The 70,698-nt window shown below is 46.6% G+C and overlaps 2 protein-coding genes across 15 annotated transcripts; one reads left to right on the top strand and one right to left on the bottom strand.

The window, feature by feature from the left end:
* Positions 1-40,515: 40,515 nt before the first annotated feature.
* On the bottom strand, positions 40,516-52,206 carry LOC103345890 (histone-lysine N-methyltransferase SETD2). Of its 4 annotated transcripts, none has more exons than XM_070059547.1 (3): positions 51,929-52,206; positions 44,740-44,825; positions 40,516-41,658 (listed from the first exon to the last, which is right to left on the bottom strand). In XM_070059547.1, the coding sequence occupies exon 3, from the start codon at positions 41,648-41,650 to the stop codon at positions 41,165-41,167; it is 486 nt and encodes a 161-aa protein (XP_069915648.1). In that variant the 5' UTR covers positions 41,651-41,658; positions 44,740-44,825; positions 51,929-52,206; the 3' UTR covers positions 40,516-41,164. The 4 variants fall into 4 exon arrangements, with proteins under 4 accessions (XP_069915648.1, XP_017194580.1, XP_069915649.1 ...); XM_017339091.3 differs by having other exon boundaries at positions 40,516-41,627; XM_070059548.1 differs by having other exon boundaries at positions 44,740-44,807; positions 51,929-52,205.
* Positions 46,481-66,882, top strand: ARSL (arylsulfatase L). Of its 11 annotated transcripts, XM_051834397.2 has the most exons (13): positions 46,481-46,787; positions 46,943-46,991; positions 47,649-47,795; positions 47,879-48,000; positions 48,389-48,511; positions 48,864-49,287; positions 49,545-49,681; positions 49,969-50,103; positions 50,380-50,542; positions 50,634-50,755; positions 51,132-51,232; positions 56,342-56,395; positions 58,984-59,534. In XM_051834397.2, the coding sequence occupies exons 2-13, from the start codon at positions 46,969-46,971 to the stop codon at positions 59,044-59,046; spliced, it is 1,614 nt and encodes a 537-aa protein (XP_051690357.1). In that variant the 5' UTR covers positions 46,481-46,787; positions 46,943-46,968; the 3' UTR covers positions 59,047-59,534. The 11 variants fall into 11 exon arrangements, with proteins under 11 accessions (XP_051690357.1, XP_051690356.2, XP_069915644.1 ...); XM_051834396.2 differs by lacking the exons at positions 56,342-56,395; positions 58,984-59,534 and adding an exon at positions 66,499-66,882; XM_070059543.1 differs by lacking the exons at positions 56,342-56,395; positions 58,984-59,534 and adding an exon at positions 52,629-56,206.
* Positions 66,883-70,698: the final 3,816 nt, after the last annotated feature.

The raw sequence follows: 70,698 nt of genomic DNA, 5'->3' as shown, positions 1-70,698 counted from the left end.
CCAAACATGTAAGCCTTTATAGTCCACGATTATTTCCAAAAGCCAGTCCAGGAACACTTACTACTGATGCAGCCATGGCAAGGGCAGTGTCCTCTCCTATTAGGATGACGTTGTTATTGTAGTCTTCAGGTAAAGCACGCCACTGACGTACTCTATCCGCTGCTGTAAATATAGATGTTAGCATCAGGGCCACACGGCCCAGGGAGCAATTGCAGAAGTATCAGAGGCTAATGATGTAAAGGCATGTTGGTTACATAGGAAAAACCCATCCCTTAGGAGCCCATGTCCCATACCAGTACTGGATCAGGTCCATTCCATTGATTGGTGATAGGATCCCTCCATTTCACCATTGCTCTTTTTACAGCTGTTTTTTTAAGTAGTTAGAATTTAACAGAGACATCAAGAGAACATAATAGATTACTTTAACTCATTGTTTTAACAGAGGATCAGATTTTGATTTTATGTCAAAGAAAATAACCAAAGATTTCTTCTTTCCATAACATTTTGCGACTTTCTCACACCTTCTGTAACTTGCTCAAACCTTTCTCTTCTCCCCCCCCCCTTTTTTTCATTCCAGTATAAACCAGCCATTAAGATAAACAATTTTTACAAATCATATCCTTTTAAAAGTATCTCTTTTTTTAACTTTCCTTATCAAGAACACGCTTTTATGTTTGTGACCTTTTACATTAAAATGATGGTATCTGGGACTGTAGCAGTCAATGGGAGAGTAACTTTGCTTAATTCCCTGTAATCCACTGTCATTTTTCAGGTTTCATGGGATTTCTTAACATGCCAAATTAGATAATTCCTTTTAGTGATTATGGGAATCATCACTCCAGCACTAAGATAATTTTTTTTTACTGTTTTAGATATTTTTTCATATCCACCTGGAATTCTGTATTGTTTACACTGAATAACCTTAGTTGGCCCTGGCAGCAGTACAGGAGCTTGATATAATTTTTTTATCACTACCTAGCAGTTTGACTCCAAAGGGCAGCATTTTTTTTTTCAATTTACATTTATCTTATACTGTTTTTTCCAATTGCTTACACATGCATCAGTATGCAGATAACAAAATCCATTCTCACCTCCCCAAAGCCTATAGTTTATCCCCCTTTTCTACCGGCACTGATAGCAAAACCTCAATAACTTGTGGAGGCTGTGCACTCTGTAACTTGCCATCCCAATTCTCACTCGATTCTGAGCAGAGAGCCCATTCCTTCACCAAAGAGGCGAACTGAAGGTCTTTTCAGCCAGGAACATCACAGGTTACACATGTAACGTCAGTTTTTTCTTTTAAAGAAAGGCATTGCTTTGCATACTTGCAGATCCTGCCAACTACGCCAATTTGTGACAGTAAATTACTTTTTAGCTGTCTGCTGTGCACAGACTTAGTTACTTTTAATCTGCAAGAAATACGCTGCAAGCCTTGTAGTGCACACTAAAATTATTTACAGGAAAGATGGTAAAGGAGCATAGATTAACAGAATGTTGCAATAAACATGGCTCCATTGCTTTAATGATACTATAGCAAGATGGTCCACTGATCCCTGTAGGGAGGGCCTGAGGCTGGCCCCGCTTCCAGTTTCCTGAACTCTGTTTTTTAATGAATTACCTTTTTTTTTTATCAGTTTTGGAGTGACACTTATTGGCCCAATGCCTTTCCCTTTAGCACTGGAAGCAAATCCCAGGAAGAGCCTTATTTTGATTTTTGACTTCTGGACAATTTTTGTACATGTCCCTGTTGCCCACATTTATAGCACCCTCATTTATCAGGCATAGCCCTCCTTGATGATTTTTGTAATGACATACCAAGCAGAGCGTCAGGTCCTGAATGTTCTGTTATTAATCCATTTTGTTAATTTTTCATTAAAGGGACTGTCACAGAACACCTCAATCACAGTAGCCAATTGATCATGTAATCATTACGGGCATATTTAACATTCAGCTTGACTGCGTGTTCCCCCAGGATGAAACAGCAGCAACAGAGGCTTGCTCCGGCTCCCCCCTAAAGCCTCCAAGGAAAAGGGTGGCTCATTGCCAAGATTTTAGGCAAGCAGTGCGTCCCATCTCAGGTCTTGGCCAGAGAGCCGAGACATGAAGCATGCCCACCTGTTTATCAGAAAACATTCCTTTATCCTCCTCCCCGGGAACTGGCCAGGCTCCCAAGGAGCAGGAGAAGGTCATTCGGCAGCAAAGTTTCTTGGTTACCAGAGCCAAATCTAGGTACAAGCCTCTCCAGCCCAAAAATTTGTCCTTACATTTGGCCCTAGAGTTGCATTGAGAAGTAGACATAATTAACACATTATAAGAATATAATCCACATTTTTCATACAAGTATACATCTAGCAATCAAACACAACAATAAAAACAGATGGGGGAGACAGTAAGAGATAAAGGACAACAAAAACAGTGACACACAGAACACAAATCACAAGCCGCGCGGCAACAGACCGAGACAAAACCGAAACTATCAGAAGGGAGCGGCCGTTTGGCCAGGCTCTCCCCTGGAAGAAAGGAAATTCCCTCTTTCCCTCCTTCCCAGACCACCACCGGAGCGTTCTCCAGGGTTGAACCAGGGGTCTCAGGACACGTCTGAAATCACAAGCCACGCAGCAACAGACCGAGACAAAACCAAAACCAAAATCTCAGAAGGGAGCGGCCGTTTGGCCAGGCTCTCCCCTGGAAGAAGGGAAACGCCCTCTTTCCCTCCTTCCCAGACCACCACTGGAGCGTCCTCCAGGGTTGGACCAGGGGCCTCAGGATACATCTGTCTCCCCCTTTGGTCCAGTCAGTACTGAGCCTGTACAGGAGCCCCAGGACGGATTCCACGTTGTCCTGGCAGACAAAGACAAACAGTACAAACCACAATTACAATAATACACAAGTAAGCAAACTTACCTACGTCAGGCCGATGGAGTGTGGGAGTCTGGGGTCCCCCAAATCCCGGACGAGCCCCCAAATGTAGGACCCCAAAAGCGGTGTCCTCTTGTGACGACCCCAGAAACACAGACTCCAGACCAGACGATGCAATAGAGCAGGAGGTAATTTTATTTCATTTGTACAAATGGGCCCCCTACTGCTGCAAGCAGCAAGCAAGTGAGAGGAGCCCCGAGCAGCTATCCCACACAGCTTTTAAAGGGCAAAACCACAAAATTAACATATTATAGGCTGGTGTAAGTTCATTGGATAATTTTCAGTAGCGGGCCTTGTATGGCAGTCTAAAAGTGGTAATGTCGGTGGAAAAGTACTAGGTCAAAGGGATACATTAGGGGAGGGGGTCTCTAGGAGAGAGGAATAGGTTGCTACGTGCCTTGCAGCTTTTTTTGTTAACCTTGAGCAAGCGTAGGGAAGGGGCTTATCTACAAGGCAGGTGTTCTGTGTATCTCTGGTTAGTAGCTGACTGCTTTCTCTGTGAACCGGTTTACTCCCCATTTCCCAAGGCCGTCTCTGGAACGGTTTGTCTCAGGAGCCCCATTTTTTTTTTATGGTGGCTTTTGGCTCCTTTCAATGAACTCCCCACACTCAGTGTTCCTCAGTTGTGACAGAAACCCATGGAATGCATGGCACCCATCTGGGCCCATCTGCACAATTTCCCATGGGGAAACAAGACATGACAATAATCTTCATGCTGTGCTGTGTCTCTGACCCAGGAGTTTCATGTCTTCTGCCAGCAGCTATCAAACACTAACAGGCTAGGGTATGCACCTTCTTAACTTACAAGTGTGCAAAATCCCAGATTCACCATTGCACTATATTATTGACTCAATTACTATGTTTATTACTGACTCTCTTACTATGTTTTATTTATTTTCTACTTATTAAAACCTAACAATATTATTTACCACCTTCTTTAAAAAGTATAATTTGTGGGGCTGGCGCTGTGGTGCAGCATGTTAACGCCCTGACCTGAGGCGCCGGCATCCCATATGAGCACCGGTTCGGGTCCCGGCTGCTCCACTTCCAATCCAGCTCTCTGCTGTGGCCTAGGAAAGCAGTAGAGGATGGCCCAAGTCCTTGGGCCCCTGCACTCGCGTGGGAGACCCAGAAGAAACTCCTGGCTCCTGGCTTTGGATTGGCCATTCCAGCCATCGCGGCCAATTGGGGATTGAAACATCAGATGGAAGACCTTTCTCTCTCTCTCTCTGCCTCTCCTCTCTCTGTGTAACTCTGAATTTCGAATAAATAAATAAATAAAATGTAATTTGCTTGAAAGTACACGACTATGTTTTATTCTCTGATTTGTGCCCAGATACTACTGCAGCAAAATACTCAATGGCCATTTACGGAATAAATGCATGAATAATGAACAAACTTAACCACAAGATAGTGAACATTTACAATGAAGTATATTTCAGATTCATGATAGGAAGAGGAAACCATATTAGATGATTTATATTTTCAAGATTTACTTACTTATTTATTTATTTAAAAGTCAGAATTACAGAGAGAAAGAGAAAGAATAAGAGAAAGAGAGGTCTTGCATCTGCTGGTTCACTCCCCAGATGAACACAATGGCTGGAGCTGAGATGATCCAAAGCCAGAAACCAGGAGCTTCTTCTGGGTCTCCCATGGGGATTCAGGGGCCCAAAGACTTGGGCCATCTTCTACTGCTTTCCCAGGCCATAGCAGAGAACTGGATCAGAAGTGGAGCACCCATGACTCAAACCAGCACCCATATGGGATGCCAGTACTGCAGGTGATGGGTTTACCCGCTACACCACAAGATTATATACTTTTATGAGCGCTATAAGCAACTAGCGCTGAAAGAAATTATAAAAAGGAGATTTAATCGGTAACACTTGTATAGAAACTACTTAGTGAATCTGTTTTCAAGTAATTCAGGAGCATATTGTTATATCTGTTTTCATAGGTTAACATTTAATAGAATTTTATTTTTAGATACATCTATCAGGAATGCCATATGTGCATACATCTGCATGTTCTCTGAATGGTTGAGAGTGAAATAAAATAATTGCTTGCATCTGAATTGATAGCTTTGGTGAATAGTGATAGGTTTTAAGAGGGATATAATTTTTTCCAGTTAAAAATTGCTCTTCTCACACCTGGTAGGAAGACAGGATGTGAATGGCTGGCAGTGAGGCAACATTGTTGCAGATTCTCTATCTCAGGAGAGGAGTGGGCTGGAGGGCTGGAGGGAAGAGGGTAGAGCAGGAGGAAATTAAAACTCAGCTGTGGGTCAGAACAACTTTAAGAAGCAGGAGAATTGTGGCAGTGACTGCATGGAGTTCCCGATAAACAGACTGCAGAGTGAAGCAGTGCAGCCTGAACAGGCTGTGTTTGCAGGGGTGTTCAGTGGAGGCCTTCAGTGTAGGGAGTCAGAGCAGGTAAAATGGAAAAGGGCAAGGAGGGGAGCAAGGGCCAGGCCCTGGAGGGCAAGGAGGGGAGCGGGCTTTGGCCCTGGAGGTCATGAGGGGAGCAGGGCCCAGGCCCCGGAGGGCCAGGAGGGGAGCAGAGTTTGGGCCTGGAGGCAGTGAGAGGAGTGGGGCCCAGGCCCTGGAGAGTAAGGAGGGGAGTGGAATCCGGCCCTGGAGAGCAAGGAGGGGAGCCAGGCCGGGCCCTGGACTGCGGGGAGGGGAGCCGAGCACGGCCCTGGAGGGCTGCGAGGGGAGCAGGGCCCAGTTCCAGGAGGGCTAGAAGAGGAGCTGGGCCGAGTCCCTGGAGGGTGAGAAGGGGAGCAGGGCCAGGCCCTGGAGGGAGAGGATGGGAGTGAGGCCCAGGCCCTGGAGGACAAAGAGGGGAGCGGGGTTTGTCCCTGGAGGGCAGTGAATGGAGCAGGGCCCAGGTCCTGGAGAGTGAGGAGGGGAGCGGAGTCCAGCCTTGGCAAGCAAGGAGAAGAGTGGGGCCCAGGCCCTGGAGCGCAAGGAGAGGAGTGGGGTTTGGCCCTGGAGGGCTGTGAGGAGAGCGGGGCCCAGGCCCTGGAGGGCGAGGAAAGGGGAGCTGGGTCCAGGCCCTAGAGGGTGAGGAGGGGATCAGGGTCCAGCTCTGGAGGGCAGTGAGCAGAGAAGGGCCTAGGCCTGGAGGGCGAGGAGGCCGGCACCTTAGGAAAGCAGTGCCTGGCCCTGGAGGGGGAGGAGGGGAAGAGGGCCCGGCCCTGGAGGGCGGCTAGGGTAGCGAAGTACAGGCCCTGGAGGGCAAAGAGGGGAGCAGGGCTGGGCCCTGGAGTGCAAGGAGAGGAGCAGGACCCAGGCCCTGGAGGGCGAAGAGAGGATCAGGGGCCTAGCCCTGAAGGGCGAGAAGGGGAGTGGGGCCAAGGCCCTGAAGGGCAAGGTGGGGAGTGGGGTTTGGCCTTGGAGGGCCGTGAGGGGATTGGGGCCCAGGCCCTGGAGAAGGAGGAGCAGAGCTGAGTCCCGCTCTGGAGGGGGAGTATGGGAGCTGGCCCCAGGGTCTAGAGGGAAGTAAAGGGAGCAGGGCCCAGGCCCAGGAGGGCGAGGAAGGCAGCGGGGTCTGGCCCTGGAGGGCAAGGAGGGAAGTGGGGCCCAGTCCTGGAGGGCAAGGAGGCATGCCCCTTAGGACAGCAGGGCCTGGACCTGGAGGGTTAGGAGTGGAACAGGGCCCAGTCCCTGAAGGGCAAGGAGGGGAGCGAGGCCTGGCCCTGAGAGGGCAAGAAGGAGAGCAGGGCCAGGCCCTGGAGGGCGAGAAGGTGAGCGGGGTTTGGCTCTGGAGGGCCAAGAGGGGAGCAGGGCCCTGGCCCTGGAGGGATAGGAGGGGAGCAAGGTACAGCCCTGGAGGGTTGCAAGGGGAGCAGGGCCCAGGCCCTGGAGGGCGAGGAGGGGAACCTGGCTGGGCTCTGGAGGGGAGCAGGGCCAAGGCCCTGGGGGGCAAGGAGGGGAGCTGGGGCCAGGTCCTGGATGGTGGAAAGGGCTGAGCCCTAAGAGTGTGGGGGCCGGCTTTGGAGGGCAAGGAGGGGAGCAGGGCCTGGCCCTGGAGGGCAAGGAGGGGACTAGGGCCCAGCCCTGGAAGGTGGCAAGGGCTGCACCCTAGGGGAGAGGGGCCTGGCCCTGGAGAGCGAGGGGGAGCCAGGGGTCAGGAGGCGGCCCTGGAAGGCGAGGAGAGTGGGTCCTGGCCCAGGAGGGCAAGGAGGGGAGTAGGGCCTGGGCCTGGTGTATGGTGAGTAGAGCATGGCCCAGGCCCTGGAGGACCAGTAAGGGAGCCTGGGGGGGTGGCCATGGAGGGCTAGGAGGGGAGCGGGGCCCGGCCCTGGAGGGTGGCAAGGGCCAAGTCTGAGGGGAGCAGGGACTGGCCCTGGAGGGTGAGGAGGGGAGCAGCAGCCTTGCCCTGTAGGATGGGGAGGGCTGTGACTGAGGGGAGCAGCCAAGGCCTGGAGGGCAAGGAGGAGAGCTAGGGCCAGGACCTGGATGGTGGCAAGGGCTGAACCCTAGGGGTGCAGGGCCTGGCTCTGGGGGGCGAGGAGGGGAGCGGGGTCTGGTCACGGAAGGCAGCAAGGCCTGTGTTTGAGGAGAGCAGAGCCTGGCCCTGGAGGTCAGGGAGCAGAGAGCAGCTCAGCCCTGGAAGTTAACAAGGGAGGGGGTGGGGCGGCCCTGGAGATCAAAGAGGGGAGCGGGCCCAGCCCCAGAGGGTGAGGAGGTCTGCACCCTAGGGGAGAGGGGCCTGGCTCTGGGGGGCAAGGGGGGCAGGGGCCTGGCCATGGAGAACAAGAGGGGACAGGGGGCAGCCCTGGAGGGCGAAGATGAGAGTGGGGCCCAGGCATGGAGGGCAAGGAGGGGGCAGGTCCTGGCCCTGGGGTATGGCGAGTGGAGCATGGCCCAGGCCCTGGAGGGCCAGTAGGGGAGCCTGTAGGGGGAGCTGCCATGGAGGGCACAGAGGGGAGCCTGGCCCGGGCCTGGAGGGATAGGAGGGGAGCAGGGCCATGGTCTGGAAGGCACAGAGGGGAACGGGCCCACCCTGGAGGGCAAGAAGGTAGAGCATGGCTGGCCCTGGAGGGTGAGGAGGGGAGCAGGGGCCTGGCCCTGGAGGGTAGCAAGGGCCATGCCTGAGGGGAGTTGGTTCCGGCCCTGAGGGTGAGTAGGGGAGCCTGGGTGGGGGGCGGCCATGTAGAGCAAGGAGGGGAGCAGGCCTGGCCCTGGAGGGCAAGTAGGGGAGCCTGGCTTGGAGGTGACCATGGAGGGCTAGGAGAGGAGCGGGGCCGGGACCTGAACGGTGGCAAGGGTCATGCCTGAGGGGAGTGGGGCAAGGCCCTGTAGGGCAAGGAGGAGAGCGGGGCCAGCCCTGGAGGGTGAAAAGGGAGCAGCGGCTTTGCCCTGGAGGATGGAGAGGGTCTCACCTGAGGGGAGCAGGGCGGGGCCCTGGAGGGCAAGGAGGGGAGTGGGGCCTGGCCTTGGAGGGTGGCAAGGGCTACACCCTAGGGGAGAGGGGCCTGATTCTGGTGGGGAAGGGGAGAGCAGGGGCCTTGCCCTGGATAGAGAAGGGGAGTCTGGGGGTAGGGGGTGCCCTGGAGGGTGAGGAGGAAAGCAGCACCAGGGTCTGGAGGATAAGGAGGGGAGGAGGTCCTGGGCCTGGAGTATGGCAAGTGGAGCACGGCCCAGTCCTGGAGGGCTAGTAGGGGAGCCTGGGCAGGGGGCTGCCAAGGAGGGCAAGGAGGGGAGTGGGGCCCAGCCCTGGAGGGTGGCAAGGGCTGTACCCTAGGGGAGAGTGGCCTGGCTCCCCTACTTGCCCTCCAGGGCCAGGCCCTGTTCCCCTCCTCACTCTCCATGGCCCTGCCCCACTCCACTCACTGCCCTCCAGAGCCTGATCCCGCTCCCCTACTCGCCCTCCAAGACCCAGCCACTCTCCACTCAGACAGGGCCATCACTGCTCTCAAGGGCCAGGCCCTACTCCCCACAGGAACGGCCATCACTTCCCTCCAGGGCATGGACCCCTCTCCCCTCCTCAACCTCCAGGTCCAGGCCCTGCTACTCTTGTAGCCCTCCAGGGCCGGACCCTGCTCCCCCACCGCCCTCCAGTGCAGGACTTCGCCCCCCTATTTGCCCCCCAGGGCCGGGCCCTGCTCCCCTCCTTGCTCTCCAAGTCCTAGGCCCAGCTCCCCTTACTGCCCACCAAGGCCAGACCTCGCTCGCCTCCTCACCATCCTGGGACAGACCCCCCTCCCCTCCTAGCCCTCCTCCCCTCCTCGACCTAAAGGGCCAGGCCCTGCTCCCCTCCTGGCCCTCTAGGGCCTAGAATCTGCTCCCCTCCTCACCCTCCGGGGCCAGGCCCCATTCCTCTTGCCACCCTCCAGGGCTGGGCCCTGCTCCTCCCACTACCCTACAGTGCAGGACACTGCTCTGCTCCTTGTCCTCCAGGGCCTGGGCCCTGCTCCCCTCCTTGCCTTCTAAGGACTGGCCCTGCTCCCCTTGCCGCCCTCCAGGGCCGGCCCCACTCCCCTCATGAGTGGCCATCACTGCCCTCCAGGGTATGGGCCCCGCTCCCTTCCTCACCCTCCAGGGCCAGGCCCCTTTCCTCTTGCCGCCTGCCAGGTCTGGGCCCTGCTCCCCACGCCACCCTCCAGTGCAGGACCCCACTCCTCTCCTTGACCCCTGGACCGGGCCCTGCTCTCCTCCTTACCCTCTAGGGTTTCCTCCAGGACCAGACCCCGCTCCCCTAGCCTCCCTCCAGTGTAGGACCCTGCTTCCCTGTACACCACCCAAGGACTGACCCCGTTCCCCTCCTTGCCCTCTAGTGCCTGGTCCTGCTACCCTCCTAGCCCTCCAGGGCCTGGGCCCTGTTCCCTGCTCGCCCCTAGGCCTGAGCCTGGCTCCCCTCCACACCTTCCAGGGCCAGGCCCTGCTCCCCTCCTTGCCCTCCAGGGTCAGGCCACTCTCTGCTCTGACATGGCAATTACTGCCCTCCAGGGATGGGCCCTGCTCCCCTCCTTGCCCTGCAGTGCCTGGGCCCCGCTGCCCTCACTGCCTTCCTGGGTCTGGCCCTGTTCTCCTCGCCACCATCAAGGGTTTTACCCTGCTCCCCTCCTTGCCCTCCAGGGCTGGGCCCTGTGCTGGGTCTTAGTCCACCCAAACCAGGATGGACTGGGTCCGAAGAAAGGTAAGTGCGCTGCTCGCCCGTTCCCCAGCCTCCCGATCCCGGAGACAATCAGACGCAGCGGGGAGTCAAGTCAAGCAAGCAAGAACTCCGCGGGGAGTCAAGTCAAGCAAGCAAGAACTCCATTTATTGCATGTGTAGCAAAGCCTTTTAAAGCACAAGACCGCAGGATTACTGGGGCAGGGCATAAGGACCAACCAATTACTTAAAAGGTCATTTTACAGAGTGACTTTTTACAGGACCAGCCATATGTCTGTACACTCATCATCAGTTGTCACCTCCCCTGATGCTGCGTGGCCAATCAGCTTTAGTGGTAAATGACTTTGGGCATTGCCCACCTTACTTCCTTTGGGCGCCATCTTTGAATTCCCACGTGTGCCTAATTTCCCTGCAGACGCCATCTTTGAATTGCCTCCTGTGCCTAATTTCCCCACAGCCCTGTTCCCCTCCTCACCCTCCATGGCCTATGCCCTGCTCTCTGCCTCGCCCTCCAGGGCCAGGCCCCAATCCTCTTGCCACCCTCCAGGCCTGGGCCCTGTTCCCCTCCTTGCCCTCCAGGACCTGGGCGCTGCTCCCCTTGTAGCCCACCAGGGCCAGGCCCTGCTACCCTCCTAGGACAGGCCCCCTTCCCCTCCTCGACCTACAGGGCTGGGCCCCACTCCCCTCGCCACCCTCCAGGGCCTGACCCCACTCCACTCCTCGCCCTCCAGGGCCAGGCCAGGCTCCCCTTACTGCCCACCAGGGCCAGGCTCTGCTCCGCTCCTTGCCCTCCAGGGCCAGTCCCTACTCCCGTCCTCGCCCTTCAGGGCTGGGCCCAGCTCACAATCTTGCACTCCAAGGCCTGGGCTCTGCTCCCATTGCTGCCCTCCAAGGAGAGGCTGTTATATCTTAATGTTAGCCGTCGCAAAGCACATCGGACACCAGAGTAAGGGAAAGGGTTTATTGGGGAACACCCTACAGACAGGAGTGAAGGGACGGTGAAGGAAAAAGAGAGAAAGAGAGTATAAGAGAGAAACAGAGAGGAGAGGAGCTAGCAAGGAGAGAAGATAGAGCAGAGGAGAGAGGAGAGCAGAGCCAAGAGCCCAGAGGAGGAGGCTAGAGAGGGGAACCGAGAGAGAGCAGGAGAGAAGGGCCAAGAGAGAGCACGTGTGCAGGAACAGGCCCTTTTAAAACTTTGCCTGAGGGTGGGCAGGGAAGCAGGAGCATCGAATCCTATTAGGATGGGGGTGGAGCCTGGCTCAGGTAGCTGGGCCATTCGGCCACCTGGCTACAGCTGCGCCAGTTTCCTAACAGAGGCCCCATTACCCTACTCACCCTCCAGGGCCAGGCCCTGCTTCCCTCCTCGCCCTTCATGGCCTGCCCGCTCCCCTTGCCGCCCTCCAGGGCCTGCCCCTGATCACCTCCTCACCCTCCAGGGCCAGCCCCCTCTCCCCTCAGGAACAGCCATCACTGCCCTCCAGGGCCAGACCCTGCTCCCCTAGCCTCCCTCCAGAGCAGGACCCCACTTCCCTCTACACCCCCCCAAGGGACTGACCCCACTTCTGTCCCTCCCTCCAGGGCTGGGCCTTGTTCCCCTCCTCACCCTCCATGGCCTGGGCCCCGATTCCTCCTCGTCCCCCAGGCCTGAGCCCCGCTCCCCTCCTCATCCTCCAGGGCCAGGCCCCACTCCCCTCATCGCCCTTTAGGGCCCTCCCAGCTCACCTCCTCTCACTCCAGGGCCTGGGTCCTGTTCCTCTTGCTGCACTCCAGTGCCAGGCCCTGTTACTCTATTTGCCCTCCAGGGCCAGGCCCCGTTACCCTACTTGTCTTCCAGGGCCTCCATAGCCCTGCCCCACTCCCCTCACCACCCTCCAGGGCCAGGCCCTGCTCCCCTCCAGGCCCTCCATGGCCCTGCCCCACTCCCCTCACCACCCTCCAGGGCCTGACCCTGATCCCCTCCTCGCCCTCCAGGGATGGGCCCTGCTCCCCTCCTCAACTTCCATGGCCTGGGCCCGGCTCCCCTCCTCACCCTACTGGGCCAGACCACTCTCCTCTCAGACATGGCCATTAGAGCCCTCCAGGGCATGGGCCCCGCTCCCCTCTTTGCCCTCCAGGACTTGACTCCGCTCTACTCCTCGCCCTCCAGGGCCAGGCCAGGCTCCCCTTACTGCCCACCAGGGCCAGGCCCTGCATCCTCCTTGCCCTCCAGGGCTTGGCCCTAATCCCCTCCTCGCCCTCCATGGCCTATGTCCTGCTCTCTTCCTCACCCTCCAGGACCAGGCCCCACTTCCCTCGGAAAAGCCATCACTGGCTTTTCCTTGACCTACAGGCTGGGCCTTGCTCCCCTCACCATCCTCCAGGGCCTGTCCCTGATCCACTTGCAGCCCAAAGGACAGGGTCTTGCTCCCCTCCTTGCCCTCCAGTGCCAGGCCCCACTCCCCTTAGACATGGCCATCACTGTCCTCCAGGGCCTGGGCCCCGCTCTCCTCTTTGCCCTCCAGGGAATGTGTCCCGCTCCCTTCACTGCTTCCAGAGCCTGGCTCTGTTCCCCTTGCCACCCTCCAGGGCCTGACCCCGCTCCCCTCCTTGCCCTCCATGGCCTGGCCCTGCTCCATGGCTGGGCCCTACTCTCCTCCTCACCCTCCACGGCCTGGGTGCTGCTCCCCTTGTCACCCACCAGGGTCAGGTCCCAAACCCTCCCTGCCCTCATGGGCTAGGCCCTGCTTACCTCCTCACCATCCTGGGACAGGCCCCCCTCCCCTCAAGCCTTCCAGGGTCTGGCCCCCCTCCCCTCCTCACCCTAAAGGGCTGGGCCCCGCTCCCCTCGCCACCCTGCAGGGCTTGACCCCACTCCACTTCTTGCCCTCCAGGGCCAGCTGAGCTCCCCTTACTGCCCTCCAGGGCCAGGCCCTGCTCCCCTCCTCGCCCCCCCAGGCCTGAGCCCCACTCCCCTCCTCACCCTCCAGGGCCTGGCCCTGCTCCCCTTGCTGCCCACCAGGACTGGGCCCTGCTCCCCTCTGCATTCCAGGGCATGGGCCCTGCTTTCCCTCCTCGCCCTCTAGCCAGGCCCCGCTCCCCTTAGATATGGCTATCACTGCCCTCCAGGGCATGGGCCCTGCTCCCCTCTTTGCTTCCAGGGAATGGGTTCTGCTACCCTCACTGCTTCCAGGGCCTGGCCCCGTTCCACTGGCCACCCTCCAGGGCCTGACCCAGTTCCCCTCCTCGCCCTTCAGGACCAGGCCTTGCTCCCCTCCTCACCATCCTAGGCCAGGAACCCCTCCCCTCAAGCCCTCTAGAGCCTAGCCCCCCTATTTCCTCACCCTACAGGGCCAGGCCATGCTCCCCTCACCACCCTCCAGGGCCTGATCCTGCTCCACTCCTTGCCCTCCAGGGAATTGGCCAAGCTCCCCTTACTGCTTCCAGGGCCTGGCCCCGTTCCCCTTGCCATCCTCCAGGGCCTGACCCCACTACCCTCCTCATCCTCCAGGGCCTGGCCCCGCTCGTCTCCTCGCACTCCATGGCTGGGCCCTGCTCCCATACTAGCCCTTCAGGACCTGGGCGCAGCTCCCCTTGCTGCCCTCCAGGGACAGGCCCCGCTTCCCTGCTTGCCCTCCAAGACCAGGCCCTGCTCTCCTCCTCACCATCCTGGCGTGGGCCCCCCTCTCCTGAAGCACTCCAGGGCCTGGGCACTCCCTTGCCACCCTCCAGGTCCTGATCTAGCTCCCCTCCTCGCCCTCCAGAACCTGGCCCTGCTCCCCTCCTCGCTCTCCAGGACTGCGCCCAGCTCACCTCCTCACCCTCCAGGGCCTCGGCCCTGCTCCCCTTGCTGCCTTCTAGGGCTGGGCCCTACTCCCCTTCTCGCCCTCCAGCCTGGGTCTGCTCCCCTGGCTGCCCTGCTCCCCTCCTCACCCTCCAGGGTATGGGCCCCTCTCCCCTCCTAGCCCTCCAGGGCCAGACCCCGCTCTCCTAGCCTCCATCCAGTGCGGGAATGTGCTTCCCTCTGTGCTGTCCAAGGCCTGGCCCCACTCCCCTCCTCACCCACCAGGGCCTGGGTCCCTGCTCCCCTCGCCTCCCTCCAGGGCCAGGCCCTCCTCCCCTCCTCACCCTCTAGGACCTGACCCTGCTCCCCTCCTCGCTCTCCAGGGCCAGGCCCCACTCACCTCAGGCATGGCCATCACTGCCCTCCAGAGCATGGGCCCCGATCCCCTCTTTTCCCTCCAGGGAATTGGCCAAGCTCCCCTTACTGCTTCCAGGGCCTGGCCCTGTTCCCCTCGCCACCCTCCAGGGCCTGACCCCACTCCCCTCCTTGCCCTCCAGGACCAGGCCCTGCTCCCCTCCTGGGCACGGGCTCCCCTCTCCTGAAGCCCTCCAGGGCCTGGGTGCAGCTCCCCTTGCCACCCTCCAGGGCCTGACCCAGTTCCCCTCCTCGCCCTCCAGAGCCTGGCCCTACTCCCCTCCTTGCTCTTAAGGACCGGACCCAGCTCACTTCCTCGCTCTTCAGGGCCTGGGCCCTGCTCCCCTCCTCGCCCTCTAGGGCCTGGCCCCCTCTCCTCTTCACCCTCCAGGTCCAGGCCCTGTTCCCCTCCTCACCCTTCAGGGCCTGGCCCTGCTCACCTCCACGCCCTCCATGGCCTGAGCCCATTTCCATCCTCCCCCTCTAGAGCCTGGCCCCACTCCCCTCCTTGCCCTCCATGTCCTGGGCCCTGTTCCTCTTGCCACCCACCAGGGCCAGGCCCTGCTCCCCTAGCTTACCTCCAGTGCGGGTAGATGCTTCCCTCTTCACCCCCCAGGGCCTGGCCCTGCTCACCTTGCTGTCCTCCAGGGCCAGGCCTCGCTTGCCTCCTCACCCACCAGACCTGAGCTCTGCTCCCCTCCTTGCCCTCCAGGGCCTAGCCCTGCTCACCTCCATGCCCTCCAGTCCCTGGGCCCTGTTCCCTCCTTGCTCTCCATGATCTGGCGCTGCTCCCCCCGCCGCCCTCCAGTGCAGGACCCTGCTCCCCTCCTTGCCCCCCAGGGCCAGGCTCTGCTCCCCTCCCCGCCCTCTAGGGCCTGGACCCTGCTCCCCTCCTCGCCCTCCATGGCCTGGGCCCCACTCCCTTCCTCACCCTCCAGGGACAGGCCCTGCTCCCCTTGCTGCCTTCCAGGGCCAGTCCCTGCTTTCCCCGCTGCCCTGCAGTGCAGGACCCCGCTCCCCTCCTTGCCCTGCTTTCTGTTGTACCTGAAATGTCCGATTTCCACCAATTAAGACCACCAGGAGCTGAGACTGATGCAAACGCAAGTTTTATTTCAAACTCGAGTTTGGTCTGACGTCTGCACCAGGCACAGCTGGGCTGGATTGGAGGCCCCTACAGTAAGGTCGTTAGGGTTTTTATACAGTTGAACATACAAGTTCAGCTATACAGACTCATGTTCTAAATTCATACTTGTCCTACAATTGGCTACTATTCAAGTGAGTAAGCAGTTTTTTTTTTTTTTTTTTCTCTTTCTCTTTTAAGTTTAGCATAGGGTCCGTTCTTCATGGCAAGTACTTAGCCAGTGAGTTCAGCATAGGGTCAGGGTTCTGGCATTATTTTACACAAGCATCCCATAGGCCTGGCCACCTGGTCTTTATCTCGTTGGCTCGGCCATCTGGTCTTTTGAACCAGTTCCTGGGATTTAAAGAAAACTCAAAGGTAAGGGGAGGCTTGTTATTATAAGATGTTAATTTTCAACATGACTGAGTTCAAGTTTAACTCCTTCATTCTCCCCTTTCTTTATGTCACTAATGAGGACAATCTTGTCCTCCGAAACCTCCTTCCAGTACGTACTGTTGTTCCAGAACCATAACGTGGACTGCACTGATCCTGTCTTTGACAAAAGTGACTAGTTTGTTAAGGATGCATGGCCCGAATATCAGTATGAGCATTAAAACAATGAGAGGCCCTATTAGGGATGAAATTAGAGTAGTTAGCCACAGGGAGGAGTTAAACCAGGATTCAAACCAACCTTCCTGTTGTTCTCATTCCCTCTTTCTTTTAGCTAAGCCCTCGCGCACCTTGGCCATGTCAAAGTATAAATCGGGCCACCAAGTCTGTAAGGGGAACAACTTAGAGGTGGCATTTAGGACTTCAGCTGTTTCCCCGTCCAAAACTTCCCAAGTTTGCATATGAGGTTGGTGGGGATTGTCTGCCTGAGTGGAAACCCGTAGTACAATTACCATACAACCAAGTAACATTTTTATAGTTAATTAGACTTGCGATGTATCCTCAGTTTGAAGAGGTGGTCTTTGGATCGGTTGCCACTCTGGTGTTGGGATGAAGTCCTCTGCCAGAGCACGCGGGTTTGCTGATCTGACGTGGGTGTAATGAACCCAGGTAGCGCCTACCTTGAGAGCAGTGGGGGTTGTCAGAAACACTACATATGGCCCCTTCCAACGGGGTTCAAGGTTTCTGTGTCGATGTCTCTTGACAAACACCCAGTCCCCTGGTCAGAAGCGGTGAGGCTCGGGAGGTGGCCCAGTCTCAGAGGGCTCGTAATTTTGGCCAGATGTCCTGGTGAGCCCACTGCAGGGACCCGAGGGACTGTAAGCGTTGACAATCATCATATTCAGTTAACAAGTCAAACTGCAAATTGGGTATAGCAGGAGGACCTATTCCAAGCATAATTTCAAATGGGGTGAGGCCAATTTTGTATGGGGAATTCTGCACCCTGTATAAGGCATAGGGAAGGAGAGCTACCCAGTTACTGCCAGTCTCCATGGACAATTTGGTTAAGGTCTCTTTTAAGAGTTCTGTTCATTCTTTCTAACCTGTCCTGAACTTTGGGGTCTGTAGGCACAATGTAATTTCCAATTCATCCCCAGAATACTCATGAAACTCTGAATTACCTTAGAAACAAAGGCTGGCCCATTAACCGACCCTACCATCATGGGGAGGCCATACCTAGGCATAATGTCCTCCAGCAGCTTCTTCGTCACTACCTGTGTCGTCTCATGTTTGGTAGGGAAGGCTTCCATCCATCCTGAAAAGGTATCTAGGAACACTAATAAATACTTATAGCCATATTTTCCTGGTTTTACTTCAGTGAAGTCCACTTCCCAGTAAGCTCTGGGCCTGCTTCCCCTCTGTTGGACTCCTGGGTTATCTTTGTGTTGGTCAATTGGCATGCCTTGCAGTCAGCCACAATTTGGTTAATAGTTAAGTTGGTGTCTTTAATTTTTATCTTTGCATGTTTTATCAAATCTTGCACTTTCTTTAGTTCCCAGGTTAGTGGTGCGATGCATCTTGGAGAGGTGGACACATGTTTGAATTTTCTTTAGTAATACATACAAGTTATTTAAATGTTTATTCTGCAACAAAAAGGCAGCAGCGAAGGGAGTATAGTCTAGAAGCAAACCAGCCCCTGGTACAAGTCACCCTTGTGAGTTGTCTTGCTACTTCCTAAATATTTCTTTGAATCAGAAGTAACCTGAACAAATAATTGTTGACCTGGTTTCATTGGCCTAAGGGTTTTCGGGGTAGCAGAAACTAGATTTAAATTCAAACTGAAATCTAAGGAAATGTATTTGGTAAGTATCAAACTTGTACATAATGCTACCAGGGTATTACCTCTTTTAATATTTGGCTCAGCTGTTACTGGACATTGGTTTTCTTTTTAAAAAATTTATTTATTAATTAATTTATTTGAATGGCAGAGGTACTGAAGGGGGGGGGCGCGTGGAGAGAGAAAGAATCTTCCATCCATGGCTCACTTCCCAATTGGCCACAATGACCAGAACTGGGCTGGTCCAAAGCCAGGAGCCAGGAGCTTCTTCTAGGTCTCTCACATGGGTTCAGGGGCCCAAGAACATGGATCGTTTTTGTTGCTTTCCCAAGTTGGATTGGAACTAGAGTAGCTGGGAGTTGAATTGACATTGTACCCATTATGCTAAAATGCTGACCCCTGAACATTGTGTTTAAGAGACCTCTCCCTTTTGTAGCTAGAGATCTCTGTCCTGAGAAATTGCTTTTTTTTTAACTTTTATTTAATGAATATAAATTTCCAAAGTACGACTTATGGATTACAGTGGCTTCCCACACATACCGTCCCTCCCACCCACTACCCTCCCCTTTCCCACTCCCTCTCCCCTTCCATTCACATCAAGATTCATTTTCGATTATCTTAATATACAGAAGATCAGCTTAGTATACATTAAGTAAGGATTTCAACAGTTTGCTCTCACACAGAAACATAAAGTGAAAAATAATAGATGATTTTTTTAAATGATGATGAAATCAGAGCAGACCTATTGTCATGTTTAATCCCAGTGAGAGTCAAGTTGGGAGTTGATAATTTCTTTCTTTTTTTTTTTTTTTTTTACAGAGGATCAGTTTAGTATACATTAAGTAAAGATTTCAACAGTTTGCACCCCCATAAAAACACAAAGTGAAATATATTGTTTGAGTACTCGTTATAGCATTAAATCTCAATACACAGCACATTAAGGACAGAGATCCTACATGAGGAGTAAGTGCACAGTGACTCCTGTTGTTGACTTTACCAATTGACACTCCTGTCTGTGGCATCAGTAGTCTCCCTATGCTCCGGTCATGAGTTTCCAAGGCTATGGAAGCCCTCTGAGTTCTCCGACTCTTATCTTGTTTAGACAAGGTCATAGTCAAAGTGGAGGTTCTCTCCTCCCTTCAGAGAAAGGTACCTCCTTCTTTGAAGACCTGTTCTTTCCACTGGGATCTCACTCGCAGAGATCTTTTGCCAGAGTGTCTTGGCTTTCCATGCCTGAAATACTCTCATGGGCTTTTCAGCCAGATCCGAATGCCTTTAGGGCTGATTCTGAGGCCAGAGTGCTATTTAGGACATCTGCCATTCTATGAGTCTGGTGAGTATCTCACTTCCCATGTTGGATCACTCTCCCCTTTATTCCATCGGTTAGTGTTAGCAGGTACTAGACTTGCTTATGTGCTCCCTTTGACTCTTAGTCCTTTCATTATGATCAATTGTGAACTGAAATTGATCACTTGGAATAGTGAGATGGCATTGGTACATGCCACCTTGATGAGATTGAATTGGAATCCCCTGGTATGTTTTTAACTCTACCATTTGGGGCAAGTCAGCTTGAGCATGTCCCAAATTATACATCTCTTCCCTCTCTTATTCCCACTCTTATGTTTAACAGGGATCACATTTCAGTTAATTTTTAACACTTAAGAATAACTGTGTATTAATTACAGAATTAAACCAGTCATATTAAGTAGAACAGACAAAAAAACTACTAAGAGGGATAGTGTATTAAGTTGTTCATTAACAGTCAGGGCTATGCTGATCAAGTCACCGTTTCCCATAGTGTCCATTTCACTTCAACAGGTTTCCTTTTTGGTGTTCAGTCAGTTGTCACCGATCAGGGAGAACATATGGTATTTGTCCCTTTGGGACTGGCTTATTTCACTCAGCATGATGTGTTCCAGATTCCTCCATTTTATTGCAAATGACTGGATTTCGTTGTTTCTTATTGCGGTATAGTATTCTAAAGAGTACATATCCCATAATTTCTTTATCCAGTCTACCGTTGATGGGCAGTTAGGTTGGTTCCATGTCTTAGCTATTGTGAATTGAGCTGCAATAAACATTACGCTGCAGACCGCTTTTTTGTTTGCCAATTTAAATTCCTTTGGGTAAATTCCAAGGAGTGGGATGGCTGGGTCGAACGGTAGGGTTATCTTCAGGTTTCTGAGGAATCTCCAGACTGACTTCCATAGTGGCGTTACCCATTTGCATTCCCACCAACAGTGGGTTAGTGTCCCTTTTTCCCCACATCCTCGCCAGCATCTGTTGTTGGTAGATTTCTGCATGTGAGCCATTCTAACTGGGGTGAGGTGAAACCTCATTGTGGTTTTGATTTGCATTTCCCTGATTACTAATGACCTTGAACATTTTTTCATGTGCCTGTTGGCCATTTGGATTTCCTCTTTTGAAAAATGTCTATTGAGGTCCTTGGCCCATCTCTTAAGTGGGTTGTTGGTTTTGTTTTTGTGGAGTTTCTTGATCTCTTTGTAGATTCTGGTTATTAACCCTTTATCTGTTGCATAGTTTGCAAATATTTTTTCCCATTCTGTCGGTTGTCTCAACACTCTCCTGACTGTTTCTTTTGCAGTACAGAAACTTCTCAATTTGATGCAATCCCAATAGTTAATTTTGGCTTTCACTACCTGTGCCTCCCGGTCTTTTCCAGAAACTCTTTGCCTGTGCCAATATCTTGAAGGGTTTCTCCAATGTTCTCTAGTAACTTGATGGTGTCAGGTCGTAGATTTAGGTATTTAATCCATGTTGAGTGGATTTTTGTGTAAGGCGTAAGGTAGGGGTCTTGCTTCATGCTTCTGCACGTGGAAATCCAGTTTTCCCAGCACCATTTATTGAATAGACTGTCCTTGCTCCAGGAATTGGTTTTAGATCCTTGATCAAATATAAGTTGGCTGTAGATGTTTGGGTTGATTTCTGCTGTTTCAATTCTGTTCCATTGGTCTATCCATCTGTTTCTGTACCAGTACCATGCTGTTTTGATTACAACTGCCCTGTAGTATGTCCTGAAATCTTGTATTGTGATGCCTCCGGCTTTGTTTTTGTTGTACAAGATTGCTTTAGCTATTCGAGGTCTCTTGTGCCTCCATATAAATTTCAGCACCAATTTTTCCAGATCTGAGAAGAAGGTCTTCGGTATCTTGATTGGTATTGCATTGAATTTATAAATTGCTTTTTGGAGAATGGACATTTTGATGATATTGATTCTTCCAATCCATGAGCATGGAAGATTTTTCCATTTCTTGGTATCCTCTTCTATTTCTTTCTTTAAGGTTTTGTAATTTTCATTGTAGAGATCTTTAACGTCCTTGGTTAAGTTTATTCCAAGGTATTTGATTGTTTTTGTAGCTATTGTGAATGGGATTGATCTTAGAAGTTCTTCCTCAGCCATGGCATTGTCTGTGTATACGAAGGCTGTTGATTTTTGTGCATTGATTTTATACCCTGCTACTTTGCCAAAATCTTCTATGAGTTCCAATAGTCTCTTAGTAGAGTTCTTTGGGTCCCCTAAATAAAGAATCATGTCATCTGCAAAGAGGGATAGTTTGAGTTCTTCCTTCCCAATTTGTATCCCTTTAATTTCTTTTTCTTGCCTAATAGCTCTGGCTAGAACCTCCAGAACTATATTGAATAGCAGTGGTGAGAGTGGACATCCCTGTCTGGTACCAGATCTCAGTGGAAATGCTTCCAACTTTTCCCCATTCAATAGGATGTTGGCTGTGGGTTTTTCATAGATTGCTTTGATTGTATTGAGGAATGTTCCTTCCAAACCCAGTTTGCTTAGAGTTTTCATCATGAACGGGTGTTGTATTTTATCAAATGCTTTCTCGGCATCTATTGAGATAACCATATGGTTTTTCTTCTGCAGTCTGTTAATGTGGTGTATCACATTGATTGTCTTGCGCACATTAAACCATCCCTGCATACCAGGGATAAATCCCACTTGGTCTGGGTGAATGATCTTTCTGATGTGTTGTTGCATTCTATTGGCGAGAATTTTATTGAGGATTTTTGCATCTATGTTCATCAGGGATATTGGTCTGTAATTCTCTTTCAGTGCTGCATCTTTTTCCGGCTTAGGAATTAAGGTGATGCTGGCTTCATAGAAAGAATTTGGGAGGATTCCCTCTTCTTCGATTGTTCTGAATAGTTTGAGAAGAATTGGAGTTAGTTCTTCTTTAAATGTCTAGTAGAATTCAGCAGTGAATCCATCTGGTCCTGGGCTTTTCTTTGTTGGGAGGGCCTTTATTACTGTTTCAATTTCTGTCTTAGTTATGGGTCTGTTTAGGTTTTCGATGTCTTCCTGGTTCAATTTAGGTAGGTTGCATGTGTCCAGGAATCTATCCATTTCTGATAGGTTTCCCTGTTTGCTGGCATACAAGTCCTTGTAGTAATTTCTGATGATTCTTTTTATTTCTGTGGTGTCTGTTGTTACGTTTCCTTTTTCATCTCTGATTTTATTGATTTGGGTCTTTTCTTTTTTTAGTTAGTTGGGCCAATGGGGTGTCAATTTTGTTTATTTTTTCAAAAAACCAGCTCCTCGTTTGGCTGATTTTTTGGAATGTTTTTATGGATTCAATCCTGTTGATTTCTTCTCTGATTTTAATTATTTCTCTTCTCCTACTAGATTTGGGTCTGGTTTGCTGTAGGTTTTCTAGATCCTTGAGGTGAATTGAAAGCTCATCTATTTGGTGCCTTTCCAATTTCTTGATGTAGGCACCTATTGATATAAACTTTCCTCTTAACACTGCTTTTGCTGCGTGCCATAAGTTTTGGTATGTTGTGCTGTTATCCTCATTTACTTTCAGAAAATTTTTGATTTCTCTTTTAATTTCTTCTATGACCCATTGTTCATTCAGGAGCATGTTGTTCAATCTCCATGTGTTTGCGTATGCTCTAGGGATTCCTGAGTTGCTAATTTCCAACTTCATTCCTTTATGGTCTGAGAAGCTGCATGGTATGATTCTAATTCTTTTGAATTTGCTGAGACTTGCTTTATGGCCTAGTATGTGGTCAATCCTAGAGAAGCTTCCATGTACTGCTGAGAAGAATGTAAAATCTTTAGCTGTAGGATTGAAAGTTCTGTATATATCTGTTAGATCCATTTTGGCTATAGTGTCGTTTAAATCTACTGTATCCTTGTTGATCTTCTGTCCTATTGATCTGTCTATTTCTGAGAGTGGAGTATTGAAGTCCCCCAGTACTATTGTATTGGGGTCTAAGTCTCCCTTTAAGTCCGTTAACAAATCTTTTAGATAAACTGGTGCCCTGTAGTTAGGTGCATATACATTGATAATTGTTATATCTTCCTGTTGAATTGATCCCTTAATCATTATGTAGTGTCCCTCTTTGTCTCTCTTAATGGTTTTTGTGGTAAAGTTTATATTGTCTGAAATTAAGATGGCTACGCCTGCTCTTTTTTCATTTCTGTTGGCATGGTATATCTTTTTCCAGCCTTACACTTTCAGTCTGTATGGATCTTTGTTGGAAAGATGAGTTTCTTGTAAGCAGCAAATAGATGGGTTTTGTTCCTTAACCCAATCAGCCAATCTGTGTCTTTTAACTGGACAGTTCAGGCCATTCACGTTCAATGTGACTAATGATAAGTGGTAACTTTGCCCTGCCATTTGCCAAAGATAAGTTCTAAAATATGCTTTGAATTCCCTGTGATCTTTTGCTGTGAGCTTTCCTTCCTTGGTTTCCTTCCTTTACCTTCTTTCATATTGATGACCGTGTTTCTTTGTTTCTGTGTGTAACACATCTTTAAGCATCTTTTGCAGGGCTGGACGAGTGGCAACAAATTCTTTCAATTTCTGTTTGCTATGAAAAGTCTTTATTTCACCTTCATTCACAAATGATAGCTTTGCAGGAAATTGCTTTTTAAGTTGATTCTTTTACAGGTATGGCCTATTCAGCAATTGTGATCGGAACTCCATTCTTATTGCCTCTTAGCATGTATTTTGCAAAATTAATAAATTTTATTTGAAAACTATTAAAGAAAAAGATGTTTTAGTATAATACTGTTTGACTTCCTTGAGACTGAATAAGACATGGCCACTTAAAAGATCTCTGAGTGGGGCTGGGGCTGTGGTGTTGTGGGCTAATCTTCCACCTCAGGCACCTGTATCCCATATGGGCTTGGGTTCTAGTCCAGGCTGCCCATATTCTGATCCAGCTCTTTATGCTATGGCCTGAGAAGGCAGTAAAGATGTGCCAAGTGCTTGGGCTCCTGCACCCACATGGGAGACCTGGAAGAAGCCCCTGGTTCCTGACTTAAGACTGGCCCAGCTATGGCCGTTGTGGCCATTTGAGGAGTGAATCAGCAGATGGAAGACCTTTCTCTTTGTCTCCCTTTCCCCTTCTTTACCACTACAGATGGTCTGGGTAGAGGCTTATTTGAATGGCAGAGGTACTGAAGGGGGGAGGGGGCGTGGAGAGAGAAAGAATCTTCCATCCATGGTTCACTCCCCAATTGGCCACAATGACCAGAACTGGTGGAGTTCAGTTGTTTGCAGTTGATAGTTACCTACTTTGTCATGAGCTGGGAAAGAGGTCTGCCTTTCTGTTATTTCCTTTCAGTAGGCTCCTGAAACTCCCATGCAAACATCATTATTTGTAGGTGATTCAAAACACCAGCAGCCAGCTAGTGTCAGCCAAAATATGAAAAGGGAATGGAAGATGCCTTCACTAAGGTTAAAATTATGTTCTATGTATTAAGTACAATGAATCAGCCTTTTGAGTTTTCTTTGATAGGATGTGTTATTCAAAATTATAGCTTTGAGGGGCTAGCGCTGTGCCATAGTGGGTAAAGCCACTGCCTGCAGTGCCATTATCCAATATGGGCATTGGTTTGAGTTCCAGCTGCTCCACTTCTGATCTAGCTCTTTGTTATGGCCTGAGAAAGCAGTAGAGATGGCCCAAGTGCTTGGGCTCCTGCACCCAAGTGGAAGACACAGAAGCTGCTCCTGGCTCCTGGCATTGTATTGGCTTGGTTCCAGCATTTGTGACCATCTCGGGGGGTGAACCAGTGAATGTAAGACCTCTGTATCTCTTTCCCTCTGCCTCTCTATAACTCTGCCTTTCAAATAAGAAATGAATCTTAAAAAAAAAAAGATATGGCTGCTGAACACCCCAAAACTGATTGGAGGAGTTGCTACACCAACTCCAAATGGGTTCATTTGCCTGACACATAGCAAGTCAATCATTAACTCTGGGGTAATGAAAAAAAAATTATAGGTTTAATTATGTAGTATCTCAGTTTCTTAAGACATCTAGGTATTGTTAAGTATAAATTGGGTAAAGCAAGTGAGATAAATATTTCTAAATATAAACTTAAGTACTGTTAAAATCTTAAATTCTATAAAAAAGAATATTTGGGTGCATTAATTTTTTTTTTGTTTTCACAAATGTCCCTATTTGACAATTCAAGATGGTTTGAAAGTAAGTATGGAATTTTATATCTTGTTTTACTTTTAAAATACTGTTAATTTAGAAATTTTTAAAGAATTATTTTGGGGCCAAAATCATGGCATAGCAGGTAAGCTGCCTCCTGTAATTCCTTCATCCCATATGGACACCAATTCAAGTCCCAGCTCTCCACTTCTAATCCAGCTCCCTGCTAGTGGCCCGGGAAAAGCAACAGGTGATCCAAGTGCTTGGGTCCCTGCAGCAATTGGAAGACCCAGATGAAGCACCCTGACCCAGTGCTGGCTGTTGTGGCCATATCAAGAGTAATTCAGCAGATGCAAACTCTCTCTCTCTCTCTCTCTCTCTCTCTGACTTTCAAATAAATAAATAAATCTTTAAAAAAGAATTATTTCAAAATGTAAATTAATTAAATGAGTAGATGGGAGAAATAAATAAAAAGGAACTTGGAAGCCTCACAGTATGTTTTTGGTTAGGAATATTAAGGAGGACAGAGAATTTTTTGGCTAAAGAAAATACACTGTTTAAAATTTTTATCATAAGGTAGAATAGCTGTATTACTCTAGAATGGAAGGAAAAAATAGGGCAAAACTGAAGGCTTAAGTAAGTTGCAGAAGGCATGAGCACATAACATAAGGCTTGAAAAGGATAAATCTTGTAAGAAAAATTGTGTATGTGATGAAATTGATTGGGCCAGGTGAAATCCAGGAACCTGGAGCTTCATCCAGGTCTCCCAAATGGGTGCAGGGGCCTAGCACATGGGCCATTCCCCACTGCTTTTCCAGATGCATTAACAGTGAGCTTTATCAGAAGTGGAGTGAGGTTTAGCATTGTGGCACAGTGCTGAGAAAGTGGCATCCATTTGAGCAGCAGTTCATGTGCCAGCTATTCCATTTCCAATCCAGCTCCCTAATGCACCTGGAAAAGTAACAAGAGATGATCCAAGTGCTTGAGTCCCTGCAAGCACATTAGGAGACCTGGAAGAAGCTTCTGGCTTCAGCCTGGCCAAGCCCCAGATTCTGTGGCCATTTTGGAAGTGAACTACTAGATGAAAAATAGGTCTGTCTTTCTGTATCTCTCTCTCTATAACTCTGCCCTTCAAATAAATAAATAAAATTTTTTTTAAGAAATGTGGATCAGCCAGTACTCAAACCAGTGCTCATGGGATGAGGCATCACAGGCAGTGGCCTAACCTGCTATGCCACAATGCCAGCCTTAACTATAAATTTTAAAATTTACACTGTTTTCTAAAATTTCAGCATTAATATCAAAGGTACACTGAAACAAATTAGAATTTGATGCTCTTTTAAAGTAACAAGGTGTTTAAAATATGTCTATATTGATATATTAGTAAATACTGGAAATAGCCTTGATCTTTAACTTTAGAATTTGTTTTTAAAATTTATTTATTTGAAAGGCAGAGTTGCAGAGAGGCAGATGCAGAGAGAGAGAGAGGTCTTCCATCTACTGGTTCACTGCCCAGATATCTGAAATAGTTGGAGCTGAGCCGATCTGAAGCCAGAGCCTGGAGCTAGGAGCTTCCTCTAGGTCTCCCACACAAGTACAGGGGCCCAAGGACTTAGGCCATATTTTACTGCTTTCCCAGGCCATAGCAGAGAGCTGGATCAGAAGTGGAGCAGCTGGGACTTGAATTAGTGCCCATATGGTATGCCAGCATTGCAGGCAGCAACTTTACCCTCTATGCCATAGTGCTAGCCCCAGAATCTGTTTAAAAAAAAACAAAACAAAACTGTAACATCTCCTTTCATAATTTTAACCATGGTCTCCCATGGGGTGCAGGGCCCAAGCACTTGGGCCATCCTCCACTGCACTCCCGGGCCACAGCAGAGAGCTGGCCTGGAAGAGGGGCAACCGGGACAGAATCTGATCTGGTGGAGGATTAGCCTAGTGAGCTGCGGTGCCAGCCAAAAACCACATTTTTAAAAAATTCAGCCACCTTTCCCACAGGCTCCTCTGGGGACCATATATGAGAATGATTATTGAACAAATGTGTCCTATCAGGCTTGATCTAATGTCCCTTTAGCGAGTGTCAGAGAGAGAGAGAGAGAGAGAGAGAGAGAGAGAGAGATCTTCCATCTGATGATCCACTCCCCAAATAGCCAAAAAGCTGGGCAAGTCTGAAGCCAGGAACCAGGATCTTCTTCAGGGTCTCCCATGTGTGTGGTAGGGCCCAAGCACTTGGGCCATCCTCTGTTGTTTTTCCAGGTGCATTAACAGGGAGCAGGATTGAAAGTAGAACAGCCAGGATTTGAAACATCTCCTATATAGGATACCAGTGCTGCAGATGGTGGCATACCCACTACCCCACTACACCAGCCACAATTATATGAATTTTAGCACCTCTGCTTTTGAAGATATTTAGAACTACTTTGAAATTGTAAAGAAGTGATTGATTTGGACTAGTGCTGTGGCCCAGAGTCAAAGCCCCGGCCTGCAGCATCTGCATCCAAAATGGGCACCAGTTCAGGTACTGGTTGCTCCATTTTTGATCCAGCTCCCTATTAATGCACTTTGGAAAGCAGCGGAGGGTGGCTCAAGTCCTTGGTTCCCTGCACTGATGTGGGAGACCTGGAAGAAGCACCTGGCTTCGGATTAGCTCAACTCTGGCCATTGAGGTCATTTGGAGAGTGATCCAGTGGATGGAAGACCTATCTATCTATCTATCTATCCCTGTAACTCTTTCAAATAAATAAAATAAATCTTAAAAAAATACAATATGGCTTCAGGGGGCACTACTCAATACTGCATTCCCAGATTTTTTTTTTTTAAGTGAGTAACAGAGAATTAATTAAGGCATTAGTATGGGAGGTCACATGTTTTCCTCTCACCTCAGGCTCAACCAGCAGTTGAGTGGTCCTCAAGTCTATACTGCAAAATTCTGATAAATTTGTTATCACACTTATGTTGTTTTTGAATCTGTGTTGGGATTTCTTCCCCTAAACACTCCCGGATATATAAAAACAACACAGCTTGATGTAGCTCCATCCCATTAAAACACTCAAAGATGGATACGTGACTTTTCCTTAAACTTTATATGAAAAAATAAATAAGTCACCTGGGAACATTTCAGAAAATGAGAGCTTCTCTGTTGCTAGTTAAGAGAAACATTCAGGGAATAAGCACTTTGCATGGTAGTTAAAAGACCCACATTCCATACAGTAGTGCCTGGGTTCATGGCCCAGCATTCTTCTTTTACTTCAAGATTGATTTGACTGCGATGCTTTACAGTTCTATAGATTGGAGATTTTTTTTTTTAATACTTTGTTAAAGAGGGGCTGGCTGTTGTGTAGTGGGTAAAGCCATCACCTGCAATATCAGCATCCCATATGGCACCAGTTAAAGTACCGGCTGCTCCACTTCTGATCCAGCTCTCTGCTATGGCCTGGGAAAGCAGTGGAAGATGGTCCAAGTCCTTGGAGACCTGGAAGAAATCCTATTTCCTGGCTTCAGATCAGCCCACCTCTAGCCTTTTGGCCATTTGGGTGTGAACCAGTGGATGGAACACTTTCTCTCTCTCTCTCTCTGTTTCTGACTCTGTGACTCTGCCTTTCAAATAAATAAATCTTAAAAAATTTTTTGTTAAAGAATAACTTTGAAACTTTGATTGCAATTGCATTGAGTCTGTACATTGCTTTGGATAGTAAAAACATCTTAATACTACTCCAATTTATGAACCTGAGTAATGTTTCAATTATTTCTGTTGTGTTCAATTTCTTTAATCAATGTTTTATAATTTTCAGGATTCAGGTAATTATCTTCCTAGATTAAATTTACTCCTATGCATTTACTTTTTTCTGCTAGAACATGTTTCTAACTTGATTTATTTTCGGAAAATTGGTTGATAGGTTATTGTAAATTCTCTTAATTTTGTATTCTGTAACTTTCATGAGTTCTAACATTTTTAGTGGACTCATTGCAGTTTTTTAATATTTGAAATTCAAAAAGAGAGAGGAGGTAATGGATGGACAGAGAGTGCCCATGTGTTGGTTCATGCACTAAATGATCAAGGTGGCTGGGGATGAGTTAACCAAAGCTAGAATCTGAGAGTTCAATCTAAATCTGTCATGTGAGTTACAGGGACCCACCTGAAGCATCAATCTCCTGCTGTCTCTGAGTGTGCACAGTAGGAGGAAGCTAGAATTCAGAACCAAGCTGGGATTCAAACCAAGACACTCTGATATGGAATGTGGATGTTCCTATTGATGGGAACTGAAAGGCCGAATTCATGCCCCCATCTGGATATGTTATTGATATACATGCGATGTGAACAGCAAACTAATTTCACTACTTTCTTGCTTTTATCCTCTTTGTTCCTTTTCTTGCCTAATAGCTCTAGCTTAAAATTTCACTGCAACATGCAAAAGAAATGATGAAGGTAGGGATCCTTATCTCCTTGATATTAGAGGGGACTCTAAACCTTTCACTACTGAATACAGTGAGCAGTGAGCTAGTTATGGCATTTATTGTCCTAATGTATATTTCTTCTATACCTAATCTGTTTGCTATTCCATATCTGTTTGTGTGATGCAAAGCAATGTCTCTTGTGCTAATTTGGACTTGAACTTTTTGTAACTGGAAAGATTCTTGCCTTAAGAGACTTCTTTGTAACTTGACAAGCTTGGGGTGTATAAACAAAGAAGTATTCTGTCTCATCTCAATTACCCCTTGTGGGTTCTGTATTAGCCCTATATAGGTATTGAATAGTTGATCTTTGAGGCTTTGGTGAGGGGAACTTTCCCAAGCTGGAGGAAGATTGAGTAAATTGCAGTGGTCCCTTCAGCTCTGAGCTGACCCTCAGGAGGGCAGTGTCATCTCAGAGGCACTACAAAGACCTCCACCCAGGATGGCTCGCCCTCCCCAGACCTCTCCCCTCTTGCCTGTGAGTTCTCTCATCTCATAGACCTCTGGATTCTGATATTGTGGGGTGAGGTGAGAGCAGGCCCAGGGAGGGAGATTACCACTGAGGAGCTACAGCCACTATCAACATGATAGAAGTACTGACAACAACTGAAGCTCAGAAACTGCTACGCCAGCTGAACACTTCATTGGAACAGGAGTCTAGATGTCAGTCAAAGGTCTGCAACTTGAGACTGATTGAGTCTGCACGTGATAATGGCCTCAGAATGACTGCATGACTGAGGGACTTTGAAGTAAAAGATCTTCTTAGTCTAACTCAGTTCTTTGACTTTGACATGGAGGCATTTTCTCTAGCTGTGAATTTACTGGACAGATTTCTGTCTAAAATGAAGGTACAGCCCAAGCACCTTGGATGTGTAAGACTGAGCTGTTTTTATTTGGCTATAATATCAATAGAAGAGGAAAGAAATGTCCCACTGGCAACTGACTTGATCCAGATAAGTCAGTATAGGTTCATGGTTTCAGACTTGATGAGAATGGAAAAGATTGTATTGGAGAAAGTGTGTTGGAAAGTCAAAGCTACTAATGCCCTTACTGCATCTTAAGAAAAGCTAGGGCCGATGCTGTGGCATAGCAGGTAAAGCCACCACCTGCAGTGCCGGCATCCCATATGGGCACCGCTTTGAGACCCAGCTGCTCCACTTCCGATCCAGCTCTCTGCTATGTCCTAGGAAAGCAGTAGAAGATGGCTCAAGTCTTTGGACCCCTGCACCCACATGGGAGACCTGGAAGAAAGCTCCTGGCTCCTGGCTTCAGATAAGTATAGTACCAGCCATTGCGGCTAACTGAGGGGTGAACCAGTGGATAAAAGACCTCTCTCTCTCTGCCTCTCCTTCTCTTTCTGTGTAACTCTGACTTTCAAATAGTAGTCTGTGTAAACTCTGAATTTCAAGTAAATGAATAAATCTTTAAAAAAAAGTCAGTAGACACCTTCATAAATAGATCACTGAGGCAGTGTTCAAGAAACATTCTTCAGTCAGTGAATGTAAGGAAGTCTACAGTGTTACAGTGCCATGGATGATTAAAAGAGCAGTGCATAGTCTGAGTTCATTCAGAGTGGCTCTAATAAATTTTGACATGATGTCTGTGGATAAATATGCAATAAAAAACTAATATTACCCTTAAATTTTATACTCTGTTTTATGGGTAACTTAAGTTTTCCCAAAAGCCTAGTAATATTTCAGTTATTTTGATACATCAATGATAACCTTGAGTTGACAGAGGTAACCTAATACCATTGTCTTTGGTACTAAGTGATATACCTTTCAATAAAGTTATTGAAATGCAAAAAAAAAAAAACACACCAAATTGCAGTGGTGCTTCTAATTGACACCTGCAGAAAGCTGGGGTTGATCTTAAATGTACTCTGGTATTTGTTATTTGTTGAAAGTCTCTTATAATTTGTGTTCTCCACACTGTAATCATATTTTTGTGCAATGAGAACTGTTAGGTGTTATGCATTTGCACATGTTATTCATCGTGTATATAAGGTTTCCTAAGAAATTATATTTTTAATGGTAAATGAGCACTCACATAAATTAATCTTAATTAACCCAAATGCTGGGGCCAGTATTGTGATATAGTAAAGACACTACTTGTGATCCAAGCATCCCATATGGTTCAGGTCCTGACTGCTCCACTTCTAATCCAGCTCTCTGCAACTGTTCCTGAGAAAGCAGTGGAATATGGCCCAAGTTCTTGGATCCCTGCCACCCATGTAAGAGACCTGGAAGGAGTCCCAACCTCCTGGCTTTGGCCAAGCACAGCACAGCTGTTTCAGACATTTAGGGAGTGAAGCCTAACCCTATTTGTCCTAAAGTAAAATGGTGTTACATAAGGATAAAAGTAAATGTATGGAACAAGTAACTGAAGAAACCAAGAACTCTATCTGCTTCTCCTACATGGAAAAAAGGGATCAAGTACTTTGGTCAACTTCCATGGCCTTCCCAGGTGCAATAGTAGAGAGCTGGATCTGAAGCAGCTTATCTGGAATGCTGGTATTGAATGCTATCTTTTCTTTTTACTGAATTTCTCCAAAATTAAAAATTTAGGTGAGTTGTTTTGTTTTAATAGCATTGTTTATTTATATAAATTCATTAAGCAACTGTTCTCATAAGTTCTTGGAAGCATTGGCATACCTAAAATATACACAGAATGCCTGAAATCAGGAGTTTTCAACCTTGCAGTGAGTAATTTAACATTGCCACTGCTTAGTAGACAATGAAAACTTCAAGGATTTGGGTACTACATGTAATAATACTTTCTAAGCCTGCCTTAGTTAAGCTTCCTAACTTTGAGACTTTTCCATCTCTGAGATAGAATCTCAGCAAATCTACTTTTATTGCTGTGCTTATAAAATTAATTATATATACCTGCTGTAGATTGAAGATTAATTTTATTTACTTGAAATGCAAAGTTACAGTTAGAGAAGGAAATAGAGAGAGAGAGAGAGATCTTCCATCTACTGGTTCATTCCTCAAATGGCCCCAAAAGTTGGGGCTGGACAGATCAAAGGCAGGAGTTACATCCAGTTCTCCCGCATGTGTACAGGGGCCCAAGGACTTGGGAGATTATGTGAAGCTTTCTCAGGTGCCTTGGAGCTTGGAGCTGGATAAGAAGCAGAGCAGCACTGGAGGCAGTGGCTTAAACTGTTTTGCAAAAATGCCAGCCTAATACTTTCTGCAGCTAAAGGTTTAGACAAGATAAAAATCTCTTTGGTAGTATCATTGTGTAGAGCAGCCCTCTTTCTAATACTGATAATTATATACAGTTGCTTTATAGATGTAAATTTCTGTTACAAAAGCATAGATCTTCATAAAATTCTTTATGTGTTTAATCAACAGAAAAGTATACTTTGGAGTGGCATACTCAGGACTCCGACAATCACACGTTTGTGGTGCTGTGTCTTGAGCAATAGCAATGGTGTTATTTCTACTGATCCTGAAAAATAAAAAATATCAGAAAGACAAGGTAACAGAAGAAATTCTGGGTCATCTGAAAAAGAGATATATAATAGCAGTTCCAATTGCATACTAGCAGGAGAAACCATCATGGAAGACATCAAATAACTTTTTATATTGCTATTGTCAGTGATTTTACTTGGCATTTGAAGATTTCCATTGCTGTATGCAGCATATACCATATGATCAACCATTGGCCTCAAGGAAGTCAGATTCTGAAAAGAAAGTGTATTCTCACCAAAATGATTATCATATGCCTACAGTGTGGACATTCTGACAGTGTACACTCCTAAGATTGTGTTGTAGACAAAGCAACATCAGCTCAATACTTACCTTGTATATTCCAATGGAAGCTTGTTTAGGATTTAGGGAGAGATTAAGGAGGATTAGACAAGCATGGGAAAGACACGGCAACATTATGCCCAACATAAGGTCAAATGGGAAAATATGCCAAGTGACTTTTCCATTATGCCTATAATTTTGAGCACAGTTGCAACAAATATTGTGATACATGAGCTCATAATCTTGCCAATAAACTCATTTCCTTTTAAAAAATGAAAACAAAAATTGCATGGTCTAATGGACATGATTCTAGTTTGTGTATGTGTAACAGATAATTTTTGTGTATATGCAGGCACCCAGGTTAGACAAAGATAATATTAAAATAATAACAAAAGGAACCCTAAGACTCACTTCACATAGTAAGTAATACTTAGAGTTGGCTGTCCATGAGGCAGATACCTGGGTGCTTTACACCGTGATGCACTGAATTGTGTCTCCCCAAGGTTACTATCTTGAATCTATAACATGCAATGTAACTGTATCTGGAGAAAGTGCCTTTAATGACACAATTAAAGGAAAAAACTCAAATGTGTGAGACCCTAACCCAGACTGGTGACCTCACAAAAAGATAAATAAGAGATGGACATGAACAAAGGAAATATAAAATGACATAGCAAGATGATGTCTGATTGGAAGCCAGAGAGAGTTGTCAGAAGAAAGCAAATTTACTGACATTTTGATCTTAGACTTCCAAGTTCCAGAACTATGAGAAAATAAATATCTGTGTTTAAACAATCCAATCTGTGTTAATTTGTTACAATGATCCTGACAAACTAAAGACTTTCCACCTCCGCCTGCATTATCTGCTGCCACCTACATGATCCACAATAAACTATCAGATAAATACACAAATTACAAATCAAAGGGACTAGCATTGTGGTGCAAAAGGTTAAGCCACCACCTGTGGCATAACAAATGGGTACCAGTTCAAGTCCTGCCTGCTCTTTTGCTGCTCTAGCTCCCTGCTGGTGCACCTGGGGAAGCAGTAGTGGAGTGTGGCCCAAGTACTTGAGGCTCTGCATCTTTGAGGGAGATTCAGATGAAGCCCCTAATTTTTGCTTTCACATTGGCCCAGCTCTGGCATTTGTAGCCATCTGGGAACTGAATCAGAAGATAGAAAACATTTCTATCTCTCTGTGCACCCCCCTCTATCTCTGTAACTCTGCCTTTCAAATAAAATACATCTTTAAGAAAAAGTAAACTACAGTTTAGTAACTGAAGACCTAAATCAAAGAAAGGAAAAAAAAATGCAAAAGATTAGAAAAAAAGCAAAGATATTACAAAAATCTAGATGAGGCTGGCACTGCAGAACAGTATGTTAAGCTGATGCTTGCAATGGTGACATCTCATATCTGTACCAGTTTGTGTCCCAATCGCTCCACCTCTGATCCAGCTCCCTGCTATTGAACCTGGGGAAGCAACAAAAGATGGCCCAAGTGTGTGGGCCTCTGCCATCCATATAGGAGACCCAGATAAACCTCCTGGCTTCAGTCTGGCCTACCCCTAGCCATAGCAATCATTTTGGAGAGTGAACCAATGGATGGAAGATCTCTGTATAACGATGCCTTTCAAATAAATAATAAAATTTTTTAAAGATTTGTTTACTTATTTGAATGGCAAAGTTACAGAAAGAGAGAGATCATCCATCCACTGATTCACTCCCTAAATGTCAGCAACAGCAGAGCGTGGCTATTCTGAAGCTAGGATCCAAGAGTTTCTTCTGGGTCTCCCACATGGATGCAGTAGCCTAAAGACCTGGGCCATCTTCCACTGCTTCCCAAGACACATTAGCATGGAACTAGGTTGGAAGTGGAGCAGCTGGAACATGAACCAGCAGTCACATAAGATGTTGGCACTGCAGGAGGAGGCTTTACTTGCTACAGCTAAGCATCTGCCCCAATTAATATTTTAAAAATATAAAAAAGGAAAATATAAAATGTATAAATTATAGTTGTATATATGTATACATTTCTGAAAAGCATATAATTTGATCCAATTGAAAATGTAAATTTTAAGTGATATAATTAATAAAGATTTAAAAATATGTTGATTCTACAGCATAAGATATAATATACATCAACTTTCCAAGGTCCTATATGCACTTATTCACACAGTTTCATATGGGTAATCAGTAGTGTAGCTCAAATAACAGTCTTATCCAGGGATCTCACTAAATTTATGCAGGGTGCTCAATAGACATCTTAGAAAAGTTCCAAAATATGTATCAGAAGAGAAATAAATAATTTACTTGGTACATCTCATGTTAACGATTAAAGTATTGCATAAATTTCCAATAGTCAGATGTATGCAAAAAATTCCACAGGTGGCAGAGATGATCTGACATAGACAGCCAACTCTTAAGTAGTACTTACTGTGTTAAGTGAGTCTTAGGGCTCCTTTTGTTATTATTTTAATACTATCTCTTTCTAACCTGGGTGCCTGCATGTACAAAAAAATTATCTGTTACACATACACAAACTAGAATATAGATAACTCATAAGAGTGTACATATAAAATCAGTATAGCAGTCCATAAGATGAAATATTTGAAACACTTAAACTGATGAAAAGTAGAAAAATGATAACAAAATCTGAGTTCCATTACAGTATATATGATATACAGTAAATATGATATACTTTAAAATAAAGGGTTTTTTAAATATTTATTTTATTCACTTGAAAGAGTTACAAAGAGAGGTAGAGATAGAGAGAGATCTTCCATCCGCTGGTTTACTCCTCAGATGGCCACAATGGCCAGAGCTGCACCAATCCAAAACCAGGAGCCAGGAGCTTCTTTCAGGTCTCCCATATGTGTGCAGGGGCCCAAGGAGTTGGGCCATCTTCTACTGCTTTCCCAGGCCATAGCAGACAACTGGATCAGAAGAGGAGCAGATAGGACTAGAACTAGCGCCCATATGGGATGCCAGCACTTCAGTCCAGGGCTTTTACCTGCTGCGCCACAGTGCTGGCCCCCTAAAATAAAGTTTTTAAGTTACAACTTAGCTAGAGAAAATAAGAATTCACAGATCTAAACTAAAATAATTAAGATGGCCCAACAAAAGGAAACTCAATGTCTTCATGTATCAAAATTCATTACATTAGGCTTAATTAATAAAAAGCTGGTTATTCCAACTATTCCCATTTGGCAGCCCAATTTTATCATTAAATTTAGAAAAAATAAATAACACCTCATGATAGATTACTAAAATCCTAATGCTTATGCCATCCATTATATTCACCACACTTAATACCTAATATTAACATATCTGATGCCTCTCAATAGATAAGTGACATATTTTAACTATTACAAGTGGGGCAAATGTTTTTGTTCAAAGCTTTTCCAATAGCCCCTCAGTCTCAGTTTGCCTTCACCTTGAAAGGACACTTCTTCTAAAGTATATGTGTATACTTCATTGACTTTGCCATCAAATACAATTTTTTTAAACTTTTATTTAGTAAATATAAATTTTATTTAGTAAATATAAATTTCCAAAGTACAGTTTATGGATTACAATGGCTTTTACCCCCCCTAACTTCCCTCCCACCTGCAATCCTCCCATCTCCCGCTCCCTATCCCATTCCATTCACATCAAGATTCATTTTCAATTATCTTTATATACAGAAGATCAGTTTAGTATATATTAAGTAAGGATTTCAACAGTTTGTATCCACACAGAAACACAAAGTGAAAAATACTGTTTGAGTACTAGTTATAGCATTAATTCACATTGAACAACACCTTAAGGACAGAGATCCTACATGAGGAGTAAGTGTACAGTGACTCCTGTTGTTGACTTAGCAAATTGACACTCTCGTTTATGGCGTCAATAATCTCCCTAGGCTCTTGTCATGAGTTGCCACAGCTATGGAAGCCTTTTGAGTTCACAGACTTCGATCTTATTTAGACAACGTCATAATCAAAGTGGAAGTTCTCTCTTCTCTTCAGAGAAAGGTACCTCCTCCTTTGATGGCCCGTTCTTTCTACTGGGATCTCACTTGCAGAGATCTTTCTTTTTTATTTTTTATTTTTTGCCAGAGTGTCTTGGCTTTCCATGCCTGAAATACTCTCATGGGCTCTTCAGCCAGATCCTAATGCCTTAAGGGCTGATTCTGAGGCCAGAGTGCTGTTTAGGACATCTGCCATTCTATGAGTCTGCTGTGTATCCCGCTTCCCATGTTGGATCGTTCTCTCCCTTTTTAATTCTATCAGTTAGTATTAGCAAACACTAGTCTTGTTTATGTGATCCCTTTGACTCTTAGACCTATCAGTATGAACAATTGTGAACTGAAATTGATCACTTGGACTAGTGAGATGGCATTGGAGTTAGAAATGTGCAAGGGGATTCCAATTCAAACACAATTTTTGCAAAGAATTTAACTGTACCCACCTTTTATCAGGAGCACAAGCATACATCACATTGATGGCATCCTCCCTGAATGAGACTATTTGATACACTTGTGAAGAACATACAAGTTTAATACCTTATCATCCTACTTGGGGTTTTGTGCAATGCATGCCTCATTTAAAAAATTGTCACTGATGCTACAAATCAGTCCAGCATATATGGGCCTCCCTCAAATGAAAATAGCCAAAAGCAGTCAAAATAAGTTATATATACACTATCTTTAGTGTCTCAGTGACTTCTTTACTCTAAGGGCTCACACACCTTCCAAATTATCTGGATTACCTGTGATGTCCATTAGCTCTCAAGAGCTAAGATGCAAAAATTGCCTATCTTGGAACATTGCTATATTACAGTAAAACTAAATTAGATAACTATTACCTGTGCTATACTGGAAATATAGTCTCCTACACAACTTGAGCCTGTGATTCTCCAAACCATATTGTTTACTAAGACTTTGGCCAAGGATATAGGACAGTAAAACCTGAGCATGACTACTAAGGCCTGTTAATATAAGGATGGACCCAAACTTGGCATATTTCATTTGGTTGAGGGGATTTCCTCCAAAGGCTACTGTCTATGTGCAGATTCAGGGAGCATGTCACCCCTCTAACAAACAGAAAAGCCATTTAAGTTCAGCTGGACATCATTCAGCTGACTGTTGCTCTCACTACTGCTGGTCTGGATGCTTTCATTGGTTCCAATCCAGAGACCCAAAATTGCCATAGACATTATCATTGGCAAACATGAAACTCTGCTAACAAAAGCTTAAACCAAGAGTTATGGCTTAATATCTATTTTAGCACAATTTCTCAGAGCCCATCTTGGACAGATGGAAGCGTGATACTTGGCCCACCCATAAATGGAACTTTGTGCCAAATGGATCCTATATCCTTGAACTGCAAGGAGATTATCATAGATATTAATGCTCCAAATTGATCTGGTTCCCTGATAAAGTGTCTAGAAAAGCAGAACAAGATGGCCTAAATCTTGGGCCCCTGAACCATGTGAGAAACCTGGAAGAAGCTCCTGGCTCTTGACACTAGTCTGGCCTGGTTATGGTCATTGTAGCCATTTGGGGAATGAAGAAACCAGAAAGATCAATCTCTCCCTCTCTCACTCTATAACACTGCCTTTCGAAATACAAATAAATATTTTAAAAAGTAGATCACTTCAGTAGTAGATTCCCCATTGCCCAGCTTTGATGACTTTTAATACCAGAAGGTCTTTTTAAAAGATTTATTTATTTGAAAGGCAGAGAGAGGGGCTGGCGTTGCAGACAAAGCTGTCATCTATTACCTTGGCATTCTGTATTGGGACTGGTTCAATTCAGCTATACACCTTCTGATCCAGCTCTCTGCCAATGAAGATGGCCCAAGGACTTGGGTTCCTGTCACCCATATAGGAGAGCCAGAAGCTTCTGGCTTCAACCTGACCATAACCTGGCCATTGAAGCCATCTAAAGAGTGAATCAGCTGATGGAAGATTTCTGTTTCTCCCTCTGTCTATAACTCTTTCAAATAAATAAGTAAATATTTTTAAAAATGATTTTTTTTAAAAAGGCAACAAGAGAGACACACAGAAAGAGAGAGATAGAAAGGGGGAGAGTGGGACAGAGAGATCTTCCAACTGCTGATTCACTCCCTAAATATCTGGAAAAGCTGTAACTGGACTAGGCTCTCAAGTCTCCCACTTTGGTGACAGATCTCCCAGTTAAGTGACAGGAACTAAAGAATTTGAGCCATCATCCACTGCCTCCCAGGGACATTAGCTTGAAACTAGTTTGGAAGTGGAGCACCCAAGACTCAGATTAGCACTGCAATATAGAATGTGGGCATCTGATGCAATGACTAAAAAAATGGAAAATCTAGAAGAAATCAACAAATTTCTGGACACATACAATACACCAAAATTCAGTTATGAAGACACATAGAAAACCTAAATCAAGACAACCAAAAATATAGAGATAGAATCAGTAGTAAAGATCCTCCCAACAAAGAAAAGCCCAGGACCAGACAGTTTCACTGCTGAAATCTATCAGACTTTTAAAGAACTAATTCCAACTTTTCTCAAACTATTCAAAACACTTGAAAGGGAGGGAATCTTCCCAAACTCCTATTAGGCCAGTATCACCTTAATTCCTAGACTAGAGAAAGCTACAATGGAGAAAGAGAACAGTAGACCAATATCCCTGATTAAAATAGAGGCAAAAATCCTCATCAAAATACTAACCAATCGAATCCAACACATAAAAAAGTTCATTCACACAGACCAAGAGGGATTTATCTTTGGTATGCAGGAATGATTCAACATAAGCAAATCAATAAATGTGATACATCATATTAACAAACTGAATAAAAACCATATGATGATCTCAATAGATGCAGAGAAAGCAGTAGATAAAATACAACATGCTTTCTTTATAGAAACCTTAAGCAAACTGGGTACAGAAGAAACATTCCTTAAACAATCAAGGCAATATATAATAAATCTTCAGCCAGCATCCTATTGAATGGGAAAAATTGGAAGCATTCCCACTAAGATCTGGAACCACATGAAGTTGCTCACTCTCACAACTGCTATTCAATACAGTTCTAAATGTTTTAGCCAGAGCAATAATGCAAGAAAAAGAAATAAAAAAAGATATAAATTAGTCAGGAGAAAGTCAATGTATCCCTGTTTGCAGAAGACATGATCATATATGTAAGGAAACCAAAGGACTCCATTAAGACACTATTGGCACTCATAAGAGAGTTTGGTAAAGTTTTAAGTTATAAAATCAACACACAGAAATCAGTAGCCTTCATGTACATGCAAAAATTTCTGGCTGATAAAGAATTTATCAGGTCAGTACTATTTTTTTTTCTTTAATCAATTTTATTTTTTACATAAAAAGTTCAGTAAAAATTGGATAAAGTAAAGTGATTTTAAGCAGTAAATCAATCTTATCAACATAGCACAAGGCTGACCAAAACCACAAGGCAGCCTGCTTTGGAATATTTACATGATAACAAATTAAACCTTGCAGGAGAACTTAAACCATCCTTACAAAAGTCTTCCTGTGATCCTAGCACGTAAAGGCTAAAAGCAAAACAAAAACCAGGAAAAAAACAAAATTATTTTCAATATATTCACATATACATTAAAATATAATACAGATCATCAGGGTTTAGGGTCTTGGGTGGGGATGCACATGGGTCTGTGCGCTGACAGCACCGCCAAGGAGGAGACCCAGGTTAGAGTGGGGTCAGGTCTGGCCAGGGTCTTCCCTAAACCCTTGCCTCTGGTGGCCTCTAAGCACAACCCAACAGTTTACAAGAGGGATCATTTGTTGCAGATGAAGCTCACTTTTGTGGCTTTCAGTTGACACCTGCAGGTCTGCATCCTCCAGGGTGGCAGTGCCATCAGGAGTGCAGCCCTGACAGGGTGGGGCAGAGAGGCCCATGGGAGTTCTCCCAGAGTCTGTGCTACCTGATTCACCTGTTCTTCCACCCGGCCCCATAAGTCACTCTAATTCAGTGTCCTCTTTGGGTTTGTAAACAGCCCCAAACTTCTGCATGTACTTCTTAATGTACTCCTTGGTTTTGTGTTTCACATTCTCATTGCACTCCAGGTCCTCGGGGTTCTTACAGTACTTCAATTCCTTATTCATAACGCCGTGAGTCAGCTTGCGAGCAAGGTGTTTGAAGTCCTCAGTTGTAGTAATTCTTCCCACTTTGCAGTCAGGTTTCCAGTAAGGGTTCAGGCACTGGACGATGAACTGGGACATCTCTTTTCTGAATACTTCTTTGCTTTTCTTAGCCAGCTCACTGGAGGTGTCTGCTTCTGCTGTCTTGGGCTTTTTTGATGTCTTCATGGGGTTTTCATCATGTTGGGGTTCCCAGGTCCATCTCAGCTTCATGCTCAAGACTAGCATCATCACCTGGGCTTTCCCAAGTAGGAGGATCCCACTGCGTCTCAGGTCAGTACTATTCACAATAGCAAAATACATTTTCTTACCTTGGAATAAATTTAATCAAGAATGTGAAAGATCTCTACAATGAAAATTACAAAATATTAAATAGAAAACATAAAAATGAAAAAAAATCTTCCATATGCATAAATTGAAGGAATATCATCAAAATGCCCATACTACCAAAAGCAATATTTAAAATGTTTTATTTTATTTTTAATGATCTATTAATTCATTTGAAAAGCAGAGCCACAAAGGGTCACAGAAAAAAGAGAGAGAGAGAGAGAGAGAGAGAAGACCTCCACCTGCTGGTCTACACCTTACGAGGCCACAACAGCCAGAGCTGGGCCAATCTGAAGACAGGAGCCTGGAGCTTCTTCCAGGTCTCCTGCATGGATGCAGGGGCCCAAGGGCTTGGCCCACCCTCCACTGCTTTCGCAGATGCATTATCAGGGAGGTGGACTGGAAGTTGAGCAGCCAAAGTGGAGTTGCTCCATTTCCAATTCATTAAAAAGACAGATAAAATTAATGTCACCATTCCTAACAAGCTCATCCTGAATCATTCTTATCTATCAGTTTCTACTATGATATTTATTTCTCATGAATTTATATCCATATCATCTTAAAAGGATGCAATGTATCCTAGAGAAGGGAAGTCATATTTTATGTGGATTTGAGTTTGGAGCAATACAATATAAAATATAACTTAAAATTTGAGTTAATTAAATGCATTATTTTCAAAATGTGAGGAATCATAATTTTCTTAAATAAAAATGATATAAACATAATTTATATACCTTGTAATTCATCCATTACTAATGCTTATGCAATTCACTGTTTTTCAGTTGTGTGTAAATATCACCACTTTCAATATCAAAACATTTTTATGCAATCAAAAAGAAAGTTGGAAGATGGCATTTGGCCAAGTTGTTAAGATGCTGCTAAGGACACCAACATTCCACAATGCCTGGATTTTACTGCCAGCTCCACTCCTGATTTAATTCCAGTTTCCCCCAAAAGCATACCGTGAAGAACATCACCTGGGAAGCAATGGCTCAAGTAGGTGGGAGCCTCTGAGCCATGTTGGAGACAGGGATATAGTTATTTTTAAAATAAAATTGCTTACTTGAAACACACACACACACACACACACACAGAGAGAGAGAGAGAGAGAGAGAGAGAGAGAGAGAGAGATCTTCTCTATCCCCAAAGTCTTCAAACTTAGTCAACACAAAAGTGGTTTCATAGATATGCTTACTGTAGACATGATGTATAATGGAAGATGGGATCTATGTGTTCTCTTGCCAAATACAGAGCCTCCATCATTCAGATAGGACAGAGCCCTACCTCTGAGCCACACTCACCCAGAACATACTCCTGGCAACAGGTAATTGGGGGCAGAACAAATGAGGATGGCCTGCCCCCAATTGGCAACAGACAGGAGAGGGATCCTGGTGTCTACATTTCACTGTCAGGACAGGAGAGAAGAGAGTAGACCTGGATCAAATAGCACCAAGTCTTTTGTTCTTACTGAATCTTAAATTTTCTGTGGTATTTGTTTACTTCCCTTATGTCTTTGGGACTTTACTATTATAGCTTCTAGTTTAGACTTCAAGTACTTCTCATCAATTTTACTTAAACAAGTGCCCCTACTGAACTCACTGTCATGCCCAAATTCTATGAATAATTCTATTTTAATACTTACATAGTTAATTATTATGTTTATAATTATCACATACTAATGGCAAATTAACTAAAAAGAATTAAATTCAAGTAAATATCAATCTCAAAACTGACTCATGTTATTATTTCTATGGTGTGGAGGTACAGATGTTGATTACATGTAACATTAAAATGCAATTTTTAAAAATCCTGTAATAGGCACCTCCATGTTCACTGAACTGGTAAAATCCATTGCATGTGTTGAAAACACACATAGTGATAAATTTGGAAAAGCTGTTAAGTACTATAAGTGGCTGTCAAAGAGCTCAAAAACCCACAATGACTCACTATGACATTAATTTAGTATATAATGCTGAGAAAATCAGAAGTATTTGTTAAAATTTCTGCTACAATGCACTAGGTTTATGATTTCCAGAATGCTATCTCTCTTTTGTGTAATGTAGCACTGTGCTAGTTTTGAGTTACACAAATTTAAAGTATAAAAGATTTCTTCTTTTTGTTTTTGTAAAGATTTATTTAATTTATTTGAGAGGCAGAGTTACAGACATAGATAAGGAGAGACATTGGTTCTATCCATTGGTTCACTCCCAAAATGGCCACAATGGCTGTACCTGTGCCAATCCAAAGCCCAGAGCCAGGAGCACTCAGGCCATATTCCACTGCCATTAATAAAGAACTGAATTGGAAGTGCAGGAGCAGGAACTTGAACTGGCACCTATATGGGATGCTGGTGCTGCAGGTGAGGCTTAACCCGCTATGCCACAGCATGGGTTCAGTGAAAGGTTTTGGGAAGGCATTCTTCATGTAGACTAGTCTGTAATATTGTAAGGTAAGGTTTAGATTTAGGTTTTATTTCACACACATCAGTATTCATCTTATAGAAACTATAAATATTGAATATCATATATATACACAGTAATTGCAGATATTGTTATCATTTCTAATTCTCTTTTGTTACCTTTCCAATTCTCTTTTTAACATCTGCCAACTTATGGATAATTGTACTGATGTTACCTGTATACAACCATCAGGCATTTGTACTGTATTATGTAGTGTTTATGTGTACAGGAATTTTTGTGTCTGTGTATGTATACATGAATGCACAACTTTTGATGGAGATAGTATTGAAAGTAATACTGTGAGAACTCCTAACATTTATTTCAAAATCTCTCTCCTCCCCAGAGATGGCTGCCTATGAGGCAGACCATGGGCCTTTTGCTGTTATGGACTGAAATGTGCTTTCCTGACACTCATACCTTGAAGGTCTAACCACCAACGTGACTCTACCTGAAGAAAGCACTTTGAAGCCGGTCAAATGTTATCATATGTGTAAGTCCCATAGGGAGAAAAGTCTCTAGAAAAATCAAGCCTGTTATGACCTTGATCTTGTATTTTCAACCTCCACAACTCTGAGAAGTAAAAATCCATGATTTAAATCATATTACCTGCGGAATTTTGTTAGCAAAGTCCTCATTTCTGCCAGCACTTCTTGCAGTCATCTAGAAGGTCCCCACTGCAGGAAATATAGAAACTAAAAACTGACTTTAGATGGCCAAACATTTACAAACACAAGAAAGTTATCAGATAATCAACCAGTCTCAACAAAAGACCCAGAAAAAAACAATAATGAATCAAATCTAAGGGCAGTAGAAAAAAATGAAAAATAAAGATCACAGCAGAAATAAATAAGGAAGGAGCTGTTGCTGTGGTGCAGTGGGTTAAAGCCATATGGGTGCTGATTTGAGACCCAGCTGCCCCACTTCCAATGCAGTTCCCTGATAATGCACCTAACCCTAACCCAAATCTGAACCTGAATATGAACCCTAACCTGAACCCTAACCCTAACCCTAACCCTAACCCTGATCCTAACCATAACTTAAACCTAACCCTAGCCCTAACCCTTACTTAATCATAACCATAACCCTTAACCATGACCCTTAACCCTAACCCCAGTGCTAGCTCTGACTTTGACCCTGACCCTAACCCAGAACCTCGACACAACCCAAAAGCCCAGCTTCCTGGAGAAGGGCCTAGAACCAAAATCATAATAAATTAATTCCTTGAATTCCACGTTCCGGAAGCTACCAGAAGGCCATGTCCCCTACAGAATTCACTTTTTTAATATGATTTTTATACAAATCTCTATTTTTTTGTGTCATCTCAGACAATGAGACTGGAGATCCCAGCCTCATAAAAAATAATAAATTACTAGTCTTTACAAGACCTGCACACCTGAAGACATATGGAAAATTCTGGAATTCCATAGAAAGTTCCAGAATTCATAGAAATTTCCAGAATTCCATGGAAAATTCCAGAATGTTCCAGAAAAAATCAATATACTGTTTTTCCATAACTGCTTTCATTTGCCTTTCAGGTCAATATAGTGCATATTTGCTAATAAAAATTGTGTTTTACAAATAGATGTGAGATTAGTATTTGCTGGTGGATTCAATTGGCCATGCCTGCCTGAGTGTTTCTCTGGGTTTGATTCGTTATGTCTGTGTCTCGGACTCAATTGGCCACACCTGCCCGGGTCTCACTCACTCTGGGCTCGATTGGTTCGGCCTGTCACACTAAAGAAGGTCCCACAGCGGCACCGCCTCCCCTGGGCAGAGAGGCGAGGTGGAAGCGCTGAAAGTGGGGTTATGGTCCCGGGATCTGGCGCGGGTGGCCTCCGGGGACGTTCGTGCGGTTGCTTAGCTACAGCCTCGCCTCAGCTCTGCGGGGCCCGGTTGCTTAACAACAGACTCTGAGCTCTGCCAAACCGGCGCCCGGTTACTTAGCTTGGCCAAGTTTCCGCTCTGCCAACGGGGCGGCCGATTGCTTAGCAACAGCGTCCCTCCAGCTGGGCCTACTCCGTGCCGCAATGCTTAACAGGATCTCTGCAAAGCCGGCGCATCGTTGCTTAGCAACAGCCACGCCTCAAGTCTGTGGCCCCACGCCCGGTTGCTTAGCAACAGAATCTGAGCTCTGCAAAGTCTGCGGCCCTTTGTTTAGCAACAGCGAAGCCTCAGCTCTGTCCACGCCTGACCGGCTTTTCCTGGTGGAATCCAACCTCAGCCCCCGAGAAACTTTCGGTTTCTTTCAGGGGGGGTGGGGGAATCCGCTGGAAATGAGCACAGTGCCCGGCATGCATACGCAGTGCACACAGGGCAGGGGCGGAACTTCCGGTTTTGTGCCGGGGTTAGTCATGGCCGAGGCGTCCCGCGCATGCGCACACAAGTGCCCGCCGCGCGTACGTGGAGGCGGGGCGCAAACGTGGCAGCTTTGGCGGGAGGTGAAGCCACGGATTCCTTTCTTTCTCCCTGTTTTATTTTTAGATTCGTTTATTTACTTAGGAGACGACCGTGTACCCGGCTGGAGACAGGAGCCCCTGAAATTCTAGAAAAATCCCCGTGTATCGCTGCTCGAATTTTCCACGGAGCCAAAGCTGGCTGAGAAGCTGTTTGCAAAAATCGACAGAAAAATACTGAGGCCTTTGGAACCTTCTACGGTAGGGAAATTCGAGAATTTTAAAATGCAAAAAAAAAAAAAAAAAAAAAAGAAATTGCAGGTTGACTGGCAGGTGCTGGCGGAGCTTCCGTGACTGACAGCAGCTGATAATACTCCAGCCCCCTGAGTCTCCGCTGCCTTCTGTCATTGTCACAGGGGAATAAAGAGGATAGAGGGACGCCATGTTGACCCCCAGACCGGCCTGGTGAGTGCGAGGGCCCTAGGTATTGCTAATCGATTGGACTGGGCGCCAGACTCATCTGTAGCCCTGGGTGGGGCCAAGCTGAAGCTAGAAGCCTGAGGCTCTATCTAGGCCTCTCAGCAACTGCATAGGACCCTGATCCTACACCAGGAGCTCCATCCTGGTCTCAGCAGGTGCACAGGGCTTTGAGACTGCACTAGGATCCCCATCCAGGTCTCCCAGCAGTAGTAGAAGGCTTTGAGCCTGCACTCAGAGCTCCATTCCAGTCTCCCAGCAGGAACACAGGGCCCTGAGCCTACCCCAGGAGCTCCATTCTGGTCTCTCAGCAGGTGCACAAGGCTTTGAGCCTGTTCCAGGGGCTCCATTCTTGTCTCTCAGCAGGTGCACAAGGCTTTGAGCCTGCACTAGGGGCTCCATCCGGGTCTCCAGCAGGTACACAGGGCTTTGAGACTGCACCAGGAGCTCCATCCAAGTCTCCCAGCAGGTGTGCAGGGCCCTGAGCTTGCACCAGCAGCTCCATCCTGGTCTCCCACGTGGGCATAGCAAGTGCACCTGCCTGCACCAGGAGCTCCGTTGGGTATCAGGCAGGTGCACAGGGCCCCGAGCTTGCACTAAGAGCTCCATCCAGGTCTCCCAGCAGGTGCATCCCTCACATTCCAGGGGCCTCCGGATTCTCGCCCTGGGACTGATACTACTGCTGCTGCATCCCCAGCCCTCTGCTTCTGGCCCCAGGCCCAACTTCCTCCTCCTGCTGGCCGACGACCTGGGCATCGGGGACCTGGGCTGCTATGGGAACAAGACCCTCAGGCATGGACCTGGGAGGGGTTCCCCAGTCGCTCCAACCCTGAGGGGCTCGCAAGAGGCAGAGCTAGATTCAGTTGCATTTGCAGGACCCCGAATATCGACCGCCTGGCACAGGAGGGGGTGCGGCTGAGCCAGCACCTGGCTGCAGCCTCCGTGTGCACGCCCAGCCGTGCTGCCTTCCTCACGGGCAGGTACCCGGTGCGCTCCGGTGAGTCCATCTGTGGTGGTGTGGGACGTGTTGTGGGAATGACCTAGAATGTTCTTTGAGAATGATCTGGAATATTCTGTGAGGAAAAAATTCTGGAATATTCTATGAGAAAAATTTAGAATATTCTTTGGAACAACGTAGAATGTGAGAATAATCTAGAATATCCTTAGAACAATGTAGAATATTCTATGAGAACAATCTAAGGTATTCCACGAGAATAGAATATTATATGAGAACAATCTATAATATTTTATGAAAAATATCTAGAATATTCTATGAAAATAATGTAGAATATTCTCTGATAATAATCTATTCCATGAGCTCAACCTAGAAAGTTCTCCAGCAAGGAAGGTGCAGCTCTGACATCATTCACAATCTGCCTCCGCAGGCATGGCTTCCAGCACCGGGGATCGGGTATTACAAGCCACAGGGGTCTCCGGGGGGCTTCCGGCCAACGAGACGACGTTCGCAAAAATCCTGAAGGAGCGCGGCTATGCGACAGGAATAATCGGTGAGTGAGCTTATAACGTCATCACCCCTGGCCGTGACGTGGAGCAGGTGTGCACCTGCTGGGATACCCAGATGGGGCTCCTGGTGCAGGTGCGGGGCCCTGGGTACCTACTGGAAAACCCAGATGGAGCTCCTGATGCAGGCTTGGGGTCCTGTGCACCCATGAGGAGACCCAGATGGAATTCCTGGTGCAGGCTAAGGTCCTGTGCACCTGCTGGAGACCCGGATGGAACTTCTGATGCATGCTCAGAGCTCTGTGCGCCTGCTGAGAGACCTGGATACCCCTCAATGCATAGAATTCCTTAGCCCCACCCCCTCACCCACACATGCACTGTCTGTCCTCTCCCCCGCAGGAAAATGGCACCTGGGCCTGAACTGCGCATCATCCCAAGATCACTGCCACCACCCGCTGCACCATGGCTTTGACAGCTTCTACGGGACACCGCTAAGCCTCATGGGAGACTGCACGCGCTTTGAGCTCTCAGAGAAGCGGGCAGGGCTGGAGCGTGCCCTGGGGTTGTGCGCAGGTGCAGCTGCTGCAGCCGCCATTGCAATGGCGGTGGGGAGGCTCATGGGGCTGGCACATGGGACCTGGGCTCCAGTGATCCTCTGTGTGGCCAGCGCCGGGGTTCTCGGTTCCCTCGGGCGTGCGATGGGGCCGCTGGTGCAGCTTGCAGACTGCGTGCTTATGCGGGGCCAGGAGATCGTGGAGCAGCCGCTGGACCTTGCCCGTGCCGCTGCCCGGGTGCTCCGGGAAGCCGAGGGCTTCCTGCGCAGGTGAGTGTGCATCTTCTGGGGCTGCATCTTGGTCTTGGCAGATGCACAGGGCCCTGAGCCTACACCAGGAGCTCCATCTGGAACTCCAGCAGGTGTAGGGGGCCCTGAGGCTGCACCAGGAGCTCCATCCAGGTGTCCTCGAGAGTGCAGCAGCTTCACAGGGCCCTGAGTCTGCACCACGAGCTCCATCTGGGTCTCCCCGTGGGCATATCAGGTGCACAGAGAACCATGACACCTCATGCACAGGATTTTTGCAGCCACAAGACTGGTCCCTTCCTGCTTCTGGTCTCGTTCCTGCACGTGCACACTCCACTTGTCACCACACCCCCGTTCCTGGGGCGCAGCGCACATGGGCTGTATGGAGACAATGTGGAGGAGCTGGACTGGATGGTGGGTGAGTGCACACGGCCCAAGCATGCACAAGGCACGCCTGCATTGCAGTGAGGTAGAGGTTAGCACCCGGCGAGATTGTGTGAACTGCACAAGCATGCACACGGCACACACGCATTGCAATGAAGCAGAGGTTTGCACCCAGCAAGGCTTATGCATGAGCACCAGCATGCCCAAGGCATGCCTACAATGCATGAGGAAGAGTTTTTCTTGGGGGCAGGGCTCCCCAGGGGCTGTGCACACTGCACACATCCATGGCATCGGTCATCAACTTGCCCACCTGTCTCCCAGGCCGCATTTTGAGCAGGCTGGAGCAGGAAGGGCTAAGTGAGAGGACTCTGGTCTACTTTGCTTCAGATAACGGGGGCTGGCTGGAGGCGCGCGTGGGCAGCCAGCAGTATGGCGGCTGGAACGGTGGCTTCAGAGGTGAGGCTGTGGCAGCAGGGGACCCTGGGTGCAGGGGAGGGTCCCAGATGATTGACAGTGGTGGTGCACAGTGCCCTGAGATTCCCCTGGAACTCCATCCAGGTCCCCCAGCAGGTGCACAGGGCCCTGAGCCTGTACCAGAGCTCCATCCGGGTCTCCCCATGGGGGCAGGGAGGTGCACAGTGCCCTAAGCCTGCAGCAGGAGGTGCATCCGTGTCTCCCAGAGGGCGCAGCAGCACACAGGGCCCTGAGCATCCCCTGTCTCCTCCCCCGCAGGGGGCAAAGGCATGGGCGGCTGGGAAGGCGGTATCCGGGTCCCCGGGATCCTGCGCTGGCCAGGGGTCCTGCCCCCGGGCCATGTAGTACCAGAGCCTACAAGCCTGATGGACGTGTTTCCCACTGTGGTGAAGCTGGCGGGAGGCGCGCTCCCGCAGGACAGGTGCCAGTGCCCACGCCCCTGTCCCTCTTTGCCCCAGCTGGCTCAATCATCTCCTTCCAGCCACAGCAGCTCTGTGTCCCTCCCCCTTCAGGGTGATTGATGGGCGGGACCTGATGCCACTGCTGCTGGGGGCGGAGCCTCACGGGGGCCATGAGTTCCTGATGCACTACTGCGAGACGCACGTGCACGCAGTGCGCTGGCACCAGCGAGAGCGTGAGTCCTGTGGGAGGGACAGGAGGGGGGGATCAGGGCCCCGTGCATCTGCTATGCCCACGGAGAGACCGGGATGGAGCTCCTTGTGCAGGCTCAGGGCCCTGTGCACCTTCTGATCCCACAAGCAGAGACTGGCAGAACCAATTTAACCTGGAGAGACCCAGACACAGAAACAAGCAGAACCAAGGAACCCAAAGAGTCGGAGGGTGGCATGGCCAATGGAACCTGAGACAGGCAGAACCAATCGAACCCAAAGAGAGAGAGTCAGCGGCAGACGTGGCCAAATAAATCTGAGCTAGAGAGCGAGGTTTATATGGCCCCGTGCAAAAAGCAGATGCACCTGCAGCTCATCCCCTACTCCTGCTCTCTGCCCCAGGAGGAACCACGTGGAAGGTTCACTTCACAACTCCGGAGTTCGAGACCCCAGGCGCCGGTGCCTGCTACGGCCGGGCCGTGTGCGACTGCACGGGGTCCCAGGTGAAGGAGCACGAGCCACCTCTGCTGTTCGAGCTCTCGAGGGACCCGGGGGAGGGGCGGCCGCTGACACCTCACTCGGAGCCCACTTACCCTGAGGTCCTGGCCCGGGTGCGGGAGGCCCTGGCCGTGCACGTGCGCTCACTGGGACCCGCGCCCCCTGGCCAGCTAGACTGGCCCTGCAATGCCTGGCGGCCCTGGCTGCAGCCCTGCTGCGGTCCATTCCCTCTGTGCTGGTGCCAGCGCGAGCAGGACTGACTGCCAGATGATTGACTGACAGGCGGGGCAGAAAAGAAGCAGCCATGCGCAATAAACACCCAGCAGATGCAAGATGATTGACAGGTAGATGATTGACAGGCAGGGCTCACCCACTTGGGAAAAAGCAAACATGCAAGAAAAACTAGCACCAGTCCCCCGCTCTGGGAATAACCCAGACCCACCACCCCCCAGGTCCTGAGTAATAGGACCCAGAGCCCAACAGCACACCGAACCTCGCCAATGCCTGACTGGACAAGAATCTGCCACTCAGAGCAAAGCCCCGCTCCATAATCTGCCCCTGATAGGAGAGAACACTTGCCATCCAAAATTCCGCCTCATCCGTACTCAAACATCCAATCCGGGCTGGAAGCCTCTCAACCTGCTCACCCGTGACTGGACACGTAACTTGACACTCAGACTCCAAACCCTCCCCCCCATTACCTCCTCCTGACTGGAAGCGGGAAATGCCAATCTGTACTTGGAATCCCGCATACCGCTGTCCCACCATGATAGGAAGAAGAAGGTGCCAGTCTTCGCAGAAGTCTCCAAGAACCGCCTTCACGGCACCATGTCTGTTTCCCGCGTGCCACAGACATCTCTATCCAGGCCTAGCTTAGAAGTCTGAGATGATTGATAGCTTCCGGTATGCCCTCTCAAGATTCCTGAGAGGGAGAAGGTAGGGTTTCGGCTGCTGATTGGCATTTGCCCCGTCGAAGTCAGAGGAAGCAAGTGGGATTCTGTGCGCTGATTGGTAGGATCTTTGTAGAAGGAGGGGATTTGTAGCTGACTGGCAGGTTGCGTGTTCAATTAAGGTCAAGGCTTTGTTAGGACTGGAGGAGGCGGGGTTCTGGGTGTTGATTGGCATCTCCGCAGTCCAATCAGGCAGAAAGAATGGGCGGCGGAACAGGACGCGACTGTGAGTGCTGAGTGGCAGTTTTCTCGTCCTATCAGAGTCAGACTTTGGGATGGACCGGATGGAGGCGGGGTTGTGGGCGTGTCCCTCCCTATTTGGATCTGAATTGTGTGAGGGACATTCTCAGGAAAAACATTCCACCTAGCCATGGAGGGCAGTTGGATTTCCTGGGGGCAGCTCGGGGCCCCGTGCACCTCCTGGGAGACCCGGATTGGGCTTCTGTTGCAGGCTCAGGCCCAGTGCACCTGCTGCACCTATGGAGAGACCCAGATGGAGCTCCTAGTGCAAGCTTGGGGCCCCGTGCACCTGGTTGTTCAGAACACCGCAGCTGCAAAAGTGCAAGGCATGGACACATGGCAAAGCCCTGTGGGTTTTTTTTCTATTTTTTTTCATTTATTTAAAGACAATGCGTGCACATAGGGGGGAGACAGCTCATTTTTGCAATAATTAAATCAAAAGCAATTGCAAAAAAAATATATAAAATAAAGCCATTATTTCTAACCTTATCCTATAAAACCCTCAGAAGCCTGAGCTTCCCTAGTGCAATTATGGGAGCAGAAATGGGGGGATGCTAAGAGTTTTTTTTTTTTTTTTTTTTTTTTTTTTTTTTTTTTATGGAACATTTTAGAACAATACCACGCATGAATCCTCATCTTTTATCGGAGACATCAGCTTCTTCCCCTTTCAGAAGCCTAGGATTTCCCAAAGGGATTATGGGAGCGGGGCTGTGCGGTTTCTTTGGTGTCATGGTTTTGTGCCTGAGTGAGCACTGACAGAGGAGTTCCACACACTGAGAAGTTTTAGAGTCCTTTATTGCTGGCAGCGAAGAGTGGGCTCGTGCCTCAAGGAACTCTTGACCCCGAGGCCCAAAGCAACGGGGTTTATAAAGGCAAAAACCGCAAAATTGGGAGAGGAATACATGGTTGCTAAGATCAAGGGGGAGTACATAGTTACTGGGGTCAAGCTAACCTAAAACATTTGAAATTAATTATGACTTGACAGTACCAGTTACAATCTTGACAATTTATCAATTATAACCTTGACTTTAATCTAATTATTGGTTTTAATTATATATAGGGCATAGACAAATCACATTTTTATCATTAACCCAGGTGCAACCTTTCTACTTTCAAGCTTGAGCAATCATGCCAGGGGTTTTCTGTGCTCTGCCAAGTGTGTGTGCACTGCTATTGTTCAACTGTTTTAGATCATAGCTTCAGATCAGAGTCTCATGGTGGGGAAGGGCGGGCTTTCCCAGAATGGAGTCTCAGGGGCTCCAGAATGGAGTCCCTACTGTCAAGGTGCTACTTCAATGGAATATACTAGAATATTCTAGATCAAGGCTATGCATGCATCCTGGGCTTTTCCTTCTAGGGCTCTTGCACTCTTCTTCTTCTTCTTCTTCTTCTTCTTTTTTTTTTTTTGACAGGCAGAGTTAGATAGTGAGAGAGAGAGACAGAAAGAAAGGTCTTCCTTTTTCTGTTGGGTCACCCCCCAGTGACCGCTGTGGCCGGCGCACCGCGCTGATCTGAAGCCAGGAGCCAGGTGCTTCTCCTGGTCTCCCATACGGGTACAGGGCCCAAGCACTTGGGCCATCCTCCACTGCACACCTGGGCCACAGCAGGGAGCTGGACTGGAAGAAGAGCAACCGGGACAGAATCTGGCACCCTGACCGGGGCTAGAACCCGGTGTGCTGGCATCGCAGGCAGAGGATTTGCCTATTGAGCCACGGCGCCGGCCCTTCTTGGACTCTTAAGTTCTAGAAGGGTTGAGATTGGCAGCAAAGCATCATGAAAACTGAACACAGAAGCTACTAAAAATTATTCTTAATTTTATTTTGCATTAAAATGCATACATTAATTCTGCCCCATGTCTGGTGCGTTTAAAAAAATATGAATTTAAAATCCCATCATTATGTAGGATGTGTACTTTGCAATTTGCAAGGAATCACACTGTTTCTGGAAAATCCCAGAAAGTTTTAGAAAATTCCAGAAAGTTCTAAAATCTCCCCTAAAAGTCCATGCAATAGCAGAATTGCAAGATGAGTTTCTTGCAGTGGGGTTTGCAAGTCAGGAAGAGGTCACAGTGGAACTCAGTGGCTCTAGAAGCAGCTCTGGGCCCTGAGGGACCTGCAGTAGGAGACCCCAGCCCCCAACAGCACAAGCAGCAGCACAGACACGATGGGGGATACCACTCTGGTCACTGTATTCCCTGCAGGTGAGAGGGAACAGTGAGAGGCCCCGGGGAGACTCATATGGAGCTCCTCATGCAGGCTCAGAGCCCTGTGCACCTGCTGGGAGACCTGGATGGCACTCCTGGTCCAGGCTCAGGGCCTTGTGCAACTGCTGGGAGTCCCAGATAGAGCTCCTGGTACTGTCCCTGAGCCCTGTGCACCTGCTAGGAGACCCAGATGGAGCTCCTGGTGCAGGCTCTGGGCCTGTGTTCCAGCAGGGAAACCTGGATGGAGCTCCTGGTGCATGCTTAGGGCCCTGTGAATCAGCAGGTATACCCAGATGGTGCTTCTGGGGTAGGTTTGGAGCCCTGTGCACCTGCTGGGAGATCCGTATAGAGCTCCTGGTGCAGGTTCAGGGCCCTGTGCACCTGCTGGGAGGCCCAGATTGAGTTCCTGGTGCAGGCTCATGTCCCTCTGCACCTGTTGTACTCACAGGGGAGGCTGAAATGTAGACCCAGATGTTGCATCAGGTGCACAGGACATCACTTGGGTTGATTCTGTGGCACTCTAGAAGCTTCAGCATCCATAACCCAAGCCTCTGTGTACAGTCTGGAGCAGAGGAATATGTCTGATCCTGAACCCCACCAGTGCCTGTTCACAGTCATGTGAGTTCGGTAGAAGCTTCTGGATGCCGGCTGCCTTACCTTGCAGACTAGTGGGGTCAGGGTCTCCGTCCGGGCCTGGGATGGGAAAAACATGTGCTCAGCCATGTGTGTGTGTGCATGTGATGTGTGAGCCAGGAGCACACATGCATGCCCATGCATGCTCACACATCAGGACCACTCAATGGGAATGCTCACCTGTGGGCTCCAGGCTCCTTGGGTGCAAATCTGTGGGGAGGGGGTGGAGTCTGTGTCCCATGCAAAATAAATAAATAAAAACTCCATTGGTACAGCAGGTGTGCAAGGCCCTAAGCTGCCCTGGGGTGCTTTTCCCAGGTCTCCCAGCAGGTGTGCAGGACCCTGAGCTGCCCCCAGAAGCTCCACCCAGTTCTCTTAGCTGATTGGACCTGGAAAATCAGGCAGGGTAAGAATCCTCAGGAACTGGAGTCCAAGACAACCATGACTCATTGGGCAGAATGGGGACCTGATCATGCCCTAAGAAATCCACTTTTAGATTTCCAGGCAAGGACTGGCCCTCAGAGGAAGGGAATATTTTAAACTCTGTGAGAAATGTGTGAATGTATGGCTGCTCCTGCATCCATTGGTTGTTCAAATCTGTTGACCCATGGTGCAAGCTATGGGTTACATGTGAACCTGAAACCATGATGTTAGTAAAATGGTGCAGTCTTATCTGTGGCATCATCTAGGCCCCAGATACCATCTTAGGCTCTGGCTCCACCACCATTGCTAGAAGCCAGGTAACCAGATGGCCCAACCCCAGGTGTCAGCTCCACCCCCACCCTAATGGGATTTGCTGCTCCTACCTCCCTGCCCACCTCCCAGCAAAGATTTAATAGGAACTGTTCCTGGAACACATGCTCTCTCTCTCTTATGCTCTCTTATTCTCTCAACCTCTGCCCCCAGCCATTCAGGCTTCTCCCGCCCAACAATAAACCTTTCTTCTAACTCCACGTGTTTTGTAGCAGCCTTACATTGGTGCCATGACTCAGATCCAGGCTCTCCTATTGATCTTACTTTCATCTCTGAGCTGCCTGGGGTCCTTGATTTCTACCAGTCACAAAACACACTCTTGGACCTCTTTCCAGGCCACTGAATGCTCCATGATCTCCAGCCACACACTGGCCTCTCAAATTCCTGAGGTAAGATGGGGTAGGTAGAGGATCCTCTCAGTGTAACTGCACTGTGTTGGGGTTCTGCTGTGTTTCATTTCAAAGTCCTGATACAAGGTACCCACAACTGCTACAGCCTCATGCCTCTATGGATTCTGTGTCCAGGCATCAGTGGGTGTGGGTAACAACTCAACCTCCTGTTTCCCTTCTATGGACTAAGCCCTGGGCTCCAGTGGGTGCATGGGATGGCTGAGATCTCAAGAACTCTTGATATCAGCTTATCCGACTCTACGAATAGACATGGGAACTTCTCCATCCCACATTCCATCCAACCCTCCTCTCAGTTGTCTCCTACCTTGTCAACTCAGTCCAAATGGCTGTGTAGCCCCAACATTATTGGTATCTCTACCACTTCTGTGAATGTTTGGAAAAGTAGAAGCTTTCCTATGCCTAAACCTTCTATCTCTGCTCCTGCTGTCTGGCTCAAACTCTCTTAACTTCCAAAGTTCTTGCTAAAAAGCCAAAACCCCTTTCTTCTATGTTCATCGCTCCAGCTCTCACTGTCTCGTTTACTGTAGCCTTCCCCTCCCACCCAGGAATTCTGACCCTATGTCTGAACCAGGCTTTGTCCAAAGTCTACTCCCCGTGATAGAGAGGGGTGATCCTCTCTATCACCCCCCCTTCTAAAGAAGCACAGACAAGTTTGGGAATGGGCCTTGTCACCATGCCTTCACCTTACAGCCCTCTTCCGATTGGTATTTGCCCCTTTCCCTCCTGTTCCAATTTTTTTTTTTTTTTTGACAGGCAGAGTGGACAGTGAGAGAGAGAGACAGAGAAAAAGGTCTTCCTTTGCCGTTGGTTCACTCTCCAATGGCCGCCGCAGCCGGCGCGCTGCGGCCGGCGCACCGCGCTGACTGCACTCCCGGGCCACAGCAGAGAGCTGGCCTGGAAGAGGGGCAACCGGGACAGAACCCGGTGTGCCGGCGCCGCTAGGCGGAGGATTAGCCTAGTGAGCTGCGGCGCTGGCTTCCTGTTCCAATTTTACCATAAGAATAGCAAGAGAGTGGTGAGTCCCTCCTTCAGCGCTCCCTGTTTACTTTGTAACAAGTTAGGTATCCCAGGCTTTTGATAGCCCTTTTGTTCTATCTTGAGCAAGCTAGATGGAATAATTAGGTCTTTTGATGGATTTTGTCCCCAACTTGTAACTGAATGTTGAGCTGACCTCACCAGGACTCTTTAGTTCCTACAAACTCAATTTCCTGGTCCCATTAGTGACCATTTCCTAGACTGGCCCATCAAACCAGCCGGATCACTGGATTAATTACTATTTCCAGACATACTTCCTTTTCCCTAATTGCCCCTTACTGTGTCATCTATCAGATTCTCCTCCTTAAAAATCTCTCTCCAACCAGAGGGATGTCCATCTACTCTGAAGGATGCTCCCCGCCCCCATTAAACCTAACAGAATGGCGAACAATCTCCAGTGAACTTCTTGTCCTTGGCACATTGGCCCCTAGCCCACAGTCACCTTTGGGACCTGTCTAGCAGCTGCCTGAACTTGTGTTTCAGAGGCAGTCCCAAATGTCTGACTGTTGCCTAGGGCATCATTGGCTTAAGGTGTTCTTAGGGTAAAAAGCAACTATAACTAGACATTGGGTTTAAAGGAATTTCTGTTTTTCAAATCTAGGAAGATCACTGCCTTTAAAAATATTACTTTGTAGCTTGCCAAACTTATTTTGCAATTTGTTTTAACAGGTTTCTGATAATATAGGAATTGGTAATCAGTAGTTGATGAAACAGCAATGGATAATCAGTATTTGTTATAGCCCCTGATGGTAGATTTTTATTCTCTGATTTCATGTCACTGATTTATAGCTAGAGTTTTATAAAAGGAGTAGAATTCCATATGAATGCAATTTTGTCTATAGAGGTATGATATAATACCAGCATCCTAGTCATCCAGGTGTAATTGCTAAATATAACTTGGGTACAAGCAAATGAGATGAATGTTAAGAGTACCCTGGTACTCTTAACACTTTATATTCTATAGAAAAATTATTTGTGTTTGCTAACATGTTTTCATAAATTGTCCATAGAAATAGATAAGTCTGGGTCTCATAACTGGCAAGCCCTTAAAGCTCACCAGATTATTATCAGGCCCCTTCCGTCAGTTTCTGTTTGCCTCTCAGAGAACTTATTCATGGCTTAGACAGCATGTTTCTTAGGTCCTCTAATAATGACTCTATCCTTTGTTATAGATCCTATCTAGCCCACTTGGGGCCTCATTCCTTTGTAATCTTAGCCTCTACTCTTAACATCAATGACTCTACTCCAGACCTGTGTGTACTGATGGTCTTCTCCCCTACTTAATGTTGTATGATTGTTCAGAATTTCTCTACAGACAAACCCCTTACCCTCAGCAGAAGAGCATCCTTTCTCCCAATCTTGGTTGGGATCAGCTTCAAACCATATCCATCAGTCTTCATAAGGGTCCAGAGACCCTTCTTATTTCCTGTCCTCTATGAAACCCTTTCATTACTTCGTTAATGCCACTCTTAGGACCATTGACTGCTATTCTCTTGTCTTTTATACTACTTTGTCTGCTTAAATGTTTACAGGAGGTGATAATGGAACGAACCAAAGTCTTCACTAACCAGGCAGTCAACCAGATGCTTCTATAGGGATATACTTAGCTCTCCATCCAGGAGACAGAGGCTTGTGACATCACTCCATGCAAGCAGAGAGTAATCCATCACCCCATGTCAACAGGAAGTAACTCTAAAGACAGATAATCATTTCTCCACCCCTCCTGGACTTTTGGGGCTGATGTAATCCTATACAATACTTGCTAAAACAAAAGGGAGGAATGTTAGTAAAAATGGCACAGTCTGTGGCACCATCTAGGCCCCAGACATCATCTTAGGCTCTAGCCCCACTGCCATTGCTGGAAATCTGGTGACTAGATGGCCCAACCACAGGTGTCAGCTCCACCCCCACCCTAATAGGATTCACTGCTCCTATTTCCCTGTCCACTCCCTGGTAAAGGTTTAACAGGAGCTGTTCCCGGAACATGTGCTCTCTCTTATTCTCTCTTACCCTTTTTTACTCTCTTGCCCTCTCCACCTGGCCTGTTGGGCTTCCCTCACCTGACAATAAACCTTTCCTCTGACTCTGGTGTTTGGTGTGTTTTGTGGAGGCCTTACACATGGTTCTGTGGTGATCCTCATATGATCAAGGTTCACACCAGTACAGTGGATCAGACTCTGGATAGGCCTTGGTTTCTGTGGTGTGTCCTCTCTAGGAAACCTCAGGAGAATGAGAGACATCTCACTGACCCGCTATAGGCAGAAGAAAACTTTGGGAACTCCCTGAGCTTGTCCTCACCTGGTAAATAGGTAACACTCTCTGCACATTCCACCTTGCCTCACTGGAATCCTATCTTCTCAGCAGGGCTCAAGGCATCCTATAGACACCAGGGAGAGGTGGCTGAGTATAGGTAACTGTGTCTGCTGGCTCACTGTGAGCCAGTGATGTGAGGCTCTCACAGCCAAGGGCTTGAATATTTCTAGAAGGAAAAAGCACCCATGGCAGACCTTTAGGACACTGAAAATTCACTTCCCACTCAGACCTTGACCCAAAGCTCAAGCCAGGAAGACAATTGGAGAACTCAGTATCGCGAGTGCCTACTGTCACACAGCTCGATGGTAGCAAGTGTGATATACAACTTGTCAGTCATGGGGAAGAAAGGAATACATGGACACAAAACTGTCTTTCCAATGAGAGATTTTATTGCTTATCACCAGGGTTTGTTTTTTTTTTTTTATCACACTACTCATCAGCATGCTCATTGAGGTCAATACACTTATCAGTATCAATATACTTACCAATCTATACTAATTAATACACTTATCAATAAACTTAGCACCACTACTTAATCACGGCTTAACTACTTAGCTACTTAGCTTAACGTAACTACTTAGCTTAACTACTTAGCTAAATCACCTAACTTAACATAATTACTTAACACACTTATCAATATCACTAATATCACTATCAATAATATCAATATCATTTATCATAACTTATAGCTAACTTAACACACTTACTGAATTATTTAGCTTAACATAACTACTTATCTTTTTTTTAAAAGATTTATTTATTTGAAAGAATTACACAGAGAGATGAGAGGCAGAGAGAGAGAGAGTCTTCCATCCGATGGTTCACTCCACAGACCACAACGGCCAGAGATGCACCGATCTGAAGCCAGGAGCCAGGAGCTTCTTCCAGGTCTCCCACATAGGTGCAGGGGCCCAAGGACTTGGGCCATCCTCCACTGCTTTCCCAGGCCAGAGCAAAGAGCTGGACAGGAAGTGGAGCAGCTGAGTCTTGAACCGGTGCCCATATGGGATGCTGGCACTTCAGACCAGGGCGTTAACCCACTGCACCACAGCACCAGCCCAACATAACTACTTATCTTAATATATATACCTAATCTTAACAATATCACTTACTGGCCAGAAAATCAATATTCTTATACCATAAGTCACAACAAACACTATTAAAATAATCTTAAGTGCTATCACAATGAACAATACAAGGACAACAAAAGATTCAATACACAACATTGGTTTGCTACGTATCTAGGCTCACATCACTGTCACGAATGTGTTTCTCCTGCAGGGAGTGTCCAGTGTCCAGAGTTCAATGTCCCAGCAGGGACAGAATTCGGATCAGTCACAGGCAGGAAGTTGTGGGAAGGCTGTCACTCTGGGCAGTAGTCTCAAAGTTACCAGGCAGATGGCCAGGCAAGAAGTTGAAGAGGTCCCCTGCTAAGAGACCTGGTCCGGCTTTGTGGTCAGGTCTGGCACTAGGCTGATAAGGACTCCAGGCAAGGTGGTGAGGTGGCATCTCGGCTGGAGTTTTGATCCCATGGTCGTCTTGTGTCGCTTAGCAAGGGGGCTAGCGAGCTGGCGCTTCAGCTCCAACTGTGAGGAGATCCAGAGGTTCGTTCGCACTGGGCCATGAACACACACACACTCATACAGTGGGGTTACAACTCAGGGACAGCTCTGCAGGTCAGCTTGTGCCACTACCTGCTCCATGCATAGTGGGCTGCCTCTTCAGCTCCAGATATGTGGAGATCCAGAGGTTCACACAACACCAGACCTTGATCTCTGAGAGGATGGAGAGTGGTGCAAGAGCTCCCTTTCATTTTCTGGCAGTACTCCAGCTTGCCATCCTCCAACTTGTCCAATCAATACCGTTTCCTCCTTGCTTGCAGTTGAACAGTCCAGTCAATACTGTTCCCACTTATTTATGTTTGAATGGTTCAGTCAGCATGGGTAGGAGGGTATTGTCCATAGAACACTGTTATCTGACTGACCAGAGATGTCTGCTTGGTATGATTAGGAGTGTCTCCCTAATAGCCATTAGGCATTACCTCAGCTCCTGATTATAACTCCACTTTACTTTTATTTTGTGGCTAGTGGTAACTTTTATTAACTCAATGTTTTACTGTGGAGTTTCCACAGTTCATCTGCTTTCCAGGTAAGCAGTGATCCATGACTCTTTTTTAGATTCCTGTGGGATTCTCCACACTCAGCCTTAAGAAAATTACTCTCTAGAATTTTAAAAGGACTTTCTTAATTCAGAACCTAGTCTCTGACCTTGGGACTTCCAGCTGGATCCCTGGAACTCTCAAATGATGAAATTCAAACTGGCATGGAATTGGCATCATTTTTTCATATCATAAGATACATTATCAAGTTATAAAACCAAACTTCTGTTGTGTTTATACAAAAACCTAAAGGGTTAAACTCCACTCCCCTCCTCTCTGCCTGTAGTTTCTTTGGAAAAGAGAGAGAGTTTGATTTTTTTTTCTTCTCTTTGTTTTGTGATGTTAATTCCACCTCTTTGCTGAGAATAGGGAGGAGAAAGTTCTGTCTCCCAGCCTGGGACAGTGATACATAAAGTCTCCTGGATGTAGATTGGCAATCTCTGGTGGAGTTCTCGCCCATGACACATCAACCCCTGAGCCATACTCTTGTGACATGTATTGAAGTTTCCTGAGCACATGTTTGTTTCAGAGATGGTCCCAAGTACCTGACCGTTCACTAAGTGTTGGCCTGAAGTTCTTGTTAAAGTCTTGTAAAAGACTAGGCTGAAATCCAATCTAAATCAAAGATAAATAATCTTATCCATGAGAATTTGATTCAACTGTAACTGGATATTTGGTTTAAAGGAATTTCTCTCTTTTGAACCTAGGAATATCACTGGCTTAAATTAATTGCCTTATAATTTGCCAGACTTGTTTTATGACTTTGGTTTAACAGATTGGGATGAAATAGCAATGGATAATCAGTGCTCATTATAACTCCTAAGATCAATTTTGCAGTCTCTGGCTTATGTCACTGATTTCCAGTTAGAGTTTTTAAAATAGGATTAGAATTCCATATAAATGTAATCTTGACCTTAATTCAGATAAAGGGATAATATAATAGCATCTTAAGTCATCTAGGTGTAATTACTGAATGTAAATTGTGTCAATGTGAATGAGATAAATGTGTCTAAATATAAACTTAAGTACTCTTAGTACCCTATATTCTGTGCAAAAAATTTTGAGTTTGTTAACAAATATATTTTCATAAACTGTCCATATATGAAAAATAATTCAAGAACTGCTTGAAGGTAACTAAGGTTAAAATGTGAAAATGTCTTGATTTGGAGATTTTTAAAGGATTATTTCAATGTACATCAAGGAAATCCGCAGATGGAAAAGGTTCACGAGTATAGAAATGTGTGCTTGGTAAAGAAGGAAAGAGATTTTTTGAATAAAGAAAGGGCATTGTTTGTAACAATTACTTTAATCCTGATGGCTAGTTTAATCTAGACTGAAATAGAAATATAGAAAGGTTGGTACCAGCACTGTGGCACAGTAGGTTAATCCTCTGCCAGCAGTGCTGGCATCCCATATGGGTGCTGGTTCAAGTCCCGGCTCCTCCTCTTCCAATCCTGCTCTCTGCTATGGCCTGGAAAGCAGAAGATGGCCCAAGTCCTTGGGCCCCTGCACCCACATGGGAGACCAGAAGAAGCTCCTGGCTCCTGGCTTCAGATTGCTGGAGCTCTACCTGTTGTAGCCATTTGGGGAGTGAACAAGTGGACAAAAGACCTTTCAGTCTCTCCTCTCATTGTCTGTAACTCTACCTCTCAAATAAATAAATAAAATATTTAAAAAAATGTGTTTAAGTAAATTGTAGAAGGTGTGAGGAAATCACAGAAGGTTATGAAAGAAAGATTTTTGGATACAAAGACATTAATCTATTTTTCTTTAACATAGAATTAGAATCTGATCCTCTGCTAAAGCAATGAGATTTTTGCAATATGTATGTTAGTAAATATTTTGAAATAGTCTTTAAAATTTGTGTAAAAACTCCAGAATTTCCTTTTAAGAATTTTTGTTTAATTGATAACTGTCAATTTTCTATTCAGCAGTGAGCTCTCTGCTCTTTCCTACTTCTGACTCTGTTAAAATTGTTTTAAGTTATAGGATATGATCCTGTCAGGGAACGGGACAGCCTGGCCAGCTGTGCCCCTCTCGACATGTACAAGCACAAAGAAGTTTAGTGCTGGGCTTTTTCCACCCTGCCCGTTGCTAATTGCAAGATCCTGTTTTGACTTTAAGCATCCTGTTATTGCATGTTTCCCACACTTAATTGGTAACATGTTTTCGGTGAATCATATATAAATAGGTGGACGGTGGGTGGGAGTGAATGAATGAACGCTGGTAAAAGGCGGGAGTTATGAATGAACGCCGGTAACATGCGGGAGCTGTGAATGAACGCCAGTAGTAAGCGGGAGTGGTGAATGAAGGAGTTGTGAATGAATGCCGGTAACAGGGCGGGCGTTCGCGACATGTAACGCGAGTCTGCTGAAAAATAAAGTGAAGCTGAAAAGCCGATAAACGCGTCTGGTGTCTCCGAGGTCTCGCCGGCTTTAACCTATCCGGAAGGTGTACGCCTGCATGATCCCATATCCTATTCACTAGCTCTTTTTTTAAAAAGATTTATTTATTAACTTGAAAGATTTATTTCTTAACAGAGTTACACAGAGAGAGAAGGAGAGGCAGAGAGAGAGAGAGAGAGAGAGAGAGAGAGAAAGTGGTCCTTCACCCACTCACCCGCTGGTTCACTCCCCAGTTGGCGGCAAGTGCAGGAGCTGTGCCAATCCAAAGCCAGGAGCTAGGAGCTTCCTCTGTGTCTTCCACATGGGTGCAGGGGCCCAAGGACTTGAGCTATCTTCTACTGCTTTCCCAGGCCATAGCAGAGAGCCAGTTTGGAAGTGGAGGAGCCAAGACTTGAACTGACACCATATGGGATGCAGGCACTGCAGGCAGTGGCTTTACCCACTATGCCATAGCACTGGCTCCTCACTAACTCTCAAGTTTAAGGTTTTGTTTCTGATTTTTTGGGATGACCAAAGAGACACAGATTTTGTGTTTTTTGAAGTAAGCTATTGTGTTCTCTACTGTCTGTTAAGTTCTGATTGAATAAGAACAACTGAATTTTAAAAGGGTTATGGTTTGTTTGAATATATACTCATTCTAAAGCATTTGAGTAATCATTTTGTACCAGTAGTCAAATCTGGTCTATGTTATGTCATGATGTTAAGGGATCCTGTTTCTACCAGATATTTTAAACCTTCTTAGCATCTTTGACAAGCATTCAAGACATCAAAGTTCCAAATCCTTTGGACTTGATATTTCCAGCTGGGATCCTGTCAAAAGATGTGTTTCTCATCTTGTGGATACACCAACTAAATAACGTACTTTTATAATGTGAAGTGGTGCTAAAATTAAGTAATGATAATATGAAATGCTACTAATACAAGTGATCAAAACTTAGAAAAGTCTAATGATCTTGTGTCTTTATCAGACATGATGGTTATCTTAATGAGAAAGGCCCAGAAGCCTAAAAGGGATAAATATTTTATAAAATTCTACAGGTGCTTTCAAAAATATTGTATGGAGTAAGTGCCTCTCCTTGTTGGTTAATGAGTTTATAATTTTAAAGATAACTATTTAAAGTGTTTTGTCCTCTACAATTTGTATTCTCCTCCAAACACTAAAAATAAGATTCACTGTTCATAGAAACTAAAACACTGTTAGTTCTGTGTTTAAATGTATCCTCTTTTAGGTTCCAAACACCTCTGTTGTATTCAGTACTTTGGGATGGCTCAACAAACAGATAAAACCAAAGTTTAACAGATTTCAACTGAGAAAATCTAAAGTTAATTCAGATTACTAAGAGGAGGAAGTAATTCAAATGACTTGGAATTTTTGAAAGGATCAAATATTTTAAAAAGCCATTACTGAAACTGCTTTATTGTTCTATCCTGTAATGTATATTATGTGTTATGTATGTATTTTATGTCCTTATGAAAAATTTATTAACTGTTTTAATTGGTTTGTTGATTAAAAAAAACTGCTCATATAACTTTAAAGTGCTACATTAACCTAAAATACATTTTTGGTTCACATGACTTAGATAAATCTCTGTGTCAGATGCTTTAAATTTGTTGGTAGAAAGAAACTAAAAATGTTTCATTGACATGTTTGTGCTTGGGTTTGCTGGTAAAATGAGTTACATTAGAGGGGCTGGCACTGTGATGTAGTAGGTAAAGCCGTCGCCTGCAGTGCCGGCAGCCCGTATGGGCACCACTTCGAGTATTGGCTACTCTTCTTCCAATCTAGCTCTCTGCTATGGCCTGGGAAAGCACTAGAAGATGGCCCAAGTCCTTGGGCCGCTGCACCCACGTGAGAGACCCAGAAGGCACTCCTGGCTCCTGGCTTCAGATTAGCACAGTTACGGCTATTGTGGCAATTTGGAGAGTGAACCAGCGATGGAAGAGATCTCTTTCTCTCTCTCTCTCTGCCTCTCCTTCTCTCTCTGTGTAACTCTGTGTTTCCAATAATAAAAATAAATCTTTAAAAAAAACACATTGGACTTTTTGGTAAATGTTTTCTTAAGTTGCTTTATTTGACAATTAGAATTGTTAAGTTTTCATTTGATATTTGATATTACGTTATTGACAGGAAGGGATCTGACTTATTCCCTCATTTGTCTCATCTCTTTAAGATAGGAAACTGGAGTTCAGCACTGCGGTGCACTCAGTTAACACCCTGGTCTGAAGCACTGGCATCCCATGTGGACACCGGTTCTAGTCCCGGCTGCTCCTCTTCCAGTCCAGATCTCTGTTGTGGCCTGGAGAACCAGTAGAAGATGGCCCAGGTCCTTGGGCCCCTGCGCCTGCATGGGAAACCTGGAGGAAGCTCCTGGCTTCTGGCTTTGGATCGGCTCGGCTCCGACCGTTGCAGCCATCTGGGGAGTGAACCATCAGATGGAGGACCTCTCTCTCTTTCTCTCTCTCTCTCTCTCTCTCTCTCTCTCTCTCTGCCTCTCATCTCTCTGTGTAACTCTGACTTTCAAATAAATAAATAAATAAATAAATCTTAAAAAAAAGGAAACTGATTATCTTCTGAAGGAAACTCCATAAGAATCTACAGTTTGATCTTTAGACCTTAAAGGGGATGGCTAACATTTTTCTGTAGTAATAGCCTGACCACATATAGAAAACCAAGTAGTATAGCCTAAAGGAGAGCTTACTTTATGATCTCAGATTTACTTTGCAATGGGCACAGTAAATGAGCAAAACCTCCCTTTTTCAAACCAAACTAAGGGAGAGAGAAAGAGTTTTACTAATATCTTCAGAATTTATAGATAAGGTGGTCATCATGTTTGATCTTAAAGTAAAGACACAGTTCTCTTCAGAGCATCATCTTATCTCACAGAAAGAACACAGAACATGCCTGTGAACACAGATTTTTGTGACCACCAAAGATTACTGATGGTATTGAGCGCCCCCTTGGCTTGCATCTTCTTAAAGCCTTCCTCTGTGTTCTACTTTAACAGACTGGGAGTAAAAGGATTGAGGCAGGCAGCAGCAGTGTAAGGATAGATGGCAGGCCAACTAATAGCTTTACACAATAATCTGCCATCAAGGAGAATGAACAGGTCAGTCAACCTCAAATGGCATGAGTTTTCAATATGGAAAGCCAGGAGGGCTTCAGCCTCTGATGAGCTCTGTCAGTTCTGCCAGCCAAGAGCTGGGTCACTGGAAACAGAATTGCCCTGAGGTCAAATGACCCCCACTTCAGAGCTGCAGACCTTGTTGGCTCTTAGCTGAAAAGCCCTTCACTCTACCCAGCTTTTCTTTTTCTTCAATATATTTTTTTATTTGAAAGAGTTACAGAGGAGGTAGAGACAGAGAAAGAGGTCTTCCATCTGTTGGTTCACTCCCCAGATGGCCACAATGGCCAGAGCTACACCAATCTGAAGCCAGGAGCCAGGATCTTCTTCTGGGTCTCCCACATGGGTGCAGAGGCCCAAAGACTTGGACAATCTTCTACTGCTATCCCAGGCCACAGCAGAGAGCTGGATCAAAGGAGAAGCAGCTGGGACTAGAACCAGCACCAATATGGGATGCCAGCATTTCAGACCAGGCTTTAACCTGCTGTGCCACAGTGCCAGCCCTCTACCCAGCTTTTAAAGCAACCACTGCTGTTGAGGGGATGACCTAGGGTCAGTAACGTTGCAGGCAAAACTGTAAATTTCCTTTTAGAGATGTCACCTACTTACTATTCATACCAGCTAGGTAATGGAAGTCAACAGAGTGCCTTCCCTAAAGAGGTTCACACCTCCCTTCTGTCTCTTCCAGTACTTTATGGCAGGGACCATATTCTGTTGTGCTTGCTACTTTCACTGCTCTCAAAGTTACAGGTTTGGCTTCTTGGATTCATCACACTCAGATTAAGCCAACTCCACATGTCACCTGGTCATCTTACCTGGTTTCTGGGGAGCTGCTGAAGCTTTGCCTTTCTGAGGACCACGATGGACAACCACAAGAGCCAGACCCTTTGGAAAGCTCACCCAACTTAGACACCAACACCCTGCCCTGACCATACACCAGAAACTGGTCAGTCTATGCATCATGGAAGCTTGAGAAATCTATAGTTTTAGCTCCAGCCACAGACCTGGAGACCAAATAGTCAACACACATCAAAAGCCTGGAAAATTTAACAGATGACACCTGAGAGTTGGGGCCACCAATGTCACCCTACTCTGTTGGAGCTGATCATGATTGTAGGTTTAGCTGAGGTTGCCTCAAAGGACTGGTACTAGCTACAGAGAGTTGCTCTGGCCCTGTTTTGCTAAGTTCCAGGGTGCATGGTCAGGTTACTGTCCCAGGGCATATGGGTTTTTGGGTTACTCCCCTAGGATTTGATAAATTCTATTGCCTCAGCTACCAGGTCTCAGGATCAACAGTCCATTGGCCTCACTTTCAATGGGTATGCACTCCTAGATTTTGCCAAAGATAACAGCTCTGTTCCTACTGTGGCCACTACAATACTATTTGGCTGACATCTACCTCTGTGGTGGACCGACCCCCACTTAGCCCAAGAAGTGCACCCAATGCTACACATCTGGTTGGATTTTCAAGTTCTGGGTTGTTAAGACCTCCAGTGGTTTTCAGTGTTGGGCCACTGGTTCTCCTGTTACAGATAGCTATCATTGGCTCCTGCATACTCAATGTCATTACCCATTTTATTAACTTGCAAATTGCAAATTGCTAAAGCTCTATTTCTCATGGAGTACTGGTTACTAGGGGACCATCCCCTAGAAGATGAGGCTTTTAGAGGATTCTAAAAGTTCCCTAAAGAAGAAGAGGTGGGGGCCGGCGCTGTGGCACAGTGGGTTAACACCCTGGCCTGAAGCGCTGGCATCCCATTTGGGTGCCGGTTTGAGACTTGGCTGCTCCACTTCCGATCCAGCTCGCTGCTGTGGCCTGGGAAAGCAGTAGAAGATGGCCCAAGTCCTTGGGCCCCTGCACCTATGTGGGAGACCTGGAAGAAGCTCCTGGCTCCTGGTTTCAAATCGGCACAGCTCTGGCCATTTTGGTCAATTGGAGAGTGAACCATTGAATGAAAGACTTCTCTCTCTCTCTGCCTCTCATCTCTCTGTGTAACTCTAACATTCAAATAAATAAATAAATCTTTTTTAAAAAAAGGAGGGAATATTACAGACCCTTTCCTGCTGGACAATAAAGGAGCCAAATTGAGAGAATGCTACAGATTTCCTACTGCTTGTTATCAAAGGGCCATCTGGATCTAAGCAAACCAGTACTGATTTAGAAACCAGTTTGTTTCCCCACATGTCATAAAAGCCTAGTCAAGTACCTAAGGTAAGTTAATTGTGTGACTCCTAAAACTGTCTTTAAGTTATAATTTACTCATCCCTGTAAGTAAAATTATCTTACCTTGCAGTTGTGATTTATTAGTCCCTGAGGGGCTAAGATAACAATGTAATCCCCAAAGCTGCCCCAATGGCCTCAAAACTACCTTGTTACTGCCATGCTAAATTTAGGGTATAAAAGTAGTGAAAGATAGAGGATTGGGGCTTGACTCTTTTTTTTTTTTTTTTTTTTTGACAGGCAGAGTGGATAGTGAGAGAGAGAGACAGAGAGAAAGGTCTTCCTTTTGCCATTGGTTCACCCTCCAATGGCCGCCACAGCTGGCGCGCTGTGGCCGGCGCACCGCGCTGATCCAATGGCAGGAGCCAGGTGCTTCTCCTGGTCTCCCATGGGGTGCAGGGCCCAAGCACTTGGGCCATCCTCCACTGCCTTCCCTGGCCACAGCAGAGAGCTGGCCTGGAAGAGGGGCAACCGGCACAGAATCCGGCGCCCTGACTGGGACTAGAACCCGGTGTGCCGGCACTGCTAGGTGGAGGATTAGCCTACTGAGCCACAGTGCCGGCGGAGCTTGACTCTTAGGACACAAGTCTAGCTCTAGTCATGGATCCATGAATAAATAAATGGTGTGCCTCCCTCATCCCCAAAGCCTCAAATGTCATTTGGTTTCTTTGATCATTGTCCATAACATCTTTAGGAGTCTGAATTGATGAGTGACTGAGTCAAAGCAATTGTGAAAAACTAAAAATTGTTTTTCATTGATGAACATTTTTAAAATATAATGATGAAATAATAAAAGTATTTGAAAATTTTGAAGTTGATGGCATTACATTATATCACTACCCCCTTATCCTTTGAAGGTTTTAGTAGCTTGCTTGTTGTCACTCTCTAAACTCCCACTTCTGTCAAATTCTTGATTTTTTTTAACTTTTATTTAATGGATATAAATTTCCAAAGTACAGCTTATGGATTACAATGGCTTCCCCCCCATAACTTCCCTCCCACCTGCAACCCTCCCCTTTCCCTCTCCC

The sequence above is a fragment of the Oryctolagus cuniculus genome, chromosome 16, assembly GCF_964237555.1.
Source record: "Oryctolagus cuniculus chromosome 16, mOryCun1.1, whole genome shotgun sequence".
Classification (NCBI taxonomy): domain Eukaryota; kingdom Metazoa; phylum Chordata; class Mammalia; order Lagomorpha; family Leporidae; genus Oryctolagus; species Oryctolagus cuniculus.
The sequence above is the reverse complement of the archived record's forward strand: the minus strand, read 5'-3'. Positions and strand labels throughout refer to the sequence as shown.

What these genes read in the sequence shown, in the direction of transcription:
- ARSL (XM_008251230.4), top strand. Translation starts at nt 46,969, where the DNA reads ATGTTGACCCCCAGACCGGCCTG. An exon ending in TTGACCCCCAGACCGGCCTG is followed by an intron (nt 46,992 to 47,648) that starts GTGAGTGCGAGG and finishes CTCACATTCCAG; the next exon opens with GGGCCTCCGGATTCTCGCCC. An exon ending in GGAGCTGGACTGGATGGTGG is followed by an intron (nt 49,682 to 49,968) that starts GTGAGTGCACAC and finishes CCTGTCTCCCAG; the next exon opens with GCCGCATTTTGAGCAGGCTG.
- LOC103345890 (XM_017339091.3), bottom strand. Translation starts at nt 44,768, where the DNA reads ATGAGGACTTTGCTAACAAAATTCCGCAG. An exon ending in TTGCTAACAAAATTCCGCAG is followed by an intron (nt 41,628 to 44,739) that starts GTAATATGATTT and finishes TATTGTGAATAG; the next exon opens with TACTGACCTGAGACGCAGTG.